Source organism: Homo sapiens, chromosome 11, assembly GCF_000001405.40.
Source record: "Homo sapiens chromosome 11, GRCh38.p14 Primary Assembly".
Classification (NCBI taxonomy): Eukaryota; Metazoa; Chordata; class Mammalia; order Primates; family Hominidae; genus Homo; species Homo sapiens.
In genome coordinates, this window is record NC_000011.10 from 128,201,068 (window position 1) to 128,273,156 (window position 72,089).

Below are 72,089 nucleotides of genomic sequence, written 5' to 3' on the forward strand. Positions count from 1 at the left end.
GAAACCACTAGACACAGCAGGTAAAGGACTTGTTTTTCAACTGTTTTCAAATCTGTGGTCTCATTCCGCCTTGCTCCTAACAGCACCAAGAGGGACTGCTACAGTTCTGTATTTTATCTCACAAGATGAATCAAACGTCTCAGGCACCCGTCACCACTATTGTGAGGTTTTGAAAAGTGACACATTACTTTCCTAATTCAATTCATATGAAAACTTGCAGAGATAAAGTTTACCTAGTAGTTATATTAAATGAATGGAAAGCAGATAGCCCTGTGTACAAAATAGCATGCTGCTGCTGGTAAGAGTCAGCGGAAAGTTCTGACCCTCACTCACCACACACCTATCCCCAAGCTCCTGCTAATGTACATATTGCCAAATCTCAGCAACTTAATATAGTTAAATTCCCTATAATATAATAATTAAGTTCCTTGTAATGTATTTTTCTTTGTTTCTTCTTTAGTGCAAGTACCTAACCACCATTCTTTACACAATATAGTTAGGACAACCTGGAATAAAGCTTGAAGGCCCCACTGAATTAAGCAAATGTAAAGCAAATTGATGCTCAATGTCCTGGAAGAACAATGCACAAAGGCCTCCCACCTAGTTAGTTTGTATATTACCTTGGATACAGTCAGAAGACAGAAATCATATAGCAATTTGCACTGCGAATTTTAGCAAAGTATTAACTGGTAGTAGAAGATTAGCTACTAAGAAAGGAAGAAGGAAAATTCTGAAGAATATTCTAAGGCTGAGGTAGAGCACCCCCTCCCCAGGAAGGAACAAACTAGGAAGGAGAATCCCATCTCCGAGGCTGGGTTTCAGAGCCTGTTTTTGAGGGTGTGGCCAAAGCCTGTGGGATGGGGGGAAAGTTTGCTGGGGTGTTCCAGACCAGAGGTGATGCCAGTTGCCAGGCCAACTGTAGTGGGTAGAAAACAACAAGCAGGAAATAATCTCCTGAGTTGGCAGCTGGCTGGTGCTTGTGGGCAGGGAATCATTGGCCTGGGTCTGGCAACTTGAACGTGCCCCACACGGCTGGCCATGGAGAAGGCTGAGAACAGACACTCCCGCAACACTCTCCAGTGGAAAAGTAGAAACATTGACATGATCCAGCTCCAGCATCACAAGCTGTCAATGAAGGTGGATTTGATGACTGTTGAGAAACAATAATCTGACAACTGGCATTGTTGGAGTTTTGTGTTTGTTTACTTGCCTGTTGTTTGCTTGTTTTGGACGAGTTGGAAAATACTACCTGGCCCCTCCATACACACTGCTTAGATCTGGAGGATAAAATGAACTAGTTAGCAAAAAGAGGCTGAGGTTTTCCAGACAGGAAAGCATAGTATCATTTCTCATAATTACAGTCTAGGCAGACCTGTCACAACAGACCAGGTCACACCTGAGGGGCTGTGGCCAAAGCCCAGGGGCAGGCAGGACATTGAAGTTTGGGGATTAAATTTACATCGATAAAGGTGGGTGTTGAGTCTTTGTACCAGGCTGGGTCTAGATGTCTATGTCTTTGAGGGGGCTTTCAAGTTTCTTTGGTGTGTGGCTGATACTGGAAACGTTTCTAGTCCCTGCCTCAACATCAATAAATCCATCTTGAAGAATAAAGGCTGAGCATGGTGACTGTGAACTACAGAGAGCTATAACCCTGAGCACAAGTTTGAGCCCCGTGAATGCCCTGCAATATATGTGAGTCAGTAAGTGCACCCTGGGGAAGGTGCCATATCTTCAATGCAGACACTATGCATTGTGAGGACGGAGCTGGCTTGACCGTTCTGTCTACATCTGCCACCAGAAGCAGGTACCTACCCTCATCCCAGCAGGCATGAACCCCGACTCCAGCCTTAGGGAAGAGTAAGCCTCTCGGGTTCTTGAGACAGGAGAAGGCTTAAGAGAGAAGTAGTGGGATTTTTTAAATAAATACAACATATTTTTTATATTTTTAATAAGAAATAAATTTACAGAGAGAAAAATTAAAGTATTTCAAAAGAACATATTATAACAGGTGTTAATTCTACCCCTTCTCCAATCCACCCAGGTTCACTCTCAAGAAACTATTGTATTATTAGAGTTTTGGTAGTGCTTCCAAAGATATGGTATGCATTATAACTACACACACACATATGTATATTCTATATATAATCTATATATTATATACATATATATAATCTTATTCTGTTTCCACACAAATAGCATTCTACACACTGTTCTGTGCTTTGAGCTTTGATTTTTTTTAACTTTTCGAGTTATACTTTTACCAACAATGTATAAGCCATAGTTGCCTGTCTCCTCACACCTTATTAAATTTTGCTAGTCTAATAGATGAAAGATTGAATTTCAGTTCAATCTAGGTTTGAATTTTTACTTAATTTATTCCCTAAGTTTGAATTTTTACTTAATTTATTCAAACTAACACTTCGTATTTTTGGTTAGTTGAATATCCATTTATTTTTTTTTCTACTGTGACTTGTCTATTTAAATTACCTCCCATTTTCCCATTATGTTGCTTCTTGATTAAGAGATGCTATTCTTCTCTCAGTTCAGAGATCAAAATGTGTTTCTCTCATTTTTTCACTTGATTGGTAAGTTTATTTACTTATTTGTTTTGGTGATTTTTGTCATGCAGTGATTTTTAAAATGTATTTAAATGTATTAGTCTTTTTAGTTTTAATTCCCTAAAAAGGCCTTTGGAACCACAATATTACAATGTATTTCCATGGTTCATCTAATAATTTAGTATCTTACATTTAAATATTTAATACAGTTATGTATTTATTTTGGGTATAATTCATGAGGTAATATTCTAACTTTATTTTTCCCATATGAATACACAAGTCTTTTTATATAGTTGTACAAAAAAATTTCTCTTCCAGGCCAGGTGTGCTGTAATCCCAGCACTTTGGGAGGCCGAGGTGGGCAGATCACCTGAGGTCAGGAGTTCGAGATCAGCCTGGTCAACATGTTGAAACACATCTCTACCAAAAATACAAAAATTAGCCATGCATGGTGGTGGGTGCCTGTAATCCCAGCTACTGGGGAGGCTGAGGCAGGAGAATCACTTGAACCCCAGAGTCAGAGGTTGCAGTGAGCCAAGATCACGCCACTGCACTCCAGCCTGGGTGACAGAGCGAGGCTATGTCTAGAAAGAAAAAAAAAATCTCTTCCAAATCAAGTTTAATGATACTGTCTCAATGTTGACAGTCCTGAAAAAAATTGTGCTTTTTAAACCTTTGTTTAGTTTTTAAAATATGCTAGACTTCATTTTGAACTTTTTCCTGAAACTAATTATTTGAACTTTTTCTTGGACTCCTAATTACGTGTATGTTGAATCTGCTTTCTCTGCCTTCTCTAGATGTCATTTATCATTCATACTAAGATTATGTTAGTTTCATTTTACTGTATTTACTTACATCTACCATTCCTGTCTTCTGCCTTATTGGAAGTGACTTTTCTCCCCTGTGTGCCTTGTTTTTTCACACTAACTTCTGTGATGTTTACGTTTTTTAAATGTTTGTATTTTAAAAAAATGTTTGATACTCACATTTCACTTCTTTCTAGTGTGTAGTCATCTGACTCTTGTGTCATTACTTTGTATTCTTATATTATAGATTCAATTGCTTCATTATTCATTTTTTTAAAAAATTCATGAGAAATATTTGAAGATGATTTTGATCTATAGCCACGTATTTCTGTTGAACATTATAAATTCACCAGTTGCTCCATATTTTCTTTGTTTTATAATGGTATTTTATATACGTTGCACTGGTTCTTCTTAATTATTCATCTCTGAATTAAATAAGCTTTTGCCAAAACAGCTATTTCAGGGAGAGTTTTATGGTAGTAAGTCAGGATTACTTACATACCAGGAAGAATTTGTGTCCTGACCGTGGCATTGTGAGTGAGTTTTAATCCGTACTTCTCCCCAGCCAGTAAAATGTCCAGGCACAGGGCTGATTACAATGAGAGGCTTCTCATTTACCTCTGTCCTGAAGATGATACCAACTTCAACATTTTCAAATGAAAAGTCTCCTGGTGGTTTCTTGAGGAATTGATTGGAAATAAATAAAATAAATATAGTTGTAGTATGTCTTGTGTGAGTGTATAAGTCAGACTATAACTGATTCATAGGGTTTTGAAACAGGAATTTTATACTAAAATTGGTTAAAATATTCGTAACCAGCACAGTCACATTATCTCTGTAGACTATGAAATACAAATGTTATACCAGAACATTTAAGTGTTTCTTCTTTCCCTTACAGCATCCTAATTCACATAGCATTCTATCTTACAGTAGGAATAGTCAAGTCTCAATTATCTAACATACTCTTTAAAAAAAGGTGTGCTATTTTCCTCTTGGGATATATTCTTCCATTAACAGTCAATAAACCCATAGATTAATGGAGAGACAAGAGAGATGCTGACAAAAATAATGAAAGTTAGGCCCTTTATATTTTTAATTCACAAGCAAATATTTTCCATAATAGCCATAATCCATATCAAATAACTTTGATATCTAGGATTATTTTGTTTCTGGATGATACTAAACTAGACTTTGATCTGTATCATCCTTAATCACTACCATCACTGTCTCTGTCATCACTGTCTCTCCTATCCTTAATCACTTAATCACTCTATTTCCACTAGTTTTTAATTAATAGATGAGAACCTCTAAAGTCATGATGATTGTATCTCAAATACACTACATATTGTATAAATATATCTTGTATTAGTCTGTTCTCACACTGTTATAAAGAAATACCTGAGACTGGGTAATTTATATGGAAAAGAGGTTTAATTGGCTCACACTTCTTCAGGCTGTACAGGAAGCACAGCAGCTTCTGCTTCTGGGGAGGCCTCAAGAAACTTAAGAAACTTACAATCATGGCAGAAGGCAAAGCTGGAGCAGGTGACTCACATGGCTGGGGGAGGAGCAAGAGAGGGAGGAGGGATGTGCTACACACCTTTAAACAATCAGATCTTGTGAGCACTCACTATCATGAAAGGAGCACCAAGAAGATGGTGCTAACCTATTCATGAGAAACCACCCCCATGATCCAATCACCTCCCACCAGGCCCCACCTCCAACACTGGGTATTACAATTCAATGTGATATTTGGGCAGGTACACAGATCCAAACCATATCACATGTATGTATTTAATTGGGCTTTCAGAAGACAGTGGTGACACCTAAAGTAATGACCTCTGCAAAAGAAGATAGAGTAAATTTTGAGATTGATCTTTTTGGTGGACTAGGGGAGAAGGAAGGGCAGAAAGGATTATAGGGTAGTTCTCATTAAGCAACAGAATAACATTCAAGCAAAACAAGTCTTTACACTTAGAACCAATTTAAATTATCCAGTTCTTCACCCACACACATTAAGCTAGCTGATCTCAGGACTGAAAATAAAACAAAACTTTGTGTAACTCATAATATGTAATCCATAAAGCTCCCAGGAAACAGATTCTAGTGTCTTAAGGCATACTTCTCCAATACAATCATTCTGACACCATCACATTTATGAAATCAAACTCAGAGGAATGGGGGTGCTAGGGTTTAGATATGGTTTGCTTGGCCCCACCAGGTCTCATGTTGAAATCTGATCCCCAGTGTTGGAGGTAGGGCCTAATTGGAGGTGTTTGTTCTTGGGGATGAATCAGTCATGAATGGATTGATCCTATCCTTGCAGTAATGAGTGAGTTCTCACTCTTATTTCCTGAAAGAGTTTGCTCAAGAGCTGGTTGTTAAGAAGATCCTGGCACATTCTCCCCCTTTTGATTTTTCTCTTGCCATATAATCTGAACATGCCAGCTCCTCTTGCCCTTCTGCCATGAGTGGAAGCAGCCTGAGTCCCTCACAAGAAGCAGATGCTGGCACCATGCTTCTTGTGCAACCTGCAGAACTATGAGCTAAATAAACCTCTTTTCCTTTTGAATTAACAAGCCTGAGATATTCCTTTATAGAAACACAAATAAACAAATACAGGAGGTACAAACATAAAGGGGTAGCATGAAGGAGTTATTCTGTGGTGATAGAAGAATTCTGTATTTTGAATGTGATAATGATTATATGAATCTGTATATCGGACAAATTGCATAGAACTACATACATACACACATGCATGAATACATGTAAAAGTACTGAAAACTAAATAAGATCTATAGTCCAGTTAACAGCAATGTACCAATGTCAATTTCCTTGTTTGATGTTGTACTACCATTATAATATGATGTCATGCTTGGGGGAAGCTGGGTGAATGGTGCAGGGGTTCCTAGGTACTCTTTTGCACAACACTCTGAGTCTATAATTACTTTGAAAGTTTTTTTTTAAGCTAAGGAAAAGTTTCTTTCATTCAATAATCAACATCAACATTAACTTTCAACTGTTGACCTACATTACCACAGGGGTGAGCAGCTTGGGAGAAGAGGGCTCCTCAGTCTTGGTGCCAACGTGTTGTTTCTTGGCACCCCCACTGTTAATCTTGAGCAGACCTCCAGACCTACTCCAAATAAGCACACCAGTTGTGTAAAGCCAAGTATCCTGTTCAAGATCTTTTCTAGTCTTCATCCTTCCCTAGTTAGATCGCTACTTGAAACACTTTGGAAGCCACCATTAGATTGAGGGCTACTACTGGTAGTTCAGGGACCCAGATGGAAGAAGACACAGAGGTCAGCTGGAGAATTATAAGGTCTTCTTAATCTTATCCAATGTTTTTCAAGGATGGCAAATCAAATTCTGTCACTAACTTGGTTGTATTTATGTGACAAACGTTTAGTCAGTGCCTTCCCTGAAAGTCCTGAAACTTGTGAAAATGATTCCTGGTTGCCCAGTGCCTACAGGATAAATTCCACATCACTGAGTCGCTCACATAAACTCTTTCACAATATTTGCCCAACCTGCCTCTCTAGACCTATTTTTTTTCTTACTCCTTTCACCATCATTCTTCTTCAGGTTACCCTTACCCCAGAGGATATGATGCATTCTATATTCATCCACGTACATTTACTTGCAGTTTCACAAATATTGCACCACCCATTGTTCCTGCTAATCACTAAGTTTGGAATGTTCCCTCTGCCATTCCTGGAATATCCCTTGTCCCAACACACACATACATACACACACACACACACACATTCAAGCACAGAAAACACACACAAATCTTTTAGGGCCCAGTTCAAAAGTGGTTGCTTTGACATATTCCCTAACTAACCCCTGTGGTTTAGAATGGCCACTTCTTTCAGCTCCTCGCATTAGGAGGTGGAGACAGTTTTCCCCATTCTTGATTCTGGAATGGCCCAGTTAATTGTTCTCACCAGTTGAATGCAGTAGAGGTGGCACTGTGTGACTGTCCAGTCTCACTCAAGAGGCCTTGCAGTTTTTGTTCTCACTCTCTTGGAAAGCTGCTGCCCCCATATTAAAAACCTGGGTCAATATGCTGGAAAAGCCACATGGAAGAGAGCCAAGACACTCAGCTGCAAATTCGATGTTACTGCCAAGTATGTGAAGGAAACTTTCTTGGATCCTCTGGCTGCAGCCAAAACACCATGAGTAATCCCAAGAGATGCCAACAGAAGAGCTGTGTGGCTGAGCCCAGATCCCAGAGCAAAATCATGAACAATACCTTTTGTTTGAAGGTTCTTTTTTGGAATGATTTGTTACACCGTACTAGACAATTGATACAGCCTCGCCCCAACTCCAACCTCAAAAAACTAGTCATTCGGAATTCTGAAAGACCACAGCACTCTATGTCTACTTCTATTATAGATTCATATTTGACCATAATTATTTATTTCAACATTTCTCTGCACTACCAGACTTTGAGTTCCCTGGAACTAAAAATATTGCTTGGACCTCACGCTGTACCTGAATACCTGGTAAGCACTAAAGTAGTAATTGGCAAAGCAATGAAAAGCTAAAGAACTGGCCTTACTCAGGTTGATCCTGTCTGAGTGTGTTCGTCAAACCACAGGCAGAAGGAACTTTCACTTCATACACTGGAAAGAATAGTGAACCTCATGCCTCAGTGGTGTGGCTCACCTGAGGTTAAGTTTAGCAGCAGTAGTAGACTGGAACTTTTTAGAATGCTAAGATTCAACAGCCTCAGATGAACAGTATTTTACTAGCTCTGCCAATCTAAAAGCCTAGGGAACTCTTTGCTTGCAAATAAAAGAATATAATTCCAAGCAAAATCCTGTAAGACTTGGCTTTGAGTCAAAATTATAAAAATAAAAACATTTGATTTTTACAATTCCTCTCTAGAGTTTTGTCCAGCATTATCCAGATGAAGTTGAATTATTCAATATACCCTATAGTTATTTACATATAACTGGTGACATGGCTGAAAAAAGGAGGATCTTATCAATTGTCTTCAGATAATAATTTCTCCAGTTTAGAACCATATTTTGCCTATATGTTAGCTGGACGAGTCCAACTATTGAATCATTAAGTAATCCATTTCTAAGCATGGATATTAAGTTACTTTTTTACATTTAGTTAAGGTTGCATTATTGCATTTAGTACTATTTTCATCTTATGTGTTACTGTTAATATTATGTTATCTTTAATCACTAGATGAAGTTGGAAGGCAAAAAATGAGTAAGGGGCTTGGAAGAAGAAATTTTCAATTCTTGTTTTGCTTTGTCAGTGACTTGCTCCTTGTCCCTTTTCGTCTTAAATATTTGTCCCTAGTTTCATTACTGGCAATGCCTTTTAATGAAAAAAGAAATGTTTTAATTAACCACAATAGTATTTGTTTATGTTAACTTAAAAATTACAGCATTTGCAAATTTTTAACTATAACCAAAATCAACAGCTAGCCTAATTTTAAAAAAGACTTTAGAATGCCTTGATATCTATTGGAACATTACATATTTGTGATCCATTTTACTTTCTACTGTTGAACAGCAGATCCTTCTGGTTCAAGAAAGGCTACGACTCCTTATTAAGTTGCTGTAGTATTGGCAAAATACAAACCAAACTCTATATTAGTGACCCTGTATTTATTTGTAAGAAAATTTAATCCATATGATTTTGAGTCATTGTCACTTACAGTAATACAAGCAAATCATGCTGCGTAAGTGCTACTTGATTTCCAAGATGCCTTTTGAACCACCTTTTGAGGTGGTCTTTTTTATTTAGGACAAGAAGGTTTATTTTTACTGGTTGAAAAAAGGCTCAAGTTTGAGTAAAAATATGGGCATTCATCAAAACAGAGGATGAAAAACAGACTTCTTCAGACAAGTAACAGCGTAAGTGTTGAGGAGTGTTCTAGACAGATAGACTGACTCAGCTGTGACATGTACACTTTCTGGGCAAAGATTAACCCTCCTGCCAGCATAAGCCGACAGTAATAAGCAAGTCAACTTTTCTTTTCCACATTGTCCAATGTAGACAACTGGTGACTGAATTAAAAATGCAAATCAAATTATTGTAAAGTGAATGTGTGTTGATTTTGTAACATTTATTTAGGTGGGAGAGCCAGGGTTTGAATCAGTCTTGTGTTGTCTGTTGAACTGGGTGCTGAATGGAATCCACCTAAACTGGCTCGTCCTCAAACTTCATACCAGAGCAATGAATCACCTTCAAAGCTAACTCAGGGAGCATATTGGCTCCAAAGACCATTAACCCTGGGAACTCCCCAACTGAAAGGTGGGACTGGAGAGATTTAGAACTGCTGGCTTGGAGTTGTGAGTCATGGTTGAATGCCAACAACCTGGCATAAATCACAGAAGCACTTGAATTTCACATTCATTACTTACAACAGTGTGGAAATTGCTCAACATTTATGGCAGACATGCATTCCACAGATATAAAAATAAAACTTTATTAGAAAACTTGATATTAAATTTAGACACTGAGAATTAAATTCCAGGAGAGCCAATCTTTATCAAATCATAAATAAGAAATAGAGTGGTTCCATTGTTTAACTTTTCTTTTTCATAATCTATATGGCTAAAAATCTTAATCAAAAGACATGACATTTAGAGACAAAAAAACATAGATTTAAGATCCTACTCTGCTGATCACTAGTTAATTGATGTTGGGAAATCACAAAACTCTCTATTGTAGCTTTAGTTTTTTCAGCCTAATGTGCATCATAGGGTTAACATCGAGATCCAATGAGGTACTATGTCTAGCAACCTTTTAGAGACATTAATTTAGAGTCATTCATTTATTCTTTGGATTATATGTGCAAAATTGAGAAAAAGGCGTAAGCACAAAATTTCATGTGACTAAAACTCAGGAATCTCTGAATATTTTTAATCTCTGTAGGAAAATGTTGTAAGATCTATAACACTGTATTTCAATCTGTTTCTAGGCATTAAGAACTTATTTGCCTCATAACCCAAATTCCTGCTCCCCAATAAAAAATGAGTAACATCAGGGTATAAAATGCCAGCTGGAAGAGTATTCGCAACCATATACAATGAAGAGTCACACTTCCAAGAAGAAAGCCGATGTCCCACTTCAGCATCAAATCTAAGACACTGCATTTCACTTTTTCTGTACAAATATCATAATCTGTTTGTTAATCTCTTGGTTTTATTTCAAAAATGAAACTATATTTAGAGAGGGAACAAATTCTACCAGTTGCTGTTGGAAGCAAAAGATCTTTTTCATTCTTGGATGCTTTATATTTGGACAGAGAAAGGTACATATTTGAACCATATGTGAATTCAAGTCTAATGTATTAGTTTGATTGTGCCAGAGTTCCTAGAGGGCTCCAGAAACCAAAGGATGTGGCTGTTCACCCTAATTTTGGAGAATTGAATGCCTTTGCTCACAGTAGGAATCCAGAATAGAACGTAGCAACTTCTGTTCCTCATGATTTTGTATACTCCATCCATAATCATCTGTCCTCATTCCAGACGCTAGCTTGGTTTACCGTATGGTAGCAAAATCAGTCAGTTTTCATTTTCTCGGGGAGAGAGGAGACTACTGGCAGGAGGAAGAGGAAGGCAGAGTAGAATGACAAAATTGTGTGTGTGAAACATGGCTGCTCAGCCCAGTACTAGCAATAGCAATCATTTTGCTATCTTTCTTCCATGTCTATTAAGTGAGAGTTTGGCCTGGTTGATTTCTAAGATTTTTTCTATGTCCAACAGTGAGCAATCTTATCAAATTCTTGAACTAGGCCACCACAGATGACTACAATCATTTGGCTCATATAAAGATGAATTAATGCAAAAAATGCTTGCATAAATGAAGGTATGGCACAAAAGAAATATAAATGGAGGTAAAGAGAGCTATACCATTTTAATGCAATCATGATTTTGACTTCAGTACACTCTGGAATATACCAATCAAATTACAACATCTTCTCCCTAAGGCAGGCATTTCAGTAGTGGACATAAGAGAACTAGTGTATCAGTCAGGATCCTCCATAGAAAAAGAACCAAGAGAATATGTCAATCCACCCTTGTTTGTTTGATTGATTGAGTAGTTGCCTCATCCCAGTTGTCAGGACTGTCAAGTCTGAAACCCATATGTCAGGCTCACAGTGTGGAAACTCTGGTAGGATTTGATGCTACAGATTTGATGCTAGGGCCTTGAGACAGAATTCCTCCTCCAGGGTATCCCTTAGACTGTCCTTCAACAGACGAATGGTTCAGCTTACTGTGCTGTTCAGCTTTCAATTGATTGGATGACATTCGTCCACATTATCATGGGTAATACCTTTTACTTAAAGACAACTGCATCAGCAAAATAACTTCACAGTAACACCCAGACTAGCGTTTGATTAAATAACCTGCTTTTTAGCTGAGTTAACCAGAAGACTAACCATAACAACTAGTATAGTGTTGAGTTAAAGAATATTCCCTTTTCAATAAAACATTAGGGATTCCGCAAAATAGAGTTAATGCTCTGAAATTTGTCAGCGTTTGTAACAGATTTTACATTTCTGCCAGTCCATGTCAATATTTTCTTCATGCGTCTAGTTTCCAGTTTATTTAGTTAAAGATGCCCAAACCACTTGGTGATTGAGCAAATGACTTTGTTTCCAATGGCATTATGTATAGGAATATTTTAATAGGAACTTGTTCACAAGTCTACATTTATGCACATTTTTGAATGTTAAAAAATTTACAGAATTTTTTAAATCAATGGGCATAACCATGTAGAATCTTAGAACTGCATGGGCCTTCAAGATTATGTCGCTCTACTTTTCACTCAATGCCACAATATCTTCTTCCTTAATGTTGAAATTTTTAGTAGAATATTCCTGATGATGGGTAGATTACTACTTCAAATATCAGTGGATTCTCAGTTCTAAATAGCTCATTATTGGAAAGATCTTTCACGAGATGGCCTGTGTCTATCAACCTGATAGTTCCAGCCACTGACCATCTCTCTGCTCTGTAAAGACATGTATGATAATCTATCATTTCTATAAATCCAATCCTAGTTTCACATATGATCTCTAAAATATTTGTAAACAGCTCCCTGCTTTCTTCACCATGCCTCAGGTGGCACTATAAATTGCTTTCACTATCTCCCTAATCCCCACTATGCTCTAAAAATAAAAAAAAGGAGTATTAATTCATCAGATGTTTATTGAGTTGAATCTATATGTAAGATGCTAGATGAAGTTTTGGCATTGTGCCATTTATCTAAAAAACTCAGACAAAGGCATTTTTAGTCAATGTAATAAAGCCTTAAAATGAATTTAAGGCCAAGATATAGGTATCCATACTTTTAGAATAACTAAATCTTGGTTATTCCTTCACAACAAAAAAGGCAAAAGCCATGTTAATAAATGGATAATACGTTTTTATGCAAACTAGATACACACCATTGGAAGGAAATAGCAATGTTGGTGAACTATGTTTGAGTTTAGGAATTTAGTAGGAAATCAGATAACTTCTGAAGATAACCATTTTCTTTTCCTTTTCTTCTTCATCAATCCAAACAGAATCAGAATCCATCCTTCTTTTTCCTAACCGGAATTTGAGAGACATGAGAAGGGAACTAAACACACAGGCTTCAGGATCTGGTGGAAAGAGATAAGGTGTCTCAACGACTGTTGGGTAAGGATGGGGTGTCAGGGACATCTGAACGAAGAAAGAGTTTAAAGGAGAGGCCTGTGGAGAGGCACAAATGTGTCCGAGATTGGTGGGTTCTTGGTCTCACTGACTTCAAGAATGAAGCCGTGGACCCCTGCCGTGAGTGTTACAGTTCTTAAACATGGTGTGTCAGGAGTTTGTTCCTTCTGAAGTTCAGACGTGTTCAAGAGTTTCTTCCTTCTGGTGGGTTCTTGGTCTCGCTAGCTTCAGGAGTGAAGCTGCAGACCTTTGCGGTATTACAGCTCTTAAGACAGGGCATCTGGAGTTGTTCACTCCTCCCGGTGGGTTCGTGGTCTCACTGGCCTCAGGAATGAAGCTGCAGACCTTCGTGGTGAGTGTTACAGCTCGTTAAAAGCAGTGGGGACCCAAAGAGTGAGCAGCCACAACATTTATCAGAAAGAGTGAAACAACAAAGACTGGGTTGCCACTGCAGGCTCGGGCAGCCTGCGTTTATTCCTTTATCTGACTCCACCCACATCCTGCTGATTGGCCCATTTTACAGAGAACTGATTGGTCCATTTTACAGAGAGCTGATTGGCCCGTTCTGACAGGTAACTGATTGGTGCATTTACAATCCCTGAGCTAGACACAGAGTGCTGATTGCTGCATTTACAATCCTCCAGCTAGACCGTAAAAGTTCTCCAAGTCCCCACCAGATTAGCTAGACACAGAGCACTGATTGGTGTGTTTACAAACCTTTAGCTAGATACAGAGTGCTGATTGGTGCATTTACAAACCTTGAGCTAGACACTGAGTGCTGATTCGTGCATTTACAAACCTTGAGCTAGACACAGGGTGCTGATTGGTGCGTTTACAAACTTTGAGCTAGACACAGAGTGCTGATTGGTGTGTTTACAAACCTTGAGCTAGACACAGAATGCTGATTGGTGTATTTACAATCCTTTAGCTAGACATAAAAGTTCTCCAAGTCCCCACCAGATTAGCTAGATACAGAGTGCTGACTGGTGCATCCACGAACCCGGAGCTAGACACAGAGTGCTGATTGGTGCATATACAATCCTCCAGCTAGACAAAAAAGTTCTCCATGTCCCCACCCAACTCAGGAACCTAGCTGGCTTCGCCTAGTGGATCCGGTGCCAGGGCCACGGGTGGAGCTGCCTGCCAGTCCCATGTTGTGCACCTGCACTTCTCAGCCCTTGGGTGATCAATGGGACCGGGAGCCTAGAAGGAGTGGGCGGCACCCGTCAGGGAGGCTCAGGCTGCACTGGAGCGCACCACGGGGGGACTTGGGCATGGCAGGCTGCAGGTCCTGAGCCCTGCCCCATGGAGAGGCAGCTGAGGCCTGGCAAGAATTTGAGCACGACATGGGTGGGCCAGCAGTGCTGGGGGGACTCGGCACCCCCTCTGCAGCTGCTGGCCCGGGTGCTAAGCCCCTCATTGCCCAGGGCCGGCGGCGCCAGCCGTTGCCTCTAAGCAGGGCCTGCCGAGCCCACGCCCACCTGGAACTCGCCCTGGCCCACGAGTGCCATGCTGCAGCCCAGGTTCCCGCCCACGCCTCTCCTTCTACACCTCCCCGCAAGCAGAGGGAGCAGGCTCCAGCCTTGGCCAGCCCAGAGAGGGGCTCCCACAGTGCACTGGCGGGCTGAAGGGCTCCTCAAGCGTGGCCAGAGCGGATGCCCAGGCCGAGGAGGCGCTGAGAGCGAGTGTGGGCCGCCAGCATGTTGTCACCTCTCACAAGGATTAAAGTGAAGAGTGCTTAAAATCTTCTGGAACACCTTCCCTTCCCCGTAACTGCTTAAATATCTCAGTAATATTTTATAATTACTGAAGATATTTCCACAAATGGAAACATTTCCTTAGATGTGTTTGTTCAACCTAAATCAATATGGTGGTTAAAACCTGTATATGAATGTTTAGAGCAGCTCTATCCATAATGTCCAAGTACTAGAGCAAACCAGATGTCCTTCAACAGATGAATGCTTCAGCCAACTGTGCTGTATCCATAGCACGAAACACTCACTACCCAGTGATTTAAAAAAAAAAAAAATACCAAACTACCGATACATGCAAAAATTTGTATCCAAGGAATTAGGCTGAGTGAAAGAAAAAAAAAAAAGCCAGCCCTGAAGGCCTACATACTATTTGATTTCATTTATACAACATTCTTTAGGTGACATAATTAGAGAAATGGAAAATGGATTGGTGATTTTTAAAGACTGAGGGAGGTGGTAGGAAACTGTGGCTACGAAACAGCAATACAGGACCTTTGTGATGGCAGAACTCTTCTATCTCTTGCCCATATCAATGTCAATATCCTGGTGTAATATTATACAATGGTTTTGCAACATGTTACCATTGAGGAAGACTAGGTAAAGTTCACATGGGATCTTTCTCTATTATGTCTTACTGCTGCATGTGAATCTATAATTATCTCAAAATAAAAAGTTTAAATAATCATATGGGCATATTTAGGTCTGCACCTGCATTATCTATTCTGCTCTTTTTCTATTGATCTATGTCTGTCTCTCCACCAATTCTACACTGTCTTGATTACTGCAGCCTTAGTAAGCCTTCGTATCGGGTGGAGTGCCTCTTCCCACTTTATTCTTTACTTTCAAGATTGTTGTCACATTTCTAGGCTATATGTCTTTTCATACTAATTTTCAAATACACTTGTGTATGTCTACAAAATGTCTTGCTGAGATTTAGATAGGAATTATATTATACCTATAGATCAATTTGGGGAGAATTGACAATTGTATTATTTTGAGTCTTTTCAATTCATAAACACAGTATTCCCATTTATTTAGCTCTTAAGTTTCATCATAGCATTTTATAATTTTCAGCATAAAGAGATTGTACATATCCTGTTAAGTTTATAGCTAAGTATTTCATTTTCTTTGGAGTTATTTTGTAAAAGATTGTGTTTTGAATTGTGTGTCTAATTTTGATTTTCAGGTATTTGTTGTTAGTACACAGAAATGTGACTAATTTTTGTGTGTTGGTCTTGTATTCTGAAAACTTGAGGACTTTTTGGGAGGCAGATTCCTTGAAATTTTCTATGTAAATAATTATGTCATCTGAAAATAGGGACAGTTTTATTTCTTACTTTACAAACTTCCAACCTGTTTGTTTGTTTCATTTGCCTTATTGTAATGGCTGAAACTTTTAGTACTATGTTGATTAAGGTTAGTGGATAGATATCCTTGCCTTGTTCCTAATCTTAGGGAGAAAATTTGGTGAGAAAGTCATCTACACTTAGGTGTGATGTTAGATAAAGGGTTATTATAGATGCTCATTAGTAAGTTGAAGAAGTTCCCTTCTATTCCTATTTTTCTGAGTTATTTTTTTCAATCATGAATGGATGTTGAATTTTGTCAAATGCTTTGCTCTATATTGATTTATATGACCATGTGATTTTTCTTCTTTAACATGTTGATATGGCGAATTATACTGGTCGATTTTGAATGTTAGATCGGCCCCACATAGTTGGAATAAAGCCTGCTTAGTCATGGTATATAATTCATTTTATATATTGCTGTAGTTGATTTGCTAATATTTTGTGGAGGATTTTTGTTATGAGGAATAATTGCCTATAGTTTTCTTTATTTTTTTAAATTTGTATTTTCTTTTCAGTTTTTGGTATCAGAGTAATTCTAGTCTCAAAAAATGAGATGAAAAATATTACCTAAAATTGGTGTCAATCCTTCTTAAAAGTTGGTAGCACTCTCCAGTGAAACCACCTGGACCTGGACATTTCTTCTTCCAGACATCTTAATTACAAATTGAATTTCCTTAATGGTTATAGAAATATTCAGATTGGCAAACTCATCTTGGCTGAGTTTGGGTGGCTGGTGGTTTTCAAGGAATTGGTCTGTTTTTTTCTGTGTTGTTGAATTTATGAGCATTCAAAGGGTTAAAACATATTAATAGTCTGCTGTGGTATAGTCAAGCTCCAAGATGAGCCTCAATGATTCTTGCCTCTTGCTATTCACACTCTTGTGTAGTCACCTTGCACATTATACTGGAGTTAGCCTGTGTGAAATATAGACTATGTCAGAAATGGCAATTATGTCTCTTCCAACACTGGGTTATAAAAGACATTGCAGCTTCTGGTATAGTCTCTGTCTCTCTCTGACTATGGCTCTGAGGAAATCCAGCTGCCACATTGTGTGTAGCTCTATGGAGAAGCCATGTGGTGGAGACATCAGCTCTGTGAGTGCACCATCTTGGATATGGATTCTCCAGTCCAGTCAAGGTTTCAGATGCCTGCAGCTCTGGCCAACATCTTGCCCACAATTTCATGAGGGACCATGGTCCAGGCCATTCAGCTAAGCTCCTCCTAAATTCCTGTCTCTCACAAATTCTAAGATAATAAATGTTATGGAGAAATTTATTAGGCAACAATAGATAACTAATAAGATTGCCATTAATATAATTTTAGGACCATTGAACCAGAATGATTTTCCTTTTTCTTCAGTTTTAATTATTTGATCTTTCTTTTATTCATTCATTTATTCATTCCTTCAGTAAATAAATATTGAATAGACCTCTACTATATGCCATACATTATATTGGGTCTGAGAATACAAGAATGTTAAACAGAATATTAAATAGAATTTTCCTTTTCTATCAGCCCCAAATTAAGGGGCAATAGATAATTGCTCCTTTCTCCTAAAGATAATATCTTGGAATTACAACATATACCTTCTAGGGCTTAATAAAAAATAGTAGGATTAGTCCTGTGCCCCTCAAGCCAGGTAGCTTCTGGAGAAGCAACCAGCTTCTACCAAGCAAGGCCAGAAATCTAAAAGGAATTCATAAATGAGAGTTGTTAGAGTAGGAAGAGCATGAGAGAAACGCTCTGGCCTTTCTCCTCTCCTTCCCATTGTGGGGATTTTTCAAGAGGGTCTCCACAGAGATGGAGTTGAAGTGCCTCAAGAAGACTGGCAACTTATTCACCAGCCTAATTAAGCGGAGCTGCAGAATCACTTATGCTTAAATCAGTACTGCTGCTGAGCTGAGGAATTTCACCCAGGTATGACAAGCATGCACTGGGGTTTAAAGTTTATAGGCTAGAATGGAAACCAATAACTGCTTCTTTTATGGTGCATTCCTAAGGCAGGAGACTGTCTGGAGTAGCTACCATTGTAAAGGAGAGAGTGCAGCAGTAGCCAGCACAGCTTCTATACACCTGTCTCCAACCCTTCATCCCTTTCCCTTCCTTCTCCCTGGGAAGTCGGAAGCAGCAGAGAGAGGAAGTAAAGGAATGATGGAAAATTAAACATTCCCTCCCTACACACACACACACACACACACACACACACACACACACACACACACACACATGATCCCTGAACAATGAGTTAAATCTGAATTTGGATAGAGCAGATAAATAGTATTGCATATGAGATATGAGGTTTCAATGGATTTAGCAATCCCAGAATGTGACCACAAATCTATGAAATATGCTTGAGCTGTGATGAGAAGTGGGAAAGGAAGATACAAAAGGACATGTCTGAAAATAGTTATTAGAGAAGAATAATTTTTTTTACTGTCAGAATTCAGGTCTTCAATGAACAAGTTAATCAACAATGAATTAAAAGTAGAGACACTGTCTTCCTGGTGTCTGGAATCTTTTCATGTTGGTCTTTCAGTCCCTGGAATTCACAATAAGGAGAAAATGACTTACAAGATATTTGCTTAGCTGTTGACTTGATCTGGGAATATACCAGAATACAGAGAGGGAACAATATCCAAAATGGCGTGAAACAAAAATAATTTTGGTGAGGGGGTGAAAGGGCCAAGAAAAAAACAAGAAGGAAAGGGAAACTGAAAACCAGAAAACAAGCCTCTGGTGAGTGTCGTAGGAACCGACTGCCTCTGTCTCTTCCTTAATCCACTTCTGCCAAATGAATAGAATTCTCTCCCTGTCTCAGCAGCTCATGTGCGCCTTGAGTTTATATCCATATATCTGTAATGGTGGGCACAGTGTAGGGTGAGAAGAGGAAGAGTAGGAGAGATTATTTAAAAAGAAAGTTTTACAACCAGGAAGTATTGGAAGAGGCAAATCATGGCAACTCTGGATGTTTTTCCTAAAACCCCAGAGAGAACTGACTCTAAATAAGCTAAATTTTTCTCTAGATAAAAAGTCTTTTTCCTCCTGGAGTCCCAACAGTCCCTTGCATCATAAATGAAGCCAGAAAAAAAAAAGTTATGTTGAATAGAACTTGGTAAACTTATCCGTTGCCAAGTTACAACGATGTGACATCCCACCTCTAGCAATAAGAAAAGCTGTAGCTTTGGATCTATGAACACAGAAGTGTTATAATAATTGTTCAGTCACATCCTATTCGCCTAAGAAAAATAACTTGCCTTTATAAATTACTCACTAGCAGGGAGTATCTCAGCACTGAATGAATTTCGCTATATTTTCACTAGTCTTCAAATAAAATCTCTTCATCACAAGACACTGAAATGGACAGGACTATTCAAGAAGTGGAATTTAGGCTGGGAACAGTGGCTCACACCTGTAATCCCAGCACTTTGGGAGTCCAAGGCAGGAGGATCATTTGAGTCCAGGAATAAGAGATCAGCCCAGGCAACATGCTAAGGCCCCATCTCTACAAAAAATGCAAACGTTAGCCAGCATGGCGGTGCAAGCCTATGGTCCCAGCTACTCGGGAGGCTGAGGTGGGAGGATAACTTGAGCCCAGGAGGTTAAGGCTACAGAGAGCTATATAACTGCACTCCAGCCTCGGCGACAGAATTAGACCTTGCCTAAAAAATAAAAAGGTGGAATTTAGAAAGTCAGCATATATTTCCTCTGCTTTTAAAAAATCTCTGCAAAGATATCTTGCATAATTATGCCCACCTCCCACCTCTGTGGATCAAGAGCCACCTTATGTTTGCAAAAACTTAAATTTTACAGAACATTTTAGAAGAGGTCTGATTAGTTGTTTCTGGAACAAGATGGACTTGGAATACCAAAGACACACAGAGAGTAAAGAAGCTTGGGTCTAAGTGAAGGCTGGTCCTTTTATCTTATGTGTAACTTTTGTTTTTGTTTGTTTGTTTGTTTGTTTTTTTAGACAGAGTCCCACTCTGTAGGCCAGGCTGGAGTGCAGTGGCATGAACTCAGCTCACTGCAACCTCCACCTCCCGGGCTCAAGCAATTCTCCTGCCTCAGCCTCCTGAGTAACTGGGATTACAGGCGTGTGCCACCACACCAGGCTAATTTTTTTTGTTTTTTGTATTTTTAGTAGAGATGGGGTTTCACCATGTTGGCCAGGCTGGCCTTGAACTCCTGACCTCAGGCAATCCGCCCACCTCAGCCTCCCAAAGTGCTGGGATTACAGGCGTGAGCCACCGCACCCGGCTCTTATGTGTAACTTTTAACAAGTCATTTAACCCCTCTGACCTTCAATGTATTCATCTGTAAAGTGTAGACAATGTCTTCCCTATATATTATAAATGACTTAGGAAGATTAACCAGTTAATACGTGTATTAAAATTATCATCACTGACCATGCTGCGTCAGTTTCCTATTTCTGATTTCCTACTAACTGCACCAGATTAATCATAAAATTCCACTTTCTTCATGCAATCAAAGAATGCTGATTTTGGGCAGGACAGTATTATTCTGTATCCAAAACATGCCACAGCATAGCCTCAGTCTACCATTTCCACCTTCAATCTCATTTCCCAGCACTCCACAACATGTGTGCTGTGGACTCAGCCTGAACTATCCTACAAAATATCTTTGCCTCCATGTCTTTGTTTACCCCAGAGATAAATAAAGTATACATTCTGCCTTCGCATGTTTGGGCTTTCTCCACACCCTTGAATGTCTCCCTTGGAGTTCACAAGGTAGTGTCCAGGCTTTTGGCTTGAGATGTAACATTATTCATCTTTTTCCTCTCTCCTGTATTGTCTCCTTGAGGAAAGAGATAATGTATTCTGATTGGTCGTTTTCTGTTTTGGGTTTTTATTTTTTGTATTTTTCACAACATAAAGAACAATATTTTGCACACAGCAGATGCTCAATAAATGCCTTTTAAACAATGAATGATTTCAATTTCATATAAATGCAAGACTTGTTCTGTGGACTCCACCTTTCAGAAGAGTGGGTAGAGACAGAGGTCACCTCTTCTTATCTGCCTCGGAAGCTTATTGAAAAAAGAAGTGTGCGGCCCAGAAGAAACAAGGGTGCTGAGAGCCTCTAGGGAGAGCCACCTTGGTCCGAAATGAAGAATGCAGAGGTTTATCCTTCAGCCTTGAGTAATAAATCCCTCAAACCTTGAATTATTTTTCACTATAAACAAGAAGGCATTCTCTGAGTACTTAAAAATTCTTGAGATAGCAGCAGGTCATGGGAAGCCATGCAAAGTCTGCTCAGTGCAGGAATCTGATTCTGGGTGTCCCCCTGGGAAACCAATCTCCTGAACCCAAGGAGATCCTCATCTCTGAATTTTTTCAAATAGCCACAAAGGAGACCTAAGTCGGAAGACTTAACCTCTTCTATGCTCAAGTAAGCCCTTAGCTGCAACTGGAATTCAGAGTATTTCCACTTCAGAATATCACACACATTTCGGAGGAAATGGGGGATTGACTTAGCCTGGAAAGATAAGGCATCAAGGAGATCTCAAAGGAGAAAGCAGTTTTTAGCCTCTCCACACAGTGCATTACTAGGGCAATCACCAAACATTTAACACCTGCACTGTGGCTTCAGCAGGGAGCCCTGGCTTCTGCTTGGTTACCCCTGCTGAATTCCCCTCAGCACAAATGAGAACTGGCTGTGATTTCTTTCTCTTTTTTAAATTTTAAGTTATTGGGTGCATGTGCAGGATGTGCAGGTTTGTTACATAGGTAAATGCGTGCCATGGTGATTTGCTGCACCCGTCACCCCATCACCTAGTTATTAAGCCCAGCATGCATAAGCTGTATTTCCTGATGCTTTTCCCCCTCCGACAGACCCCAGTGTGTGTTGTTCCCTTCCTGTGTCTATGTGTTCACATTGTTCAGCTCCCACTTATAAGTGAGAAGAAGTGATGTTTGGTTTTCTGCTCCTGTGTTAGTTTGCTGAGGATAATGGCTTCCAGCTCCATCCATGTCCTGCAAAGGACATGATCTCATTCCTTTTTACGACTACATAGTATTCCCTGGTGTATATGTACCATGTACCACATTTTCTTTTTCTTTTCTTATTTTATTTTATTTTTTTTAAGAGACAGAGTCTCGCTCTATTGCCAGGCTGGAGTGCAGTGGCGCAATCTCGGCTCATTGCAACCTCTGTCTCCTGGGTTCAAGTGATTCTCCTGCCTCAGACTCCAGAACAGCTGGGATTACAGGTGCGCACCACCACACCCAGCTAATTTTTCATATTTTTAGTAGAGACCGGGTTTCACCATGTTGGCCTGGATCTCCTGACCTCGTGATCCACCCACCTCGGCCTCCCAAAGTGCTGGGATTACAGGCGTGAGCCACCGGGCCCAGCCACCACATTTTCTTTATCCAGTCTATCATTGATGGGCATTTGGGTTGATTCCATAGTTTTGCTGTTGTGAATAATGTTGCAATATAACATACATGTGCATGTATCTTTATAATAGAATGATTTATATTTTGGGGGGTATATACCCAGTAATGGAATTGCAGGGTCAAATGGTATTTCTGGTTCAAGGTCTTTCAGGAGTCACCACACTGTCTTCCACAATGGTTAAACTAAGTTACATTCCCACAAATAGACTTAAGATTACACTACAAGGCTACAGTGACCAAAACAGCATGGTACTGATAGAAAAACAGACACATAGACCAATGGAACAGAGTAGAGAACTCAGAAGTAAGACCGCACATCTACAACCATCTAATCTTTGACAAACCTGACAAAAACAAGCAACGGGGAAATAATTCCTTATTTAATAAATGGTGCTGGGAGAACTGGCTAGCCATGTGCAGAAAATTGGAACTGGACCCCTTCTTTACACCATTTACAAAAATTAAATTAAAATGGATTAAAGTCTTAAATTTACAACCCAAAACTATAAAAGTCCTAGAACAAAATCTAGTAATACTATTCTGGAAATAGGCACAGGAAAGGATTTCACGGCAAATACATAAAAAGCAATTGCAACAAAAGCAAAAATTAACAAATGGGATCTAATTAAAGAGTTTCTGCACAGCAGAAGAAACTATCTCAGAATGGGAGAAAACTTTTGCAGTCTATCCATCTGACAAAGGTCTAATATCCTGAATCTACAAGGAAATTAAACATGTTTATGAGAAAAAAAACCATTAAAAAGTGGGCAAAGGATGTGAACAGACACTTCTCAATAGAAGACATTTAAGCAGTCAACAAACATATGCAAAAAACCTCAACATCACTGATCATTAGAGAAATGCAAATCAAAACCAAAGTAAGATGCCATCTCATGCCAGTCAGAATGGCAATTATTAAAGAGTCACGACTTTTTTTTACAAGCCAAGACATCACTTGTCATTGGTTATAGGTCTCTCACAGCTGCCACTAGATATGGCTATTCTCAGAGCCAGTCCTCACTTCAGATTTCGTATCATTCCTGCCTGTTTTCTACCTTGGCTCCACGTGTAAGGGATTGCTTACCACAGGAACATATGTTTTCCCCCTCCTCTGTATCTGTGTAGAGAAATATGGAACATGTATTTCTAAAGAAGAAAAAAAGAACTTTTTTCAAGTACAAGGCCATTTTAATGCAGATTTAGAAAAGTAAAAGTGAAACTTATGTGAACATTTTGAACCTGCCATTACAGATAAAAAATTAATTCAAGAATCATAACTAGCTGGTAAAGTAAACATTTACACAATTGACACATTATAAAAAAATCAAGCAGCAGCTAGGTGCAGTGGCTCACACCTGTAATCCCAGCATTTTGGGAGGCCAAGGCAGGTGGATCAACTGAGGTCAGGAGTTCTAGACCAGCCTGGCCAACATGGTGAAACCCCATCTCTACTAAAAATACAGAATTAGTCAAGCATAGTGGTGCATGCCTGTAATCCCAGCTGCTTGGGAGGCTGAGGCAGGAGAATCGCTTGAACCTGGGAGGCAGAGGTTACAGTGAGCCAAGATCATGCCACTGCACTCCAGCCTGGGTGACAGAGCAAGATTCCATCTCAAAAAAAAAAAAAAAAATCAAGCATAATAGAAGCAATCAACACACAAATAAATCAACAATAGCTAAAACTCCACACAGTAAAATTGTTGAAAGTGAAACATTGGGCAAAGAATCACCTTATGATTAAACAGACAAAAAATAAATTTGATAGAAATCATTTTAGATAGACTGAAAATAAGCAAAATTATACACAGTAAATATTGATGACAATAATATTTGTTAAAATATCAAAATATTCTCAGAAATTTAGGTAACATTTTTAGACATGAAATTTGGACTTTGTAGAAGTTATGGCCACAAAAGATAGTTTACAATTGCATATGGGTAAAAATTGATTTAAATTCAAAGGAGACATTTTTTATAAAATTTACAATAAAAGGGATTTGTCCAGATGAAAACAAGTTTAGTAAAATAATTTTTTTAAAAAAATTGAGGCAATTTAACTCTGGATACCAAATTGATGAAGGAATTAAATAACCTTAATGTCATTTTCTCCAGAAATTTTTTTTCAGTTAAAAAATTATCAGCACTAGTATATGTAAATAGAGTGTTAAAATATACTCAGTCTAAGAACAGGCAGATGTTAATAACTGAGGTGCAAAAAGGGCCAGATGCACTTCCCATGGGGAGTGAGCACAGAGCCAACTTCTTATATAAAACCAGGAGTCGAAACATCCTTCATACACTCTATACTACCTCCCCTGACGCTTCTTCAATGTCCCCCCTCAATGTTTGTCACCTCAGCCTCTGCTGGGGTGATTCCACTATCATGGATCCTCTCTCCAGAGAATATCCTTAAATGCCAAGCTTGCATTCTGGTAGATTGGTCTTAAATTCTGACACACACACTCTCGCATTCAGCCTCACACATAAAGGTATGGAGGTTGAAGCGGGTAACAAAGTAGTCTTCTGAGATGCAGTGAAGATAATTTATTTCTGGTTATGGAGTCTCATTTGAGTCTTGCAACCCTACAACTGCAGTAGGCTCCAGCACAGAGTGACAAGACAGCCATCCACCCATCTCCCTCTATGAAGAGGAGAAACTGAGACTGGGGAAAGCTGGGTGACTCGTGGGGACTGGCATGACAAGTTGAGGGGGCGAGGGTAATGGAAACATTCATTGTCCTTTGCTAGTACTTCTATGGAAAAACAAATTATCACAGTTAGTTACTCTTAGTCAGCCCTGCACGCAATTTAAAGGCAAGAAATATTTTTCTTTTCTGCCTTTCCATCCCACTTCTCAGAGCTCACTGACACTTCTGGCCTTAAGTTAGCACATTGCCCTGGCTTCATCATCCTGCCGAGGCCGGCCCTTTCCAGCCAGGCACCACATGCTGGCTAACCCTCACCACCATCCTGTTTCTCAGAACTATTTCTCACCTAATTCCCATAGGGCTGCTAAAAGCGCCTGACTTTCTGATTTATAAATCACTAATAGGTGTATATGTGTTACAAAATTTCAGTGTGCTTCTTCTCCAAATGTATTTGCATTTCAACAGAAGACTCCTAAGAATACTTGTCTACTTCAATTTTAAATTAATTTTAATTATTTAATAAAAAGTTATTGTGCTGGTATTAATGGCATGCTAATTATATTTGTAGGAGACATGAGGCAGGGAGTAATTGCTAAATTTGGATGCCAGACTGTAAGAAAATAATTCTGGCAAAAGAAAAATATGTGTGTATATGTGTATGTATGTACATACACCTATGTGTATGTGTGTACATATGTGTATGTGTGTGTACATATATATGCATATATGTGTGTGTGTGTGTGTGTATATATATATATATATACATAAGTATGTATACAGAGAGAAGTCATGCCTCATATCATACCAACTAGGCAACCAACAAACAAAATATTCAATTTCAGATGTATTACAGATTACAGATCTAAATGTTAAGAGTAAAACAATAAACAATCTAGAAGAGTACCTTTGTAACTTCAGAATAGCCATTTTTAAACAGGACACAAAGGCATCAAACATAAAGGTAAAAATCATAAATTATACTATAGAAAAATTAAGAAATTCTGTTTCTCAAAAGACACAACTGAGTGAAAATGTAATCCATAGAGCAGGAGAACGTATTTACAATAAATATATTTTAAAAGGAGTTATACCTAAAATAGATGAAGTACTAAAACAAATTGATAAGACAAAGGCAAATACCCAATTGAAAAAATGCTCAAGAGACTTGAGTAGATACTTCACAAAAGATAACATCAAGATTGCCAATAATCATGTGAAAAAAATCATTCAACTGGATTAATCATTGGTAATTACTAATTAAAACCACAATGTGATACCACAACACACAAGCTACAATAACTACGATGAAAAATTCTAAATGTGGCAAAGAGGTGGAGCGACTAGAAGACTGATACACTGTGCATGGGAGGTTTAGTTGAGTCAACCACATTGGAAAACAGTGTAGCAGTATCTACTGAAACTAAATATGTAAGTGAACTATTGCTTAGTAATATCACTTTTAGTTATATACCCAAGAGAAGTGCAAACGTATGTTCACCAAAATACATTTACTAGAACTTTCATAGCAGCATTATTCATAGTAGCCAAAGTTGGAAATTACCAAAATGCTCACCATCAGTAGAATGGATAAGCATGGTGTATTTTACACCATGGAATACTACACAATGATGAGAATTAATGATCTATAAATCTATGTACCAAGATGCATAATTGTCAAAAACATAATATTAAACAAAGGAAGCCAGTATATATTTGTGATTCTATATACATTCCAAAAGAGCAAAACAAATGTGTTAGAAGTCATAGTAGAGGTTTCTCATGGGGAGATGGGTAATGTCTGGAAAGGAATACAAAGAAGGGCTCTGGGGTGGTGCAAATAGTCTGTTCTTTTAGCTGGGTGCTGGATGCACAGGTGTAGCTGGTAAAAAATTAGCAAATATATTCCTGGAATATGCTCATTTATCTTTATGCATATTATAGTGCATTAAAAATGTTTACAAATAGTAAAGTAAATTTAGGCAGAAAAATATAGTAAGTCCTTACCTGCATGCAAAAACTAATTGCAGACTGGAGAGATGTTGGCTTGAGAGCAACACATGGAAAAAGGCCTGACTGAGGTTTTAATTAACTACAATCTCAACCCAAGTCAAGAGTAGAGTGTGGATGCTAAAATTACTTAAAAAAAAAAAGTTTCACTAGTATAAGAATTAAGTGTATTCAGAATGTAAAATGTTCTCAGGGACTGTACCATACAGCCCTTTCATTTTACATGTGAGAGAATCAGAGGCCACAGAGGACTTGGCTCAATAAAATTTAGATTTTAAGAAAAAGAGTTAGAGCTGAACACCATGCTTTCTGACTTCCTCACCCAGAGCACATTCCTTTAGATCTGTGCTTCCCAAGCCTTCCTGAGCATAAGAATCAACTTTGGAACCCTTAAAAAAAACCTGAATCAGCCCGGCACAGTGGCTCACACCTGTAATCCCAGCACTCTGGGAGGCCAAGGTGGGCAGATCACCTGAGGTCAGGAGTTCGAGACCAGCCTGGCCAACATGGCAAAACCCCCATATCTACTAAAAATACAAAAATTAGCCAGGCGTGGTGGTGCACACCTGTAATCCCAGCTACTCGGGAGGCTGAGACAAGAGAAACGCTTGAACCCAGCAGGCAGAGGTTACAGTGAGTCGAGATCACACCACTGCACTCCAGCCTGGGCAACAGAGTGAGACTCTGTCTCAAAAAAAAAAAAAAAAAAAAAAAAAACTCTGAATCTCTAGGTCATTCTGTACAACAAGCTGAGGACACACTGCTCTGGTCTGTTCCAGACCACTGTACCAGAATTGGAAATGCGATGCTGTCGCTCTACTCATCCTTTCATTCACTGTGATGGATTAGTCAGAGTAGTTTCTACTTCTTGAAAGACAGTTTTTTGGCAGTGGTCAAAAAAGGGAAAAACACACCGAACCCAATTTCCGGTCAGTGCATATCCTCTGAATATGTAATGTTGCAAAATCATATTTCAAGTGAAAAGAAAAACCACACTAGTTTTACAAAATGAAAGAAACCTCATCGTCAGCCAGAAAATAACTAAAATACATAAGCAATAAATTTGACTCTTAGGGACCATGGTGTTCAAAACAACCCACACACCGTATAGGACAAAAACAAAGTTCATTGGCACAGGACGCAGTGGTAAAGAGAGGAGTCTGAGCCCACAGTTTACACAAAGCTGTGTCACTCAAGTGCTGGTCTGCTGGCCCATGGCCTGGCTCCTGCCATCCCAGTCACAGGGCAGAATGGGCAATGATGGAAAGAATGGTTCTGCCCTGCTGAGGATAGGAAAGGGGCCCCAGGGGAAAGCAGGGAAGTAAAAGTACAGACAGGCAGAGGAAAAACATCTCCTTACACAAGAAGAGCTTGCAAATGGAAATTACAAAGTACACGAAGAAAAAGACTCAGAAGAGATTGCCTACAAAATAAAACATTTCAGACAAAAATTCACTCCTGACAGTATTGAAAATACTGACATTAAAATCTTCAAGATCCTTAAAAACTGGAGGTGAAAATTCATGAAATAAAAATGGTGTTATGGAACAAGAGACGTAGATACTGAACACAGCTGGATGATAAAACCAACCAATCCCAAATCATAAAGTGAAAAATACAGTCATTAAAATAAAAACTTGATAGAGGGAACAAAGTCTAAATTGGACATGGATGAAGATATAATTAGCACAGTAAAAGAATGAAGTATTTAGTAAGTGGCACTGGGAGAGCTGTCTATCCTATACATAATATGTATTTTGCATATATTATATGTAATATATAGTATGCATAAATGATTTTTTATTTCATATTATTAATAAAATAAAATATAAATGTTAAAAAATCTTTAAATCTATTAGGAGAAAATATAGGTGCACATATTTAAGATTTCAGAGTAGGGAAAGATTTATCAAAGCAGACACAAAAAGACAAAATCGTAAAGAAAAACTGATAAACCCGACCAATTTAGACTTAAAATTTATGCATAAATAATGGTATATAAAACAAAATTAAAGGCCACTGACTGGAAACATGTTCAGCACATATAAGTCTACACTCAGAATACGAAAATAAATATATTCAACACAAAAATATCAAAGAATGTAATAGAAAAATGGGCAAAGTATCTTCATGTGTCATTCATGGAAAATGACAAACTGAAATGGAAAACTGCATATGTTAAATGCAAGTGAAAACATGCTCACCTATAAAAATGATCAGGAACATTTTTAAGAAGTAAGACACACTTTAAAATCCACCAGACAGGCAAAAATATCAATGTTTAGCCAAGAATGAGAGCAAATCGGAACTCTCATTTAATACTGGCAAGAGTATGCGAATAGAATCATCACAAAGAGCAGTGGCATCACCCCAAAACGTTTATACTCTGTAGCCCAGCCATCCAAGGTGAGAGTGCTTCCCTGTGTGTGTGTTTGGCCTAGAGAAAATCTATGAACTCTTACAGAGTAAAGATAACTATATACAAGGATGTCCCATACAACAATGTTGTAGCAAAAAGGGGAGATAATGCAAACGTCAAGTGGTAGTGAATAAAGTTACATAGTTAGATACATGGATAAATTGTGATATGTTCACATAATAAAATATACTGCGGTTAAAAAGAATAACCTACGTATGTATTGTCATGAATCTGCTTTGAAAATATAATATTGAATGAAAAAGCAAGTTAGAAAACTTTACATGTACTGTATTTAAATAATGCAAATGAATGATATAGCTTTGCAAATATGTATAAACTATATATATTTTTGTATATGTGCATATGTTATAGTTAAAGGGTACATATATAGAACTGGATGCACATCAAATACTTCTTAATCGCTAGCTCTGGAAGGGAAGGGAATGCAAATTAGGAAGGACATCACACGGGTCTCAATTTTACCTATTACGTCTTTGCCTTCAAAAAAGTGTAAAGAAAACTGGAAAAATATTAACAGTTGTTCCATTTTGGTAATGGATAAGTGAGTATTTATTAACTTTTTTTCTTTTATTAAGGGAAAATACCTAAATTCAGGAGCTTAGTGAGGGCTACAGGGTTTCCAAACCTAGAGAATTTAAAAAGGATCTTAAAGAAATAGCATAGAGATGGGTGTGGTGGCTCATGCTTGTAATCCCAGCCATTTGGGAGGCCAAGGCAGCTGGATCACCTGAGGTCAGGAGTTCGAGACCAGCCTGGCCAACATGGTGAAACCCCATCTCTACTAGAAATACAAAAATTAGCTGGGTGTGGTGGCGGGTGCCTGTAATCCCAGCTACTTGGGAGGCCAAACCCAGGGGGCGGAGGTTGCAGTGACCTGAGATCGTGCCACTGCACTCCAGGCCTGGGCGACAATAGCAAGAATCTGTCTCAAAAAACAACAACAACAAACAAGAAGTAGCATATTTATCAGCAGAACAGCTACCATGGTAAGGGCACCCAAGCACATCATATTTGGAAGAAGTGAGAGAACAAGGAGAAGGAAGAAAGGAGGCCATCAACACAAATTCTCTCAGATACTAGAACAGCTGTCACTGACTTGCATTCTTTAGCTCCAAGGTCTCTAATGAAAATCCATATATGGACGTTAGAAGATTAGCCTCAAATTAAGAAAGAATTCTCTAGCAATTACAATTTTGAAAAATTACTTGGCAATCTCAGGAGGTAGTAAGATGCTATCACTGAAGTTAGTCAAATCTAGTGTGAGTACAACCTGGTATGAATACAGCTTTTGGAGTTGAGTAATGCTTGCCATAGTTTGAAGTTTGGCTATGGGGAGAATGGCAAGTATGATAACACCGTTGACTCCAATAACAAGGCATTTTGCAGAGCATTTCAAAAACTCCCTTACTTAATTCTTAAAATCACACTAGAGGTTGGTAGTACTTCATTATTCTCATTTTACAAATGAAGGTGAATATCACATGCGTGGTAGAGATTTGAATTTAGATTGTTCTGACTCTAAGGCCTAAACATGTCATTAAGTTCCTTACGACCACTAGAATGTCAAGATTTATGAAATCAAAGAACTAGATTTCTAGTTGTGAAATTTAAGGTTCACCAAGGTTAGATGTCTTGAAGATGCTTGGGCCAATTCAGAGTCCCTGAAGGCAAACCACTTAAAAGTAAACTTCAAAGGGTACTATTTGGTCTCGTAAAGTCTAGTTTTAATGCTATGAATGTTACTGACTCTACAACATAATAGGAAGTTGCAAAATAAATAAATAAATAAATAAATAAAACCTGACACAATGATAGAGGGATTTGTACAAAAGAAGAAATAAGTACAAAGCCCAGTTCTTCAGACATTCGGTGTCTGTGGGTGTGGGTGTTTCACCATTCAATGATCCCATGACCCTACACAGTCCACAGTACATTTTCAATGTACCCCTTACTCTACTCCTGTCATATGCTCAATCCTTATCACTTGAAAAATCTGTGAAATATTCTATATTCTCATAGCCTCAACCAAACCCTTCCCACACAGCTAACTGCCTGGCATTCATTTTATCTATATCTGAATAAGAGAGAGGTAGATGAGTCAAATATTCCAAAATTGTAACCTAGAGTGTGAAAGAAGTGTAGGTGTTTGCAACACCAAGTTTCGCTTACTCCCCCAGGCGGGGGGACCCTCTGGGGATGACGTGGAATTTGTCCACTTAGCCTCCGTGTCTATGTTGGTTAAGAAGGGCACTTGCCCAAGAATATTGTGTCCAGGTAGAGGAAACAAATTACAAGAAAATTAAACCCAGACCAAAAAGTACCTCTCATTGAACCCTTGTGGCTATGCAGATTCCTCAAAGAGAACCTGAAGGACTCAGTGAGTTCTGGTTCAGAATTTGGGGTCAAGGGTCAAACCCACAACTAAATGTGTTTTGTGCAGTAAGAGATAAAATGGTGGGAAGGGGTGATGTGGGTGCTGCTTTGTCTCAACCACATCCAGTGAAAAGCTCATCACTAGTGTTCTGGGACAGCCCGAAGGAGGACAAATGGGAACAAACACAACCTCTCCAGCTCTGCAGGCAAGAAGCTCTCTTAGCACTGCTTCTCTTGCCTTCCTTCCCTTTCTCTCTCTCACCTCCACCATGATTAGGATGCTGAGCATGTCAGAGGTCATTCAAATGACTTTGCTAATGAAAACTTAATTTCCCCCAAATATGTGCATGGAAATATAATCAGGGTAGGTATCGGATCCCAAAGTTTTGGTCTCCAAGGAGCACATCTCCAGACAGCCACCGAAAGAAGCCAGTTGGTCCGAGCCCAGAGAGGTAGCTGTGCAGAATGTTCAGGGCACTCTGGACCTTTGGGCTTCTCTGTCCGGGACAACTCTGCTGCCCTCACAGTCGAAATGGCTCTTCAGCAGGGATTTCTACTAAGCCCGGAGAGCAATCAGGGCTGGGTACGGAGGAGATTTTATGCATCTGAGCAAGAGCGACTGAAAGAGAAAAGTGTTCTTGGCAGGAGCTTAAATTTCTGATTCTGGAAAAGGATTCTACTCAAATTTCTCAAAATTACAGAATTATAAGTACAAAGTCCAGGCTGGGCATGGTGGCTTACGCCTGTAATCCCAGCACTTTGGGAGGCTGAGGCGTGTGGATCACCTAAGGTCAGGAGTTCGAGACCAGCCTGGCCATCAAGGTGAAACCCCATCTCTACTAAAAATACAAAAATTAGCCAGGCATGGTGGCGCACACCTGTAATCCCACCTACTTGGGAGGCTGAGGCAGGAAAATTGCTTGAACCCAGGAGGTGGAGGTTGCAGTGAGCTGAGATCGCACCACTGCACTCCAGCCTTCGCAACAGAGTGAGGCTGTGTCTCAAAAAATAAAAAAAAAAAGGAAAATAAAAGCACAAAGCCCTATATCATTATTCATTACACAGAAAACTTCCCTGTGCAAAGAAAAAAAAAAAAGTACAAAGTCCTGTGTAATTTTTTGTTACAACCCATCTATGAATTGAGGGCCCTGGTAAGCTCCATCTGAAATCGGCATCATGATATTTGCATACATAAGGAGAGTTCTGAGACCGGGTGCATACTTGTGGTTAAAGTCCCATTAGAATAGCTCCTGTATAGAATACATTGTACACACAGGCTGTAAACTCAGACAGTGATGGGAGAATATCAAGGCTAGGAGCCACATGCGAAGACACTTGCAGGCATGCGTCCGGAGCAAGTAAACCTCTGAGCTTCAATTTTCTCATCTGTAACAATGAAAGAGTCGTACTTACTCTAACCATCTTAGAAAGGTGATTAATTGTGGCAATCAAATAGGGTAATTGCATTGTTCTCCCCAGACTGCCATAACTAAATACCATAGACTGGGTGGCTTAAACAAAGACATTTACCCATTTTTCACAGTTCTGGAGGCTGAAAGTCCAAATCAAGGTGCCAGTGACATGGTTTCTGGTGAGGGCTCTCTTCCTAGATTGCAGACAACCATTGTCTTGCTGCAGCCTCACATGGCAGAGAGATAGAGCTCCTTCTAGTCTCTTCCTCTTCTTATAAGGGTGCTAATCCCATCATGGGACTCTTCTCTTGGGACCTTACCTAAACTGAATTCATGTCTGAAGGGCCTAACCCCCCAATCCCAATACCATCATGATGGGAATTAGGGCTTCGACATATGAATTTGAGGGGGTCACATTCAGTTCATATCAGTAATAAAATGAAAGTTTTATAAGTTATTTAGAACTCTGTAAGTCCACTTGGTATCATCACCACCATTACTAATGTAAGCTTCATATAATATGTTAGAGCCTGACACAATATCCTGTCATTTTCTTTCCTTGAGGATGATGGCATTTTAAGGAAACTTACAAACATGCTGTAATCCCTGTCCCCATCCCTACTTTCCACATGAGGAAACAGATAAAGCTGGGTATAAATTCTACCTTCATATTTTAATAAGTATTGTCCTAGAACAAGTTATTTCACCTCTCTAAGGCTTCGTTTCTTCATTTGTAAAAAAGAGACAATGCTGATAACACCTACATTGTCAGAGCTGTGATGAAGTTTAAATCACACAATGTATGTGACATGCATACACTAGTCCATATTAACACAGAGTAATAGCCTGATATTGTTAGTGTTAAATGTCACTGAATGTTAAATGCTTCTGTTATGTTTTGTTATTATTAATGTTATTGTTAATCACAGAGTTGGACTACATACCAAGTCTCCTGACATCTGGTGTTCTTCAGAAAAAGAAGGCGTTCTAATCTAGCAAAGCCAATTAAGGCTAAGAACAATTTTTTTCTTAATGACAAATCTTACTAGGTCTTTTCCAGCTGTGTTTTTTCCATCTAAACAGTAAAGTTGAGTGCAGGGGAAAGCCAGTTTCTGGAAGTACCCACTAGAAGGGCAGTAAGTAGAATAGGACTCAGGTTACAAACCTCAGTAGGTTTTAGCTGGGCCTTGTTGCTAAGATACCTGTATTTTCCCGAAAACCAAAGGCAATATAAAATCTGGTTTGAAGCCATAGAGAAAACTTCCCTGTGCAAAAAATATCACTGGATCCTCTCTTCTGCAGATAGCTCGCTGTCGAGGGGAGTATTTTCTCACATGGTATTTACCTTCTCTCTGTACTAAGTCTGTTTGTTAGTGTTTAGAATTGCTACTTTACTTTTCTAAAATGAGAACAACAACAACCAAAAAATCAAAGTATGAGTGCCCAGTCAGAACTGGTAGGGTTACTACCGAGTGTTCAATGACCAAGTTCTCTGCCAGAGGGGGACTGAGTGTTTGCCTCATACCCAGGCTTCCTCGGCCTAAGTAGAAAAAGTTAATGGATTAGCCCTGATGAATGACTGAGGCTCTCAGCAGGCATGGGCTCCAAGCCAGAAACAGCCCTATGTACAGACAGCAGCCATGTCTGGGGTTGCTGGACGTGGCTGATAACAGGACCGGAAACCCATCAGAGACACCCACCCCCTTACCTCTGGGCCTCATCAAAATTACCTGCCAAAGAGACTCTGCTCCAGACCAGCACCTTGTCAGACTGTTTTGTAATAGGAAACAGCTGTCCCTGTTGAGAGGCAGAGGTGGAAAGAGTGAAAAGAATGGAGAAAATGAACCATTCATAGCTTTTCTGGTTGTGCAGAACTGAAAGTTGCAATAACATGGCATGTAAAAATGGGAAATTCTAGGGACCCTGTGGGAATGATAGTATCCTCCTCTGAAGGGGCTGATAGGAAATCACAGCTACTGAATTTAAATCAAAGACGACTGTTTATCCTTAATAATGGATTTTGAGTAGAAGCTGAACACTGCTTAGCAACATCCCAGGGATAGCAGAGGCAAAGTGGTAGAGAGTTTTGATCAGGCAATTCAGGTAGGGAGTAGAATCCTCATTGCTGCTTCTTCCTATTTGTTGCTGTAATTTAGTGCCTAGAACAATGGCTATTGCGTGGCATTGTGCTCCACATATACTTGTTGGATGAATAATAAAATTCATGACCTGCATTTTCTAAGGCTGAGCAGAATGAATTTTTTGGTTCATGTGATCACAATTTGAGTCAACGTTCTGTCACTTACTAGCTCTGCTGTCTTAGGAAAGTTCCTCAATATATCCAAATCTTAGTTCACTTTTTTAAAAAATTGGGCTTGAACAGTTACCTTATATTGAGAGGTGACAGCGTGCTGGCAGTCCTCACAGCTCTCGCTGGCTCTCCGCGCCTCCTCTGCCTGGGCTCCCACTTTGGCGGCACTTGAGGAGCCCTTCAGCCCGCCGCTGCACTCTGGGAGCCCCTTTCTGGGCTGGCAAAGGCCGGAGCCGGCTCCCTCAGCTTGCGGGGAGGTGTGGAGGGAGAGGCGCAGGCGGGAACCGGGGCTGCGCGCGGTGCTTGCGGGCCAGCGTGAGTTCCGGGTGGGCGTGGGCTGGGCGGACCCCGCGCTCGGAGCAGCCGGCCGGCCCTACGGGCCCGGGCAGTGACGGGCTTAGCACCTGGGCCAGCAGCTGCTGTGCTCAAGTTCTCGCCGGGCCTTAGCTGCCTTCCCACGGGGCAGGTCTCGGGACCTGCAGCCCACCATGCCTGAGACTCCCCCGACTCCGTGGGCTCCTGTGCGGCCGGAGCCTCTCCAATGAGCGCCGCCCCGTGCTCCACGCGCCCAGTCCCATCCACCACCCAAGGGCTGAAGAGTGAGAGCGCATGGCGCGGGACTGGCAGGCAGCTCCACCTGCAGCCCATTGCGGGATCCACTGGGTGAAGACAGCTGGGCTCCTGAGTCTGGTGGGGCCGTGGAGAACCTTTATGTCTACTAGCTCAGGGATTGTAAATACACCAATCAGCACCCTATGTCTAGCTCAAGGTTTGTAAACAAACCAATCAGCACCCTGTGTCTCAGGGTTTGTGAATGCACCAGTCGGCACTCTGTGTCTAGCTACTCTGGTGGGGCCTTGGAGAACCTTTATGTCTAGCTCAGGGATTGTGGATACACCAATCAGCACTCTGTATCTAGCTCAAGGTTTGTAAACACACCAATCAGCACCCTGTGTCTAGCTCAGGGTTTGTGAATGCACCAATCGACACTCTGTATCTAGCTGCTCTGGTGGGGCCTTGGAGAATCTTTGTGTGGACACTCTGTATCTAACTAATCTAGTGGGGACGTGGAGAACCTTTATGTCTAGCTCAGGGATTGTAAACGCACCAATCAGCACCCTGTCAAAACAGACCACTCGGCGTTACCAATCAGCAGGATGTGGGTGGGGCCAGATAAGAGAATAAAAGCAGGCTGCCCGAGCTAGCAGTGGCAACTCGCTCGGGTCCCCTTCCACACTGTGGAAGCTTTGTTGTTTCGCTCTTTGCAATAAATCCTGCTACTGCTCACTCTTTGGGTCCACCCTGCTTTTATGAGCTGTAACACTCACCATGAAGATCTGCAGCTTCACTCCTGAGCCAGCGAGACTACGAACCCACCAGAAGGAAGAAATTCCAAACACATCCGAACATCAGAAGGAACAAACTCCCGACGTGCCACCTTAAGAGCTGTAACACTCACCGCGAGGGTCCCCGGCTTCATTCTTGAAGTCAGTGAGACCAAGAACCCACCAATTCCGGACACAATATGACTTTAAAGATCACTAAATTAAATAGAATGTGTTCTTAAATATCTTTCATGAAATGTAAGCTCAGTAAATGATAAAAGGGATCATGAACTGTGTGGTCATCCTATCCCACAGTAACTATTAATGTATATAAATGATGCCCAGATTTAACAGGACAGGATAAAAGTAATACCACAAACACTAAGAAATAAATGTTAATATCAGACTGTTACCTTGTTAATAGTGGGGAAGTGTCACATGTTTCAGAGACATCCTAGTTATTTACATCCAGAAGAGGTTTCACCAGGCACATTATATAGAAGAGCCCACCAAGAAACAGTGAGCTGAAGAGACCTTGCATAGCCAGCTAACACCAGAGACAAAGATCATGTGAGAAACTAGAAGCCAGTTGTGAAAGGGGCACCATCAGCATCACTGGTCCTTGCATTTATAAAGAGGCAATTTAGTTTTTTAATTAGATCAGGTTTTCTGACTAATGAAATAATATCTCTGTACAAACATATACATACACACATGCAGATACCCAATACACAGAAAAAAAAAGAGTTAATTGAAGAATAGGAAAGGAATTTAAGATCACTCAAATCGAGATCTTCAAAATTCAAGTATACATATTTCACTCATAACAGAAACAGGAAGCTGTGAATAAGGAACAGTCATAAAACAAGGAAGATGTCTTTGAAATCAAGATTATAATTGCCATCTACATACAGTTGCTTGCTCTATGTCTCTTTCTCTTTCTCTTTCTTTCTCTCTCTCACTCTGAAACTTCCAAATGTCTTCTATTAACAGGACACTTAATTCCAGGTGATGTATGTATCAAATTAGAATTCTAGCCCTTCTATATAGTCTCAGGTTGTCTGTCATCTCTCCCTGAATGTTTCTGAGTCCCCCACCTGCAGTTCCCTGTGGCTTTTTCAGTGAGAATGTGCCACTCAGCTTTTCTAATGGGGTCTTCTGGTGGCCCTGAGTGATGAGATCACTAAGGAAATACTTTAGTGTTGAGAGACTCGTCCTGGGCCCAAACAAAGCCCACCTTCTGATGTCAGAAGGGGCACTTAGAAGTGAATCAGCACTCTGTCCTATCAGGCTTTCTATTTATGAAGAACAAGAGGTGAATAGCACTGTCCTTGCTGTGCACACTCATATTCCTCTGAAGCCCCTTTGATACAATAACTCAGCTGGTTCTGTCTTCCTCTCAGAGCATGGAATCTCTCCTGCCAATGGGGGGACTGTGTGGTTTGAAAAAGCTCCTGTAGGTGGTTCTGATTCAGAACACCCCACCCATCCAGCACTGGATTGAGAACTAGGGGTCAAAAGGCACACTGAACGGTAGACGTGAGGCTTCCTACGTCTCCTATTTCACAGACTTTATGGAAAAGCAGGTTTGGAAATGAATGAACCCAGGATGAAAATTTAAGTCTCTATAAAATATTTTTCATCTACAAAGAAACAACTTTTTCCTCTACCAAAGTTATTTCAGATACATGTGTCTTCATTATGGTCATCTGGGTATTTGTAAGGAATACCACATCCCTTGCATTTCAGGTGTGTTGTGAATTAAAGATTACATTATTTTCCTTTTATCCTTATCATCTCCAAACCTCCTACACAACAATTGCAAAAGAAGTAATACTGCAAACTCTCAAGTCTGTTGTGAGGATTAATTTACTTAGATTACATAAGATATTTAAAACAATAAAAGGTGCTTAATGTATAAAACCTATTATCATAGTTAACTTTTCTTTTAGTCTTATGGCTACATTGTGTAGTAAATATTGTATAATCTGCATTGCATAGTCATACAAAAATGTCATCTTCACAGTACATTTCTAATAACCTGGAAAGCATTCTGTCATTTTCTTAATATTGGCATGATTCTTGGGTTTGGTTAAAAGGGATTAGAAGAGATTCATTCTCCCCATCTCTACTAAAAATACAAAAAAATTAGCCGGGCCTGGTGGCGGGCGCCTGTAGTCCCAGCTACTTGGGAGGCTGAGGCAGGAGAATGGCGTGAACCTGAGAGGCGGAGCTTGCAGTGAGCCGAGATCACGCCACTGCACTCCAGCCTGGGCGACAGAGCAAGACTCTGTCTCAAAAGAAAAAAAAAAAAAAGAAGAAGAAGAAGAGATTCATTCTGTGTTTGGTCTCTTTTCTCCCCTGTTTGAATTTGTCACAGCCCTTTCCCTATACTGAATCTGATTGCTAGGAAACAGTCCGTTGTGAAATATGTCTCAATGTTACACTTATTTGCAATATATTCAGCTTTACTCCATGCTCTGGCATTGTTCTAATGAGATCAATGTATTGCCAAACTGAGTCACTGGTTCCTTCCCTTCTTCCAAAGAAAACAACGGCAATTCCAAGGAATTCTTTTCTTTGTTAGTTTTTAGCCTCCTATTTCATTTCTATTATAAATAGCATCAATTATCTGATGTGTAGCTGACAGAGAAGTTTGCCTCCCATGAATCATTTCATTCAGCTGATTCGGCAAAACATTTGACCATGAACGTGCATGCGTGTGTGTGTGCACAGACTCCAGTGCCTGAGTTTTCGTATAAACTAGATAAAGTCCATTTGTCTCCAGATTAATGATAAACAAGATTAAGAACACAGTTTCTAAGTTTTGTTTCATTTGGGCCTTCTCGAGCTGCATTTAGCCGATACTAAGTTATAATGACCTTTGGAAAGTTCACAAGTTTCCAGGGGTCCAGGATAGTAATTAGCTCTTAATTGTAAAAACAAGTGCTGCTGAAGAACATAAGGTCATAGGAAAATCAGGAATCAGGACTTTGTACAGAAAAAAAAAAGTGAATAAAATAATGTTTATTCATTTATGAATCACTCAGTCATGATTTTCTTTTTATAATATCATCGAAAGAAATAAAATGCCTTGTGTTTAAATTTTCACTATGCTTGTATTTCAGCCTCATCAAGAGATACTACCCCTGATCTTTTCATTTCACTTTCCTCGGGTCTGCCTAAACTCAGTGTCTCTCCTAGAAAACCACCCAACTCATGAAAAACTGTTTGTAAGAAAATGTTCTCAACACAAAGAAATAATAAAGGTTTGAGATGATAAATATGCTAATTACCCTGATCTGATCACTATACATGATATGTATGAAAACATCACTATGTACCTTGTAAAATTATTATACGTCAATTAAAAAAAGGGAAAATGTGTTGTGCTTAATTATAATAAGAAAATTTAAACAGATTGATGAGAATTCAAAGTTTTCACTGATGTGAATATTAGTTAACAGGAAAAAAGAACTCATAAAAACTGTTCCATACTTGTTTTACCCCAAAATGTTAATCCATGCTGTTATAGATACCCTGTGAGACACACAAATGCTTTTCCAACTCATTGATTTCAAATCAAAGGGCAAAATATACATTAGTAATGATGATATGCCAAAACGCTCCTTAATGTGAACATCAGTATTTACGTTTTAATGTCAGTTACAAAGATCCCTGGGCGGGCGCGGTGGCTCACACCTGTAATTCCAGCACTTTCGAAGGCCGAGGCTGGTGGATCATGAGGTCAGGAGATCGAGACCATCCTGGCTAACACAGTGAAACCCCGTCTCTACTAAAAATACAAAAAATTAGCCGGGCTTGGTCGTGGGTGCCTGTAGTCTCAGCTACTTGGGAGGCTGAGACAGGAGAATGGTGTGAACCCGGGAGGCGGAGCTTGCAGTGAGCTGAGACAGCGCCACTGCACTCCAGCCTGGGCAACAGAGCGAGACTCCGTCTCAAAAAAAAAAAAAAAAAAAAAAAAAAAAAAATCCCTAAGCAGAGATTTGGGATCCTTTATATTCATGAATCTTTAATTCAGGAGTTCAAGATACCACAAACCGGCCGAGTGTGGTGGCTCATGCCGGTAATCCCAGCACTTTGGAAGGCCAATGCAGGTGGATCACTAGAGCCCTGGAGTTAGCCTGGGCAACATGGGGAAACCCCCCGTCCCTACAAAAAACTACAAAAGTTAGCCAGGCGTGATGGCATACGCCTGTAGTCCCGGCTACTCAGGAGGCTGGGAGGACGGCTTGAGTCCAGAAGGTGGAGGTTATAGTAAGCCGTGAACATGCCACTGCACTCCAGCACGTGCAACAGAGCAAGACCCTCTCCTCTTCCTCTCTCACAAAAAAAAAAAAAGAAATCACAGAACTATATTACTGCATATTTGTTTGTGTACAATTTACTTTTAATGTGACAACTTCTAGTTTCCCAATAAACTGAAATCCTACACTGAAAAAATAAATCCAGTAACTCACAATTATGTGTTTTGGCTGGCCAAGCATGTTTATCATTTTAAAATAAAATACAGTGTTGCAAAAACAGTTGTAGTAGCTTGGCAATTGTGTTTCAGTACTGTAATGCATGGGTATCAGAAGAGATTGGGCAGATTTCAGCACATTAAGTTACATTTTATTATAGTTCATTACATTTAAGAAAAAATTAACTGAAAATGCCATTTTTCTTGTTATCAGCATGGAAAGGCCTCAGTATAATAAGTACCATGAATTGATTTATTGAGCACTTACCATGTGCCAGTCAATTGACACTGTTGTCACGTAGTCTTTTAACATGCCTGTGGAGTAGACAGATTATTTTTATTTACATTTATAGATGAAAGTGAGTTTTGGAGAGGTAAGGTAACTGTACTCAAGTTAAAAAAGAAGAAAAAAGGTAGTAAGTATAGTAAGTAGAGGTTCTGAGAATGAAACCCAGCTGCATATGATTCCTTAGACTATGATAACTTCTCTGCTATTGTCATTTGCACAAGCTGGCTAAAAATAAACAAATAAAAGGAGCAAAACTAAAACAAAGAGATCCCATGCACACAAGATGTGCACATAGACTCCTATACCTAAGGAATCATCATACACTAAAAGCTCATATGTTTCCAGGTATTTTTCCTGAAGAGTTGATGGAAATGTATCCTTTGAAGGGTATAATGTGCCACCAATCCTTACCATTCTCCTCCCTCCCATTGCTCTAGTGTCTTGTGTTTTGAGGTGAGTATCCTGAACCAGACCTCTGAGTAGCTGAGTCTGTAGGTAAAACACACATTCATATCATGGACCCTAAGGAGGCTGTGTGCAAATGTACCCTTTCATTTACACGCTAGATCAAAGGCTGTAAACATCATTCCTGAAGACGCATGTGATCATCTTAGCAATGCTGACGTGTACAAATGTGGATGAAGATCAAATTTGCTTAGAGTTGTCTTTCTTTAGCTATTTCTCTTTTAAAACCTATGCTTGGAGTTTTAAAAGAGTTCAAAGCAAAAGTTAAACAATTTTATACCAGCTCTCATCCAAGATAAGACCAGTAGCATCACCAACACAATCAAAATGGTCCCAAGCAATGTTCCATTTGAGAATTCTTTTACCACAAACTTTTAACCCTCATGTACTTCAGAGGAAAACATTTTGTTTATGCTTATTTCAGCAAACGTTACTGAGTAAAACTGATGGGCTCTTTAAGTTGTTTCACAAGGTTTGATTTTAAATCAAGATGCTATAAATTAAGAAGGCTTTTAAAAATTCAACTTTCTAAAGATGTCAAATTTTACTGGGTATGTTTAAAATCAAAGGAAATGTTCTAAATAATATTTCAACTTGCAAAAGATGTTCAACTAAAAACCTGATGGAAAATAGCCAAGCATGGACAGCTTTACAGTAGAGGGGAGATGAGGCAGGGCTTGTCAGGACTAAATGAGCTATGAAAATCATTCCAATGTGGGTTCCAATAATGGCTGCACAATTGCCTTCTATGAGACCTCTGCTCTTCATTGACTCAGAGGTCAACTTTTAAGAATGTATAGAAGATTAAATTGAGATAAGATATGTAAAATGCCTGGCACATCGATCACATGGATGTATAAATTAAATGTACTACTATGACCAATTAGAGTTCTAGACCAATAGAAAGTGTGATACTAAAACATACAAATTGGAGGGTAGCACATAAGAGTTCAGCTGCTGCTTTCGACAGTTTTTAGCATGCTGCTCAGGAGGTCATCCTTGCAGCAGACTCATCACACATAAAAATCAACAATTCCAATTGGGAGAAAACTGACCCCACTCTCACCCCTCCAAGAGAAGGGTGATGGTTGTACCCTGGAAGGTGTCTGGTCACAGATGGAGAAATTTCTCTTAAAGTCTAGCTCATTTTTATCACATTGGATCCTAGAATGGAAATGGATATTCTTGTGGATAAGCACATTGATGCTAGGTCTGCACTGCCAAAATTCTAATCATGGCTGCCTTCCTCAGATCCAGCTATATAATTTATAGGGCCCAATTCCAAATGAAAATGCAGGGTCTCTTGTCCAAAAATCAGGGGTAAAGTGTCATTATGAGAAAAAAATTAAAATTGTAAATTATTAGCACAAATGTTACCATTCATCTTTACATTGTGCATACCAGTTTAAATGCAAATCTAAGACCATTCAACTTGTGTGCAGAATTACTTAAATTACACAATTTGTCTTCCACAATTCAGATATTCATATGTGTTTTGTTTCTTTCCAGAACAGTGGAAACTGCACTTAACTAACTCAACTGTACTTCTCGATATGTGCACATTCTACCAACACTCTCTATCTTTGGCTTGCTGATAAGTAAGGAAGGACGAAAAGAAAAAGGAATTATGGCTTGCCCCATCTTTCCCTTTCCTTCTATGTCATCATTACAAGCATAAGTAGTTGGCTACTACAGGGAAGTAACATGAGTAAGCAGGGATGTGATAAAGTGCCTGGGCATTCATGTCTCTTAGAGACATGCCACTGCCTTCTGTGTCCAGTGCAAGTTCTGGTTTGAATAGAAAGCGAGACCTCGTAGGGCTGCAGTGCCCATGCTTAGTCATAGATACGACATGCTTACTTTGTGCTTGCTTTGAGTCTCTCTGCACTCTCATGCATTGGGGATCCACTGGAGTTCTGTGTTCAAGGAACATCATCAACACTACATGTGGATGGAGCAATAAAAAACAGCGGACATCCACATTGCCCATACTTCCTCTGCTCACACGCACATTCTTGTCACATTGAGCTTCAATTATAAAACACAAATTCAAAGATAAAATTATTATGACTTCCAGGACAGTAACAGCGGAGCATTAGACCAAACATGCAACCCTTCTGAGAATGGGGCCCTGTGTGATTGGACAGGCTAAACACCCATAAAGTCAGCCCTGTGCTTACTAATTGTGGGAGCTCAGGTATATTTCTAAACCTCTCTGTATCTCAGTTTCTTCTTCTGTAAATTAGGAAAATGATCTTACCTATCCTATCTTATAAATTTGTTGTGAAAACAAGTTTACTAATGTGTAAAGTGCTTGAAATAGTGCCTGGCATATAGCACAATATAATTAATAGCTATTATTGTTATTGTATGATCATCATCATAATTTTTTTTAGTGGGGTAGGATCTAAAATTATGTCCTTAAAATGGTATTCAAGAATAATCCTTGAATTTTATATATCTGTACCATCCTTGTCCTGAAATTATCACAAGGTTTAAAAATTATGTTATAGTACAGTTTCTCTACATTAGCATGATTTACATTTCTGGCCAGATAATTAGTTCATTTTTGTGGGGTGTTATCTTGTAGATTATAAAATATTTGGCAGCAAGCCTGACCTATATCCATGAAAAGATAGTAGTACTCTCTCCCCAGTTGTGACAACCAAAAATGTCTTTGGACATTGCCAAACTTGGGGGGGCAAAATCCTCCTCTCCAATCCCACTCTCCCATTGAGAACCACTGCTTTGTCATTATATAGTATCCATCTGTCCAAGAACATTTAAGCTGTCTTGCCAAACAAGTACATCAAGGGCCAAATACCACCACCACCCACAAGCAGCACTCTCAAACTCTAACATAGCAGGACCCCAAAATGACATTCTCCTTAGGTTAACCACAGTCCTATAGCAATCTGCCTTTTCTTCTCACTTACTGAGCAGGGGGGTTCAAGCTGTTTAAAAAAAAAAAAGTGGAAAGGTTCATTCAAGTCTGGGAACTGTCAAATCTCTGATAAGCCGGTCCAAAGAGACAGAAGTGAATTAGTTCTTGCTCCCAGGATGGGAAGCCCTAGGAGGTATTATTGTCTAGACGATGCTCCAGCCCCGCTCCCTCCTCCCCCACTGCCGAGGACCTTGGCATGCCTCGGCTCAGACAGAGCCCTTATGGAAAGTAACATGAGGATTGTGCTGACTCCAGTGAGTTTGATTTATCAGGACTACTGGCATTTGCAAAAGCAAGTGGTCTGTTTGGATGAGATGTTTCCCAGGCAAAATGAAGAAAAAAATCTGGCCGGATTCTCACTGCTCTTGGAACTTCTGAATGTCATTGATGCTTCTCAGCAGAGCGAAAACAACAGGCATTTTATCTGCAGGAGACTGTAGGTGTCCCAGGCATATGTGGCCCCCATTGCGCATCACCTCCTCGAGCACTTTTGAGTCCTTAACACCAAGAATGTCAACAAGCCCACCCTCTACACTGCTCGACTTTGCTTGTTCTGTAGCCTTCCTCACCACACTCCCCTCCTCAGGCCTCCCTCCATTTCCCCTCCCCCAACTCCAGGTCCACTCCCATCTGTTTTCTGTTAAGAGTTCATTTTCAGAGTGCAGGCTGGTGGAATTCGGAGTTCAGACCCCCTCGAGTGATGAGAGTCCTGGGGCTGCTGAAGGTCCCTTCATGCAGTCCCTGCCACCTCCCCCTCCTTTCCCTCCCTGTGCCCCATTTGCCCTTGTGCAATAACATGCTGGAGCCCACATCTGTTTTCAATTCCATGTTCATTTGAACTGTTCTGGGAAAATGGAGGATCTCACTAAAGGCTAGGGTCTTAAAGCAACAGCATGAATGCAAACAACTTCATTGGACCAACAAAGAAATACATATATATATATATCCTTCCATATGCAAGCTGGAGCTATTTCATGGATGATCTCTGTGTCTACACTGGTTCCTGGATGAGGCAATATATAATTACGGACTCTTAATTCCTTAATTCTTAGTTCCGATGGTCATCTCTTGCCCAATTTCCAATGTGGGAATGTTGCCTGAATTCCATCCACAATCTGAATTAACAGAGTAGATGTTCTCAGACTCCTGTCTTTGGCTTCAGCTTATTGTCTGATCACAACAGTAGATTTTTTTGTTTCCCATTGGAAAAATAATGTAGGATATCCTTCTTCTTCTTCAGAGAAGTCTATTTGACCATAATGAGGAAGCCATTACCTATATCTTACAGGTCACTGCTAAGTTGGGGGAAGAATTAATTTAAAAAGCTTCAGAGTCCAGAAGATCCTGGAAAAACAAGCTGTGTCGTCATAAAAAAAAAAAGCCCTAGTGATAGGAAGTTACCATAATAAAAAGAATTTGTTCTTTGAGGAAATGGGGAACCAAAGGTTGTTTATTTGTCATAATGGAGAATATAATGCTTCTATTTCATCCCTTCTCCAAAAACAGCCTGAATGTTGCATGCCCCTGCATCCTTTGAGGAACATCCAAGTCACAGGTACAAGGAGAAGAGAATTATTAACTCAAGAAGTATTCATGTTAATTTAATATTCATATATTCCATATCAATAATGCAACATTCATTTATTATGTACCTTATATATAACAATATGTGATATCCCACCCTGACAAATATTTGTGGAATAATTATACATTCATATGTCTTACAGGTTATATATGTATATATATATATACACACATTTATTCAACAAATACTGAGACAATATATAATAATAACCCTAATGTATAATTAACTATATATAGTATGTAGCTATTATATGAGTAATGTAAATATATACAAACATGTTGAAATGATGCATATAAAATTAATGTAAAATTATATTCTAGAATGTATAGAATAATCAATATATAATAGATTCATATATACTAGTGACATTCATTCAACAGCAATTTAAGGCACTGTAGCTTGGTAGTTTAGAATTTGGGCTCTGGCACCCGGTTTTTCAAGTTCAAATCTTGTTCAAATCCACTTAATTATTGTGTGACCTTGGCAAGTTACTTCACCTAGCTGGGTCGTGATTTCCTCATGTGTGAAATAGATATAATGACATTAGCTACCCAAAAGGGGTCGTAAGAGATTTTAATAAGTTAATCCCCGAAAAAATTCTTTAGAAAACTCTAGCATATGGTTAGAGCTTGATCAACATTAACAGTTATGTGCTCCATCTGGGCAATGCTAGAGTTATGGTCTAGTGAGGGAGACAAGCACTAAAATGGGGTGAAGAAGGTGAAATAAGTGGTAAAGTAGTAGGTGCCACTCATAGAGGAAGGAGATGAGGAGCTTTCTTTCCAGCCCCAGACTCTTTTACAAGAGAGTTCAAGATAGGATTCCTATTTACTGAGAAGTATAGTTACCACTGAGTTGACATCAAGAACCAATATTATTATCAACTTTCTCTATTTTTTATTTGATTTTACATCAATCTGAGGATGTAATTGGCTTGATTCTCACCCAAAGTTAGTAGGTTTTGAGAGAAGAGGGATTTGGGTACTTAAAGTATCACCCGATAGATTTACTGCTTCCACAACAAACCCTACATGTAAAGCTGCTACAAAAAGAATTTTATGTAGTGTCGTCTCTAAAGGTTTTAATCTAATTTTAGGTTGGCATTAAATTTGAAGCCTAAATATTTTATTAAGGAGACTCTCCACAACCTTAATTCAGCTTTTGGTTGGAACTTGGGTTGGATTCTAGAAAGCCTCTTTCTCTCAAATAAAAAGCTCATAGGTCAGGTTTCTATAAATAAATGTCATTTTATTTTCATTCACTCAGTTTCCCAACTAACTCAGATATAATTTCTGATATAATTTCACTTATTGATAATCTCAATCCCCTTCTTAGACCCTGCTCACTTTAACCTGCAGATGTTCCAGAGGGTAAAGGGTGCAAAGGTGTACAGATGAAAAACAAAATATTTTTTTCAGTCCCAGGGCCTGTTTTAGCACCTGTTTGGCACCTTCTCCCAGAACTCATATTTACCCAAGACTTAATAAAATAAATCTAGTTCTTCACCATAAAGTCTATAGAACTTTGAAACTCCATATACTTTAAAAGAATCTCATAACAAAGGACAAAATGTCCTTGAAGAAATAGTAGTTGCTTAATAAGTTCTTCAAAGGAAAACCTTCCATATAATCTTTTTTTTTTAATTAAGAAGGAGCAAAGTTAAAAAAAAAACCCTCCCATATAATGAAAGGAAAAAATACTGGGAAACAAGACCATATTAAATTTGCCCAATGAGGCAGGCTCACAGGGGGAAAAGTAGTGTGCTCAGACCTACTGCTATTGATCATGGTAAGTTTGAAGAAAATGAGATCAGAGAGGGTTAAAAGATTGTTGACTCAAAGAGCAAAGCAGCAATATGACAAGTGCGTTTTGGAAAAGAGACCTGAGTTCAAACCTCATATCTGTCTTTTACTAACTATGTGACCTCGAGTCATTTGCCTAATAAAATGAACTTTATCTTCCCTGTTTGTTCCATGCCACCTGTTTGGCTCCTTGCAATGATTGGCAATTGGTCTCATTAATCTCTGTGAACCATTCCCAGCACATGAGAATTATGAAATGCATGCTACCTGTCCTCATAGGAAATCAACATGTCACAGTAGAAAGAGTACGGCATTGGAATTAGGTAGGTGGAGTTTCAGAGACATGCCATGCGTTGACCTGCTCTGTAATCTTGCACTCAGTTGCCTCTTTTTAAAGAGGGGCTAATAATACCCACCAGGCATGACAGTAATATGAATTAAATCAAATGACACCAGTCTCTGGCTCATAGTATGTATTCAACAGAGGGTAGATATTTTATCACTTCCATGGAACAGAACAGAAGAGAAGTTCCAGTATTACCTCTAACACTGCTTCATTAGGCCCCAACTCAGTGCCCTCCATGGACAACCGAACATGCTCAAATACTCCAGGACAGAAAACCTCAGTCAGCTGGAGAGGTAGGAGAGCTTTATAGAGATGGAAATTTAAGATGATAAAACACTTCACCAGTGGGTGGTAAATATATAGATACCCTATTTCCCAAAATAGCTCTGGGCTTTGGGGTGCCGGGGTAAGCGGGCTACCATCCCACTTCCATAGCTGATAGCAGAGAAATGCCTGCTGGGGACAGAAAAGCTAGAGAAATGTGTTTATCTTCCAAGGAATACTTATAAAATAATTGGTGAGGGGGGTCTTCTAGGGTTACGTCGAATGTATAAACTGTTTATTTTTGCAGCACTGATTGGGAGTGCATGGAGAAGGGCTAATGCACTTGGGTTCAATGTTTACTCCTTCTAAGGGGCTGCACCCAGGGTTCATGAATGTGCAGTCATCCTCTTTCTAAAATAGATATTATTCCCCAGTTTTTCTCCAATGATACCAAGCCATAACATCTCACTCCATTTCCCCTCTTTTTAACCCAGTGGGTACAATTGGAAACCAGCAGCCCATCCCACAAAAAATTTAGGGGAATACTCCCATGTGGGTATCCTAAAAGACTCTCTTGTACTCACTCCCACTAATTGGTTGGAGGAGGGAGTGACTGTTTTCAATCAACTCTGCGTTAACTTGAACTTGTCCCTGCATCGAAACATAATGGGGAGGGTATTTTTTCTCAAAAGATTTATCGTAACTAATTAATCATCATGACCATAAAAATCTGTTCATTTTTGTGAGGCATAGAAATTATGTGAAATCTGTCCAATAATGTTCATAAGAGTAACACTGAATGAACGCTGATTAGGCACCAGGCATCCTTCTGAGTACTTTGTAGAGATTAATTTATAAATTATCACAACAGTTATTCTGTGTGATTTAATATTATTATCCCTATTTATAGATAAGGTAACAGAAGTACAGAGAATTTAACTATCTTGTGCAAGACGCTTAAGAAATGAAAGGAGTAAACTATGAATCTGCAATTTGGAATGCAGGCAAATCAGGTCAGGGCCTGCTATTTAAATCCTGCTGTAGAGGACTGCATTTTTACATTGACCATAGAAATGTATTAGACAGAGGAGCATCTAGAAACACTAGAAATCCTGCAAATCCACAAGGTCTAGCTCTCAGCCCTACGAGGAAGGCCCCTCTCCAGGTTTGTTCCTCCCTTGGGTATTGATATTGTTTGGCTGTGTCCCCACCCAAATCTCATCTTGAATTATAGCTCCCATAATTCCCACTTGTGGAAGGTACCCAGCGGGAATTAACTGAATCATGGGGGCAGGTCTTTACCATGCTGTTCTCATGATAGTGAATAAGTTTCACAAGATCCAATGGTTTTTTTAAAGAGGAGTCTGCCCATACAAGCTCTCTTCTCTTGTCTGCTGCCATGTGTGATGCGCCTTTCACCTTCTGCCATGATTGTGAGGCCTCCCCAGCCACTTGGAGCTGTAAGTCCATTAAACTTCTTTCTTTTGTAAATTGCCCAGTCTTGGGTATGTCTTTATCAGCAACATGAAAATGAACTAATACAGGTACACTGCCTCAGTCCTATAGGCAGTAGCTTCTCCCTGGAGCTACTATTTCTGTGTTCTTTAGCCTCTCTTTTCCCTGTACTAGTCAATCCCTTGTCACTCCAGTCTCCTGTTAATCCCCTATTTGTATATATTAAACTGTTACTGTTCAAATCCCTCATGCTTCCTGCCTCCCCAGAGGAATGGCCCCGAAACTTGCTCAGTGCCTCCTGTCCTACTTTTCCCTTTGCATCCGCTTCAGCTGCTCTTGACTCCTCGCTGTTCCTCTGGTCTTCCATCTGTGTTCCCACCTCAGAGCTTTTGTACTTGCCCTTCCCTGGAAAGACTCCACACACACACACACACACACACACACACACACACACCTCTTAGATTTGATAAGTGAATGTATTGAATTCACAGGATACAAAATAAACTGACAAAACTCAGTAGCGTTTCTGCACACCAAAAATGATCAAGCTGAGAAGCAAATCAAGAGGCAATATCATTTACAATAGCTACAAAAACAAAACAAAATAAAATAAAATACCTAGGAATATATTTAATTAAGGAAGTGAAAGACCTTTGATGGAAGAAATTGTACATGGCACAAAAAATAGAAAGCACTCCATGTTCATAAATTATTCAAATGACCAGACTGCTCAAAGCAATCTATAGATTCAATGCAATCCTTATCAAAATACCAACGTTATTTTTTTACAGAATTAGAAAAAACAATCCTAAAATTCACATGAAACCAAAAAAGAGCCCAAATACCCAATGAAATCCTAAGCAAAAGAACAAAGCTGAAGGTATCACATTACCTGACTTCAAATTATAATACAGGGCGATGTATGGCACTGGTGTAAAATTGGACACATAAATCAATGAAACCAAACAGAGAAACCAGAAATTAAGCCATATCTCTATAGCCAACTGATCTTTGACAAAGTTGACAAGAACATACAGTAGGGAGAGGATACCCTTCTCAATAAATAATTCTGGGAAAATTGGAAAATTGGATATCCATATACAGAAGAACGAAACTGGACCCCTATCTCTCACTATATACAATAATCAACTCAAGATGGATAAAAGACTTAAATGTAAGAACTGAAACTACAATAATACTAAAAGAAAACCTAGGAAAAAATACTTTGGACATTGGTGTAAGCCAGGGGTGTACAATCTTTTGGCTTTCCTGGGTCACACTGGAGAAGAAGAATTGTCTTGGGCCACACGTAAAATGTAATAACACTAACAACAGCTGATGAGCTCATAAAAGTCACTAATAAATAATAATGTTTTAAGAAAGTTTAAGAATTTGTGTTGGGTCACATTCAAAGCCGACCTGGGCTGCATGTGGCTCATGGGCTACAGGTTGAACAAGGTTGGTCTAGGCAAAGAATTCATGACTAGGACTTCAAACACACAGGCAACAAAAACAAAAATAAACAAATAGGATTTAATTAATTAGAAAGCTTCTGCATAGCAAAAGTAATAATTAACAAGCTGAATAGGCAACCTACACAACAAAATAAAATATTTGTAAACTATGCATCTGACTGGGGACTAATATCCAGAATTTACAAGGAATTCAAACAACTCAAAAACAAACAAACAAAAACCAGAAACAATTTTATTAAAAAGTGGGCAAAGGGCATGAATAGACATTTTTAAAAAGAAGACATAGATGTCCAACAGGTATATGAAAAATGTTCAACATTGCTAATCATCAGCAAAATGCTAATCAAAACCACAATGAGATATCATCCTAACTCAGAATGATTATTATTAAAGAGACAAAAAATAACAGATGTTGGCAAAGATGCAGAGAAAAGGGAGCATGTATACACTATTGGTGGATATGTAAATTATTTCAACCTCTATGGAAAACACTATGGAAATTTGTCCAACATCTAAAAATAGGACTACCCTTCAATCCAGCAATGCCACTACTGGGTATCTACCCAAAGGGAAAGAATTACTTATATCTAAAAGATACCACCACTAGCATGTTTCTTACCACACCATTCACAATAGCCAAGATATGGAATCAACCTAAGTGTCCATCAGTGGATAATTGAGTAAAGAAAATGTGGTACATATACACAATGGACTACTATTTAGCCATAAAAAAGAATGAAACTATGTCTTTTGTGGCAATATGGATGGGACAAGAGGCCATTATCTTAAGTAAAACAACTAGAAACAGAAAGACAAATACTGCATGTTTTCATTTATAAGTGGGAGCTAACTAATGTGTACACACGGACAGAATGTGGAATAATAGATAACGGACACTAGGAAAGTTGGAGGGGTTGGAGGAGGGTGGATGACGAGAACTTAATTAATGGGTACAATGTATGTTAGTTGGGTGATAGATACATTAAAAGTTCTGAATTCATCACTTTGCAATAAACCTATGGAACAAAATTACATTTGTACCCCTTAAATTTATAAAAATAAAAAATACAATACCAAAAATTCTAAAAAATTATGAGGTGGTTTGAACTAAGCAATGAAAATAACATAAGAACATCAAGATGAATCAATATAAAGTATCCAATCTGAAGAACCCAGAGAAAAAGAATAGTGGCGGAAGTATTGGAGACCTGTAGGACAATATTAAATGTTTTAAAATATGATTATTTGAAATCTCAGACAATGAGGATACAGAATGGCAAAAAAAAATTTTCAAACAATTAACAACTGAAGTTTACAAATTTGAAGCAATTCAGAAATTTAAAGAATCAGGAAATTCAGCCACCCAAAGAGGCTAAACATGAAGATGATCATACCTCAACATATCACACAAAAATTGCTACAAACCAATATTTTGAAAGCAGTCAGAGAAATACAACACATTGCATACAGAGAGGAAATGATGATTCAAATAACTATTAACTTCTCATCAGAAACAAGGAAGGTTAAGAAGACAATGAAAAAAATTATATTGGTAATTGACAGATTAAATTAACCAAACAATTGATAAGATTTAAGAAAACTATGCAACAAAATATGTTTAACTTTAAGCTTAGATTTTTTTCAGATCATAAGACAATAAAGCTACCAAACCCAATAAAGGTAGACAACTGTATTCTCACCTTCACTCTTTGTATTTGGGTTATTTTAAAATATTTTAAAGGAATTCATGGGTCAGTATAGAAATCATATGAGAATTGATAACATGTTCCACAATGAATTGTAATAAAAGCAGTGCTAAAGTTCTTAAAATGAAACATATAGTCTTAAGTGTCTATTTTAGGAAGTAAAAAGTATTTCTTAAAATTTTACTTCTGCAATTTAGAAAATCTGAGTAATTCCAAGAAAAATAGAAAGAAGAAAATAATAAACATGAAAGAATACATTAATGAAACATTAAACAAAACAAACCATCAAAAGCAACAGAAAAAAATTAGTAGGAAAATGAAATACATAAAATGTTGACAGGTTGGTCAATGCAAAATGGAACTTTCAAGTAATTAATCTAAGAGTAAAAATTTGATGTAATTGCAGATGACATAGGCTTTTAAAAATTAAAAGACAATATAAGGAACATTGGCGTGTAATAAATTTGACAACTTAAATGTAATGAAGCTTTTACTAAAAGATTATTTTAAAAGTACTCAAGAAAAAATTTAACAGACAAAACAAAATATACTCGTTAGCCATTAGAGAAAATGAATTAATGTAGATTCTACTTTCCACCAAGAAAAAGTAACAGAAGTCATTTTTGCCTAGCCACCTGAAGCAAACAAACAAAAATAAAACAGACAAAATACCAGGAACAATTGAATATCAGGCAACAAAAGATTATGATCTGTCAGAGGGATCTAGGAAAGCAATGAGCTGAGGCCTAAGACCTTCCCATCTTACTCTTTCGAGACTCTGTCCAGGATTTAATTCAGGAAGAGGCAATCCAGATGAAGAATGAAAAACTCCTGAGTTGAGAAGACAGAACTGAAAATCTGGGATTATCAGTGTGGCTGGACTTCCCAGGACAGAATACCAGAGAGGAGGGAGCCACACAGAGAGAAAACTAGAGACAAGCAGAAAATTATCCTTGATTATTCAACAGAGCACTCTTCAGTATATGTGTATGAGGAAATTACATGACACAGGAGAAAGAGCATCCAAAATGATTAGAAGAAATGGTAGCTCATATTCTCACTGTATGGGAACACTGCCTGGATTGTTCCAACAAGACAGAGAGAAAAACCTTGTAATTTATAGGGCATTAGGTAAAAGTCTCAGAAAGTCTTATCTCATTAGTGGAACATAACTAGGCCTAGACTAAATGCTGTTCTTTTCCTACCCAACAAATCTCCAAAGCAAGAAATAAAAGGATCAAACTGTTCACAAGTATCTCAAGTCTCAGGAAGATCTAGAAAAAAACTAAAGACTCCACCAAAACACACTTAGACCTGATAAACAAATTCATTAAAGTTATAGGATACAAAATCAACATACAAAAATCAGTAGCATTTCCTTTATACCAATAATGAACTGTCTGAGAAAGAAACCAGGAACGCAGTGCCGTTTACAGTAGCTGCCAAAAAACAACAAACAAACATAGTAATAAATTTAATCAAAGGGGTGAAAGATCTCTGCAAGGAAAACTACAAAATACTAATTCAAAAAAATGGATAGGACACACACAAATGGAAAGACATTCCATGCTTATGGATCAGAAGAATTAATATTGTTAAAATAACCAAACTAACCAAAGCAATCTATGGATTTAATGTAATCCCTATCAAAATACCAATGTCATTTCTCATGAACCAGAAAAAAATCCTAAAATTTGCATCAAACCAAAAAAGATTTTCAATGCCCAAAGCAATCCTAAGCAAAAATAACAAAACTGGAGATATCACACTATCTGACTTCAAAATTTATCACAAAACTGTAGTAACTTTGCATAGTTTGTATCAACATGATACTGATACAAAAACAGACACAGAGACCAATGGAACACAACAGAGAACCCATAAATAAATCCACATATTTGTTACAGCCAACTAATTTTTGACAAACTCACCAAGAACATACATTGGGGAAAAAAACCGTCTTCAGTAAATGGTGCCAGGAAAATTGGATATTCATATGCAGAAGAATGAAACTGGACTGCTATCTCTCACCATATACAACAATTGACTCAAAGTGGATTAAAGATAAATGTAAGATCTGAAATTATAAAACTAGAAGAAAACATAGAGGAAACACGTCAGGACATTTATCTAAGCAAATATTTTGTGGCTAAGACCTCAAAAGCATAGGTAATAAAAAAAATTGACAGATGAGACTATTTTAAACTAAGAAGCTTCTGCACAGCAAAGAAAATAATCAGCAAGTGAATAGACAATGTATTGAGTAGGAGAAAATATTTGCAAATTATTCATCTGACAAGGGACTAAAATAAGTCAACAGTAATAAATAAACAAATAAAATAAATAATCCCATTAAACAGTAGGCAAAGGTCCTGAATAGACATTTTCCAAAAGAAGACATACGAATGGCCAACAGGTATATGAAAAAAATGCTCAACATCACTAATCGTCAGGGAAATGCAAATCAAAACCACAAGGAGATATCACCCTACCTCAGTTAGAATGGCTATTAAAAAGACTGAAAAATGACAGATTCTGGTGAGGACTCAGGTAAAAGGGAACAACAAATATGTACAAATATTATGTATCAATTAAAAAATACACTGAATGAGATTAACACAGATTAAATATCAAGATAAGTAAACCAGAAGACATTATAAATATGCAAGTGATTCACATAAAAGAAAAAATAATAATTTCAAAAGTGAAAAAAGCATCGGTGAGCTCTGAAACAGTTTCAAGTAAGCTGGCACATGTATCTTAAATTCCTGAAAAAGCCAGTGACAGAAAAAAATATTTTAAAAATAATAGTCATAACATTTCAAATTTTGAGAAAAACTACAAATCCACAAATCTAAGAAGCATAATCAATGTCAAGCACAAGGATTATTTAGAAAACTACTCCAAGACTTATCATAATCCAATTGATCAATACTAGTGATAAAGAGAAATCTTAAAAGGAGCCTGAAGCAAAAGGAACATTACATAAAACATAAGGTTGACAGCAGATTTATTGTCTGAAACAATGCAAGCACAGAGACAGTATAGCAACATCCTTTTACGTACTGAAATAAAACACTCTAAACCTAGAATGTTGTGTCTAGAAAAAAATCCTTAAAAATGATACAATGTATTGTATCATTGTTATGTAATGTATCATTACAAGTTAAAATAATGCATCACAAAAAGACCTCAACTACAAGAAATGTTACAAAAAGTCCTTAAGGCAGATGAAAAATGTTAGCATATGGATATATGGATAAACCAAAGCAATAAAATACTATTTAATCCTAATTATGTGGGTAAATATATTCAATTTTTTACTTAAAGATTTTTAAAAGATAATTGGTTGTTTAAACAGACAAATAAAAATATAACATAAAGTCTATAATGCATGTATAATTGAAATGCAAACTATGATAGAAAATAGATTAATGGTCCTCTGGGGCCTAGGTTAGGGTAGAGATTTGAGAAGCTAGAAAGATAAATTACAAAGGGACGAGGGCAAATTTGGGGAGATTACAGATGCTTTCACTATCTTAATCATGCTCATGCCCTCACAAGTATACACATATATCAAAACTTCTCCAATTTTACATTAAAAATAAAAGTCTATAAACAAAGTCACTGTGTTAAGGTTTTATAGCAAGTTCAATTTAACTATCCAGTAATAAACAGTCTCTATTTTATAAATCGTATCAGGAACTAGAAAAGGAGGGAACTATCCCCAAATCATTTAACAAGGGTAATATTACCTTGAAACCAAACTAGAATAGGGTAGCATGAGAAAGGAAAAAGTTTATATTAGGTTTGGGGCAGATTTGGTACTTGGCTTGGAGTCCTCTGCTGAGAGAAACAGACTACAAGGACATTCAACAGCACCTCCTATGCAGTTAGATTTACAAGGGCCCCTGAAATCCACTGCTGGCTCCAGGGCAGGGACAGACCTCAGCCCCCCAACCTACATATGCCCCAGCTGTTCCACTTTTGAAGTTTACCAAGCAAGCAACTGTTTAGAGACAATTTAATTGTAATGAGCCCTCATAGCTAAGTGGTCTTTTATTAGCCCAAATGGAATCCCATGCGTCAGGAGGGGTCACCTTCTCCCAATTCCCCTCCAGTCTTTCCCCATTAAAGTGAAATATGGCTTTAATATAGTCACACCTGGGGGAAGTGCTCTCTTAACCGGCAGCCATGGATGCCCACCCTCCCCTATTTAAAGGTTGCCTCTTATTTCTTTATTCCTCTGGGCTGGGTTTGGCAGCTTTTTGAATGATCAGATTAGTTTTAAAGTCAATAGAAACATAGCATACGAATAGCAAAATCACTGGCACTTAAGTACTTTGGAGCTGACTTCAGTCATAATTTAAGTATAAAGAGATTGGGGGAAGACAGAACAAATAGCCCATGAAAACTAGTTTTAGAGTTCTTTATTCAGTATGTGTTTGGGGAAATTGCAGGATAGACGACTCCAACAAATCCAGGTTTTAGTGTCTCTTGGGCTCCTGAAGCCTGGGAAAGGCAAAGTGGGCCAAAGCTGGCCTCAGTGTGTGTGGGAACTGCAGGGGATGGGGGTTAGGAGGACAGTTTATAAAGAAAATGGTTCAAAGCTCTATTTTGATTCCTAGGGTAAAGTAGGCTACCAGGAGGAACACAGAGTTCATTCAAGGCACAAAGCTCAGATTAAAATGTTTCATCAGCTTTCTAACTTCCAGCACGCTCACACTTGGGCACATCTAGCAGCCTGTGTACACCCAGAATTCTGTTGCTTTGGGGCACCAACAATACACTGAAACCAGTCTATGATGATTTTCATTCTCAATCATGTTAGCGAAGGCTCAGAACAGTTAACAACTATGAGAAGGTCACACAGCCCTCAACCCTTTGACTCCAAAGTCTGTGTGCTATGGGAGTCAGTGGATGAGAATACGTTCCTCTCTTGTTGTATTTTCTTGGCTCTCACTTACTTCTAAAGGTGTCTTTCATATTTTCAGCCTCCTCCTTTTACAAATAAGTCAACAGTATGGCCTGGCAGAGTCACTTAGTAGCTTTCCTCCAGTCATGGGTGATCAAATATTCTTTTGCATATTTGGCATATTTATATTCCTCAGGAAGTTGTATCCACTGGCCCATATCTTCAGTCAAATATAAGTTTTATGGTTGCAAAGTTCTAAATCTCTCTTACTCTCACATTTAAATTATCCCAGATCTTTCTGGAGATTCAAGGTCTACAGGAACCAGCAAGTATCTCTAAGCTGTGACTTAAAGAATTTGATTTATTTGGCTTCTTCTCCTTTGAATAGCTTGAGTGTTCCTGCTACAGGGAAAGGCCACAGAGTAAACAAGAAAATAAAATAACTAATGAAATCCAAGTATCTAATTCCAACAGAAGAGAAAGAGAGAGAGAGAGATCATGTAGAGACTCAAATAAATTATTTTGATTTACTATCTGAAACCTTAGATCAAATTTCTGACTACTTTTATTCACACATTCATTGCATCATTTTTTCCTCAAAATCCGCCTTTACTTTTGATCTCAGGCTGCTCTCAGAAACTATGATATCATTGAGTACTACAGTATTCCTCTTTTTCCTTGAAAAGGTCACTTATTTAATTTGCTCCTTGGACAAAAGCCCACGTGCCTTATAATCAAGGCCTGATCTTGCTTAATGCCATGAGAGTGAAAGGGATGTAGAGAGAGTTTATTCTTTTTCTAATGATATTCATATGAGCTGCTGCATTCCCACAAAAACAGGGCCAGGAAGGGTATGCTTAGCTTTTTCGAGAAAGGTGTAATAGTCAGGCAATATTTTTCCTATCTGTAACTCAGCTCCTTGAAAATGAGCCACTGTGGCATACCAGCTAGGAGATACTTTAGGTCTAGAATGTGGACATTCTGCTATAATGTTTCCTCACATAAATAGGAAACAGAAAATATTCTAGAGCAAAAGCAAAATTAACATGATCTGAGCTTACTCCGAAAATGTAGAATTCAAATTACATATGGAAGATCTTAACCAGAAGCAATGAGATGGGAGAGTTCCCTGACCCCCCTCACAGGAAGTTCTAGAGGGGTGTGGCTTATCTGTTTGGCCACCACATGCTCAAACCGCTTACAGGAGGGGGACCATTCAGACAGGCAGGCGCAGGAGCCGGGATGAGCACTTTTGGGCTCCAGCCCCACAGTAGCGTCTGGGGAGAGTACCTGCAACTCCTGAAACCTTGATGGGCTTGTTGCAGTGCTCCTTTTAGCTCTGACATCCACAGACAGCTTAAACGTTAACCAGCTCAGTGCCCTCTTGGTAGCCAGGTTCTTGTCTGGCATCCAGGAAAAATCAGGTCACACAGACAAATTGAAGGATGGTAAATGCTGGGAATTTTATTGCCAGATGGAGGTGGCTCTCAGCGGGATGAAAGGGAATGGAGTGGGAAGATGAGATCTTCACCTGGAGTTCAGCCAGCCTGCGGCTGATCTTCTCTCCAACTGCCCCCAGCTGAACTCCTCTTGATATTCAGATGCTTCTTCTCTTCTCTCCTTCTTTGCCTTGCCACTCTTCTATTCCTCTGCTCTTCTGCTCATGGAGCCTGGGGTTTGGAGTTTATATGGGTACAGGATGGGGGGCGTGGCAGGCCAAAAGGCAACGTTTGGGTGCAGAAACAGGAATGCCTGTTCCCATTTAGGGCCGTAGGTTTCCAGGCTTGAGGCTTTGCTGGGGAACTGCCCTCTTCTACCCAGTATCTCCCTTGCCTTCTGTTCGTATCAGCAACATCAGTAGGATATGGAATTATGTTCCCAGACGACTTCTGAAAATACATGATCTCCATCAGGGCATAAGACTTCACAAGAAGTACATAATAGAAATCATCCCTAGCATTGAGAAGAAAGAAATGAAGTCAGCTCCATCCACTGCAGGCCCTGAAGCCATGGGACAACAAGGAGGTAAATGCAACAGCTCATGTTCCTTCAGAGTAGCAGGTTTTAGCGGGGAAGAGCATAGCCAGTGATCAAAGAAACTCATTAGAAAAGATGACAAGAAACCTTCCTGTTTAATACTGCTGTACCTTTTCCACTTATTACTGAGATTTCCTCTTCTGAAAAAAAATCATAGTGATTCGGACATTGTCCGGCGTGAGTAAAGCTTAAGACAGCTCTGCTTCAAATTCTTCTTTCATCCACCCCCATTTATTTCTGATTGACATGACACTTCCAGCCTGAAGAAGCTGACAATCATTGGATAAGAGGTAGCACAAGAGGTTCACCTGAGAGGAAATAAACAGGAGCTCAATGGGGAAAAAACAGTAATACCACATTTCAGTGGCAGGAATTAGTAAAGTGCTTTTATTTCCATCTCCCTTTATCCCTTCAGGCAGCCACTACAGTTTGACTCCTTTGATTCTCAACCCAAAAGATCACATCCTGATCTAAATGAATCCTTTTTGTTAGAATGTCTTCCCTTTCCCATTTGTGGGAAATGCCTAAATCCTGACCTAAATCCAAACCAAAACTGTCTCCTATCTGCTGTGCTATGCCTCTTATTCTCCATCTCCCACTTCCATGGCCCAGAAATATGAGTCCGTCACCGTCTTCTCTCTGTGCATCCTCTGATCTGCTGGACTCTAATCGCTCACTCCTGACTTTCGCACGGTAGAAATAACAGACTCTGCTGGCCATGTGAATACAATCATCCTTTTCTATCTCTGTGTATGCAGAGTAGTGGGGGCAGAGGTGGTGAAGAGAAACAGGACATAGGGAGGGGGGCTGGGCTAGAGGAAGGAAGGCTAATGACAGAGAAAAAGGGAAGAAGGGGTAAATGAACTCTCTTCAGACAGAATGAATACATTCTAAGCCCCAAGATTTGGATTTTCACAAAGCGCTTATAAACCCACCCAACTGAGCTTCAACACTTCTTAGAAACAGATTTGGTATACTAAGCTTGAGCTTACCATTACAGTGTTTTATGCATGAAAGTGCCAAGTCAGAGAAAACATGAGTAGAGAATGGGGAAGGAGAGAGACGGAAAAGAAGCCGTTGCACGAGTTTTAACTGATGAGAAGCACATTGTCAGGTTCTGCCCTGGGGAATCCCACTCTGGCTATGTCTGCAGGGATGGTAGATGAAGAACACAGAACAAGGTAGGCAGAGGAACACCCTTGGTGTATCCAGAAATGGGCTCAATTGCTGCAGGAAAGCCGGGGCCATCTGTTCTTTTTCAGTTTGTGGAAAATATTACTTCGGTCCAAAAGGAGGCTCTGTATTTGGCCACTTTTAATAGCTGCACATAAAGACATGGTACCTGTTCACAGACTGAATATTGTTGATGACTTTTGTTCATTTAAAAATATAGGTTTATGTTGAGAATATTTCAATTCAAATACGATTATATTATAGATAATTTATATACAAGAAACTATTGTTAACTATTGTCTCCCTACTGTACTATAGAGCATTAGAACATATTGCTTCTGACTAACTGTATTTTTGCACCCATTAACCAACTTCTCTTCATGCCCTCTCCATAGCCTGCCCAGCCTCTGGTAACCGCCATTCTACTCAGCACCTCCATGAGATCCATTTTTGTCAGCTTCCACATGAAAGAGAACATGCAGTATGTGTCTTTCTGTGCCTGGCTTTTTTCTCTTAACATAATGACCTCGAGGTCTATCCATATTGCAACAAAGATGAATGTCTGGTGTGATGGGTTTCCCAATTACCCTGATTTGATCATCACACAATTTACACATGTATCAAAATGCCATCTATCCCCCAAAATATGTATAACTATTATATTTTAAACAATAAAATTTTTAAGAGCAAATAGATGAAGAATAGATTTAACTTTATCTAAAAAAGGTACAAATACACACACAAAATAAGCCACCAATAATCCAATTTTGAATATGAATATAGATGCAACACACATACAAATGCTAATGTGTGCATGTGTAGGCAGGTAGATAGATGGATAGACAGATGAATAATAGGAAAATAGATATAAGAATGTCATATATGCAGGAAGATTGTCTTCCCCTTTGCCTTCTATCCAAGATTAAAAATGTATTGTATATATTTTATGTTTATAGATTTTTTAATTTAAATTATAAACCAACCAGAATTTCCTTTATGTATAGCATTTAATATCAAAACCTAAGGATATATTCTTCTAAGTTTATTTCCAATATCTCCAACATTATTTAATATATTTCCCAGTGATTTTGAGACATATTTATCACATATTAATTTCTCATGTACTTTCAGATTTCTTTTTAGACTCTATTCTCTAACACTAATTTATTTGCCCCTTCCAGTGCCAAAATGTTTGCTTTACAGCTTGTACTGACCCACATTTACACTCTCATCTGACCTTTAGAATTAATTTGCATGATTAGTGCCAATATCTATTCCCCAGGGTGAAAAGTAATTGCCTTCTTGTTATAATTGCTATACAAGTTTGGAAAAAAAAAAAAACAGAAAAAAATAGCGATTGAAGCATCAACATGTATAAGGATGTTTAATCTCAGAGGCAGTATCAAGGCAGAGACTCATAGATCATCCCAACCCCAATGTATTTATACCTATAGCAAAATGCACATTTTTTGGCATTGAAGCTGAATGAATTTGCATTAAAAACATAAGTCTGCCATTGAATATGAAACATACTTGATTTCTCTGAGGCTCAATTTTTTCCTCTGTAAAATCAGAAAGATAATACCTTTCAGGATTGGTGTTTAAATGTGCTGTGTATCTAGCATAGCAGGTGCTCAACAGAAGTTAACTCCTTTATCCCTTCTAATCGTCAATTCTCAGTCACTTGTCCAGCTGTGTTTATTCAATTATATAACTTAGCATTATTATGAGAAGATTGCAGTTGATTTTATAGTGTTGAAATTGATATAACAGGAATAGGAATGTGGAAAGAAGGTCACACGCAAAGCACATCCTTGCTTTAAGGAGCTTACAGTCAAGTGGGTGAACAAAAATACTTCTTGCATGTTTTAAATAAAATAATCAAGAGTGATTTTATGGAATTTCTAAATATGTTTCTAGAGTTACACGTTAATAATACTTCTCCTTCTCTTAGATAACTTTAGTGGGGAAAAAAGAACAATAGGGTTTCCTCTAAAAGGACCTTCCCATGAGCCTCCATAGTTACAGTCAAGAGAAAGTCAATGAACAGATTTGTAGTTTCTCATACTTGGAACATAAGTTTTTGAACAGAAGATGAGAAAAATGAAAATAAAAGTGTATTAGTTAGCTATTGCTGTTATATAGTTCCATGATAAGCCATCTCACAACTCCCTTCAAATAAAGTAGTTTCTGTATGGATCCGTAATCCAGCAGCTAAAGCCACATACATTCCAAATTCATCATTCTGAGTTTCAAGACAAACCTGGATACTTCTATCTCTCGACAATGGCCTCAGTGGCCAAGGCACTGACTATATTTGCCTTGCCCCCAAAATGCATCTTTGCTCTACCTTCACATGGGTGGAACTGTCTTCCTCATGAGATAAAGCAAATAAGAGGCATTTGGGGGAGACCTGAAGACTCAGAAATCTCAATATTATTTCCACCTTGGGTTTATTTTTCTGCCTTTGGGGCATAGAATTTACATTCATCTAGCCTGCAGGTCTTCAAATTACTATACTCTTAATAAATTTATATTGTAGTTGACAGGCAGAAAGAGCCTCTTTTAGAAAGTCATATTTTCTTTCTTTTATGCATTCAGATATCCCAGAAGCCCACAATTCTGCAAAATGTAGCCAGCACTCTCCAATACAGTTTTACTTTTTACTAAATAACCAATACTACAGCCTTGGACAGCAAAGTTTAAATGCCAAGAAACAATAGTTCACAGTTTAACTAGTTGCTTTGATTCTGTATAACAAGAATTGTATACTTTCCAGACTAGGATACAAGGTTTCCTATTGCTTTCAATCCTACCTCTTTGACTAGATCCATTTCACACTTCTCTGTTAATTATAATGCCCCACTCCTGGCACAAAATTCTGAAACTGTTATTCTTCTTTTGGTTGCACATGTTGGAAAAGCCAACTAACGGTGGCTTATACACAAAACTAATTTATTATTCATGTAAGTATATTTCCAAAGATAATACTGGCTTAAAGTATAGCTTGATTCAGCACTTAATGAGGACCTGACTTTTTTCTGCCTTCAGCATTATTGGCTTTATCCTAAGACTGGCTTTTCTGGAGGTCTTATAATGACTGCCAATAGGTGCTGGAGCTGCATTTTTTTGTTGCTCAGCTCTGCATAAAAGTGAGCCTTTGCCAATCATTACCAGCAAATATCCAGAGATTCACTTTCTTTAAACAACTTAAATTACATCTCTACCTTGTTACCTACTCTGTGTGCAGGGAATAGATTGTATTGCTTGGCTTATCCCAGGTCATAGGGTGCGTCTGTGGATCTGGAGGTATGGTTGAATTACCCAGAACCAAATGGATTTCTAAACAGTGACTGGAAGCTCTGGTAATGGGAAAGTAAGGAATGGTTGCTAAGGAGGTATGCAACAAATTTCCACTACATTTAAATAGTGCCTTTCTCCTTATTGGATAAAGATCATGTACATTTAGTTCATTATTTTTTTTCCTTAGCAACTAAAACAATGCAATTCATTTCTAGTCTGGGAATGAATATCACCCAAACAGTGTTGTTAATTGGATATATTACACATTAAACACAGACACAGAAGGTAAAACTAAAGTCAGTTTACAAACACAGATAATTTGTAACAGTCTTTACTTCATATTTCAGGATTTTTACACTTGGAATACTCTTCTTAGAAATATCTAAATATCTCACTCCTCCTCTTCATCTTTTTCCCTAAAGGTCCCCTCTTCAGTGAGGCCTTACCTAAACACAAGTCTCTTTGCCCTGCAACATTTCCTATCATTCTTCCCCTTATCAGCTTTATTGAGATATATTTTATATATCACATGTTCACCCATTTAAAATGTAAAATTCTGTAGACTTTCAGCATAATCACCAATAGGTGCAACCTTTACCACAGTCCATTTTTGAACATTTCATCATCTCAAAAACAAACTCCGTAGCCTCTAAATGTCATCCTTTAGCTGCCTCAGCCCTGAGCAACCACAAATCTACCTTCTGTGTCTATATGTCTTTCTGGGCTTTCATGAGAATGAGATCATACAGCACATGGTCTTTTGTGACTGGCATTTTTCACTTAGCAGAATTTATTCAAGGTTCATCTATGATGTGGCATATATCAGTACATATAAGCTCCTTGAGTTACAATGGAGGCATGTCCTGATAATCCCCTTGTAAATTGGAAATATCGTGAAGTCAAAATGTATTTAACATACCTAACCACCAAATATCATCATTTAGCATAGCCTACATTAAATGTGTTTAGAACACTTAAATTAGCCTCCAGTTGGGCAAAATCATCCGGCAACACAGCACACTGTAGGGTATCATTTGTTTGCTCTCATGAGCACGTACCTGACCAGAAGCTTTGACTCACTGCTGCTGCCCAGCATGGGGAGAAAATATTGTACAGCATATTCACTAGCTTGGGAAAAGATCAAGAATCAAAATTCAAAGTACAGGTTCTACTGTTTGTGTATCATTCATTTTTTCATTATTTTAAAGTCAAAAAATTGAAAAGCTGTAAGTCAAATCATTGTTGAGGACTGTCCGTATTTCATTCCTTGTAATGGTTGAATCATATTTTATTATATGAATATACCATATTTTGTTTATTCATGGGTCCATTGATGGATGTTTCTGTTATCTCCACCTTTTAGCTATTGTGAATATTGCTGCTATAAACATTTGTATACAAGTTTCTATGTGGTGGGGGACACATGTTTTCATTTCTCTTGGATATATTAGTAAGAGTTAAATTACTGGGGTATATGGTATCTGTAAGTTTAATCATTTGAGAAACTGCCAGACTGTTTTCCAAAGTGGCTGCACTATATTATATTCCCATTAGTAGTGTACGGAGATATTGATTTTTTTATATCCTCACCAACACTTGTTATCTAACATTTTTATTCTAGCCATCTTAATGGAGATGTAAAGTGGTAACTCCTTGATTTACCATGGTTATTATTTACATTTCCCTGATGACTAATGATACTGAGCATCTTTGCATGTACTTGTGAGCCATTTATATACCTTTCTTGGAGGAATGTCTATTTGGATCTTTCACCTATTTTTAATTGTGTTATTTGTCTTTTTATTATTGAGTTGTAAGAGCTTTTTATATGTTCTGGATACAAGTCCCTTATCAGATATATGATTTGTAACTATCTTCTCCCATTCTGTGGGTTGTCTTTACACTTTCTTGGTGGTGTCTTTTGAAGTATAAATTTTTAGTTTTGATCAAGTCTCATTTATCTAATTTTTATTTTGTTGCTCATGTTTTTGGTGGCATCTTATACATTCTTTGCAAATCCAAAGTCATGAAAATTTACCCTTATATTTTCTTGTAAACATTTTACAGTTTTCTGCTTTTACATTTAGGTCTTTGATCCATTTAATTTTTATGTATGGTGTAAATTATGATCCAACTTCATTCTTTCACATGTAGATATCTAATTTTCCCAGAACCACTTGTGAAAAGACTATTCTTTCAGCTTTGAATGGTCTTGGCATTCTTGTTTAAAATCAGTTAACCATGGACGTATGTGTTTATTTCTGAACTTTTGATTCTATTTCATTGACATATATGTCTATCCTGGGGATAGTATCATACTGTTTTGATGATTGTTATATTGTATTTAATCTTGAAATCAGAAAATGAGGGTCCTTCTATTTTATTCTTCTTTTACAGACTCGTTTTGGCTTTTCTGCATTCTATATAGATTTCAGAATCACTTTTTCTATTTCTAAGAAGAAATAATCTGTGATTTTGATAGAAATTGTATTGAATCTGTAGATCAGTTGGGGTGTATTATTAACAATGCTAAGTCTCCCAATCTATAAACATGGTATGCTTTCTCATTGGCTTATATCTTCTTTCATCTCTTTCAGTAATGTTTTGTACATTTCAGAATATAAATTTTATGCTACCTTTGTTAAATATTTTTAATGTATTTTATTCTTTTGATACTACTGTGAATTAAATTTTTTATTTTATTTTCTGTTCATAGCAAGTATGCATCAATGCAATTTTTTTGTACATTGGCTTTGTAATTCTGTTCATTTGTTGAACTCATTTATTCATTTTAATAGTTCTTAGTAGATTCCTTAGAATTTTCTCTACACAGGATCACACATTCAGTTAATTGAAACAGTTTTACTTTCTCCTTTCAAATTTAAATGCATTTTATTTCATTATTTACCTAATTTCCCTGGCAAGAGCCTTCAGTATAATGTTGAATGTAAGTGCTGAGAGCAAACATCCTTGTCTAGTTCCTGATATTAGAGGTAAATTGTTCAGTCTTCCAGTGTTAGATATGATGTTAGCTGTGGGTTTCTCGTAGATAGCCTTTATCAGATTGAGTCCTTCTATTCTTATTTATTGTTTTTATTAGGAAAGAGTTTTGAATTTTGTCAACTTTTTTTGCGTCTATTAAAATGATTATGTGATTTTAAAATATTGATAATATGTATCACATTAATTATTTTCAGATGTTAAGACTAAATCCCACTTGGTCACATGTGTAATTCTTTTTATATGACACTGGATTCAGTTTGTGAGTATTTTGCTGAGGTTGTGTGACTCTATATTCATGAGTCATTGTTCTGTAGTTTTCTTGTGATATCTTTGGTTTTGATTAATAGAATGAGTTGGGAAGTGTTCTCTCTGCTAATTTTTGAAAACAGAACTGGTATGAATTCTATTTTTTAAATTTTGGGTAGAATTTAATGGTCAATCTATCTGGGTCAGGGCTTTATGTTGTGGATAGTTTTGTTTTTAATACTTTAATCTCTTCACTTATTATAGGTTTATTCAGATTGTGATTTCTCCACAAGTCAATTTTGGTGGTCCATAACTTCCAAGGAATGTGTCCATTTTATCTAATTCAGGGGTTCCCAACCCTGGACCACACAGCAGGAGATGAGTGGAGGGCAAGGGAGCATTACTGCCTGAGCTCCTCTCCTGTCAGATCAGCGGTGGCATTAGATTCTCACAGGAGTGGATCCCTAATGTGAACTGTGCATGGGAGGGATCTAGGTTGCATGCTTCTTATGAGAATCTAACTAATGCCTGATGGTCTGAGGTGGAACAGTTTCATCCCAAAACCATACCCCACCCCCAATCTGTGGAAAAATTGTCTTCCATGAAACCAGTCCCTGATGCCAAAAAGGTTAGGGACTGCTAATCTAATTTATTTAACATGTGGTGTACAAGAGTTCTTAGTATTTCTTCATAATTCTTTTTGTGTTTCTAAGCTTAGTAGTTTGTCTCCTTTCATTGCTAGTTCTAGTAATTTGTGTCTTCTCTCTCTCTGTCTCTCTTCTTGGTCAATCTAGCTAACGTTTTGTTAATTTTATTGAGCTTTTCAAAAACCATTCCTTGGTGCCACTAAATTTCTCTATTGTTCTCCTGTTTTCTTTTTCATTAATTTCTGCTGTAATCTTTATTATTTTCTTCTTTCTGTTTGCATTCTGATTAGTGTGCTCTTCTATGTTTAGTGTATTAATATGAAAGGTTAGATTATTGAGGTCTTTCTTCTTTCTTAATGAAGTTTTCAAAATAATTGAAGAACACTTGTAACTTAATTGAAAGAGAACACCAAGTACTCATTAAATGAATTTTTAAAAAATAATACCCAAACAAATGTATACCTCATCATGAGATCTGCGTACACCAGAGATAAAGAGAAGTTCTAACATCTTACAGAAAGAGGAAATAAAGAACAAAAACACAATGTGAGAATCATAAATAAAAATTTAATTATATTTCTTAATAGTGTTACTGGAAGCTAAAAGGTATTAGAACAAGGCCTTCAAAATTCTGAAGAAATTGATTTTTAGTCTAAAAAATTCTATAATCACAAACCTAACATATCTAACAGAAGAAAAGCAATGTCTTCACATATTAAAAAAATCTAAAAACAAATTAAAGGAAAAAATACAGAAAGCCTAACTTCTAATCCTACATTTCCGGAAAAGTTGCTGTAAATATGGCTACAGCATAGTAGGGAGACTGTGTGTATATGGGGGCAGGAGTATATGGGATATCTCTGTGCCTTTCTCTCAATTTTGCTGTAAACCTAAACCTGTTCTAAAAATCATCTTAAAACTTTGCTTAGGAAAAGTGACTTAGCCTTTATACATTCCACTGGAAGGTTAAAAATCCATCCTAGTAAAAAGAATAAACCACTATAGTTTAAAGGGCTCATATCCTAGTAGAAATATTTATGCTCCAACATGCCTCAGATCTTGCTAGTAAGAAAAGTTTGAAGCACCACAAAGTTGACCTTCTTATTAAGGTCCTTAGAAGAGATAAGCTGATGCACAAACACCTTTTAGTCTTTGTCTTTGTCAGAATAAACTTCCTTCCTAGACAGATGGCAGATCGCAAAATGTCAGGTTAGCTTTGAGGCCAGTTAATTCAGATGGTGTCAACATAAATAGCTGTTGACTTGTTGTGGAAAACCAAACTCCAAAACAAGACCCAAATATTTTATTATATGCAATTTTGCTTTCAGATCATATTTCCTGTGTTATTCCTGCACCCTGTTTTTTTTGTTATTACTACCAATATTTGCATGTAAACAGGATCTCTGTTGCTTAGCAATTCATTACTTCTGTTTTTTTCTTCTCAGCTGAAATTGTCTTATTTTTGTAGTAGAGAAGAGAACTGTCTGATTTCTCTCCCATCTACAAAGTTTATCCCATTTTGAAATCTGAACATAAAGTTTGTTTGTAGAACAAGTCACTCAAATGTTCTTCAGACTTTTGTTTGTATTTCAATTCTCACTGGAAAGGGATTGAAAATATCATTGCTTTTGACTACTGCTGCTTTCTGCCAATTTTATGGTTACTCTATACCTACTTCAGTCAGTGAAGATCCCTGAAAGGGCATTCATTAAAATATGTTTAATGATTGGGAAAAATTAGAAGAAAACAGATTCCATGAATAGGGGCTAGATAAAGATGTGTATTGAATCCATGATACAAATGTCCTATGGAACCATTGTAAAGCTATTAACCATGAGATAGAACTACATGAATTAAAATGGAAAAATGGCCAGAATATATTTAAAAGTAGAGAAGTAAAAGCAAGTGGAAATACAAAATGTATAGTATGATCTCACTTATATATGTAAGTTGGGTGGTGAAGGGACCTGTACAGACCTGTCTTTTATTTCATACTCTGTGTCCTGTTAAGAGTGTGTGTGTGTGTGTGTGTGTGTGTGTGTGTGTGTGTGTGCGCGCGCGCGTGTGCTTTTCCTCTATAATGAACTTGTATTGCTTTTATAACTAAAACAAAAAATACCCAATACAGTCACTGACAGGCTCTTATTTTCTATCTTTCTGGGTTTTGATAGCTGTCATGACAGCAGCAGAAACAGCAAACTATAAAGTTATGGGAAGTCATTCTTGGCATCCTACAGAGTAATAGCCTCAAGGAGATTCTTTGTCTCTCAACAAGTCTCACTGACACATGAATATCTCATCTGCAAGATTCCCCTGGAAATGAGAATCCAAGGTTTAGAATATAACCTCTTATGTTATAGAGTATACTTTCAAATGGCAGTGAACACTGGCTTCAGTACTGGCAAAGGGAAATGACGAACAAGATACCTACTCTTCAAAAACTATACATGCCCTCCTGTTTCCTTTCATGTTCAAATAAAATAACATTTTTAGGCATCTTAGATAATATGTGAAAATCAATTGCTCAACCACTCAAAAGAAGTATCCTTCCCCACAAACCCAAAGAGAATCAACACATCACGTTTGCTAGTCTGAATATTTTTGTCTCCACAAAATGCATATGTTAAAACCTAATCCCCAAAGAGATGTGTTAAGATCACTTAATAAGAAGTGATTGGGCCTTTGGGAGGTGATTAGGTCATGGGGGCTCCTCCCTCATGAATGAGATTAGTGCCCTTATAAAAGAAGTCTAAGGGGACTTGTTCATACCTTCTACCATGTGAGGACACATAAAAGGTGCAATCTCTTAGAAACAGGCCCTCACCAGACATTAAATCTGCCACAGCCTTGATCTTGGGCCTCCTAGCCT

The 72,089-nt window shown here is 38.3% G+C and overlaps 1 long non-coding RNA gene across 1 annotated transcript, besides 2 other annotated features; it reads left to right on the forward strand.

Moving 5' to 3' along the window:
• Positions 1-7,698: 7,698 nt before the first annotated feature.
• On the forward strand, positions 7,699-40,374 carry LINC02098 (long intergenic non-protein coding RNA 2098). Its single transcript, NR_146647.1, has 4 exons — positions 7,699-7,875; positions 10,571-10,652; positions 12,915-13,029; positions 40,211-40,374. It is a non-coding gene; the product is annotated as a long intergenic non-protein coding RNA 2098 (long non-coding RNA).
• Positions 9,280-9,781: an enhancer, noted in NCBI's record as "NANOG hESC enhancer chr11:128080242-128080743 (GRCh37/hg19 assembly coordinates)". NCBI's record gives its function as "activates a minimal SCP1, AML or CMV promoter by ChIP-STARR-seq in naive H9 embryonic stem cells {active_cell/tissue: H9 hESC(naive)}" and the evidence as "EXISTENCE:reporter gene assay evidence [ECO:0000049][PMID:30033119]".
• Positions 34,867-35,161: an enhancer, noted in NCBI's record as "tiled region #14954; K562 Activating non-DNase unmatched - State 24:Quies". NCBI's record gives its function as "activates a minimal TATA promoter and a strong SV40 promoter by Sharpr-MPRA in K562 cells {active_cell/tissue: K562}" and the evidence as "EXISTENCE:reporter gene assay evidence [ECO:0000049][PMID:27701403]".
• Positions 40,375-72,089: the final 31,715 nt, after the last annotated feature.